The following is a 71,928-nucleotide window of genomic DNA, read 5'->3' on the forward strand; positions in this document are numbered from 1 at the left end:
CGGCAGAAGGTCGGCACGCAGCCAGTTCATCAAAGAGGCAAGGCAGGGTGAGGGGCCTAGTTCCATGCTGGTTATGAGTAACATTTTGACATGGGAGTTCCAAGTTTCTAGTTTCACCAGTGCCTAGAAAAACTGGAGGGGAGGGAGGGAAAGGGAGGAACACCAGATTCCTATGGACAGGAAAAGCCACCTAAGTTGAAAGCCCAAGCTCTTAATTTCATTCATCTTTGACAGTTGCCTCTCCCTTGATTTCCCCACCCCCTATCCCATCAGTTTCCAATTCTTCTTGAAGACTGTCAATTATCCCCACTGCCACCACCCTTTTTTACATTTTCCTTACTTTTCAACTAGAGAGAAGTAATAGACTCCTAACAGTTTTTCCTTTCTCTACTTCCTCTTTCCTTCCAAACTAAACTGCACACCGCCACAAGATTTATCTTCCTAATACACACATCTGAACTTAGCATTCACCTGCTTGGAAAATTTCAATGGCTTCCTTTGTCCATCAAAGAAAGTCCAAACTTCTTAGCCCAATCACTACCAATGAACAAGAATTCACTGAGTACCTACTATGTGCCAGGTACTATTCCAGGCACTGGAGATACAAAGACAAAAAGGAAGCAGTCTCTGCTCTCAAGGAGTCTGCATTCTATCAGAGGACAGACACACACACACACACACACACACAATTGTTGTTCTCCAGGACTGATGACATCATGAGGGTAATGTCTTGATTTGCATGTGAAATGGATTTAAGTGAGGTAGAGTTGCATTAAGTTGTCAGCCTCACTTTGTCTCCAGGGTCATCAAGTCCATTGACAAGATATAAGTCAAGATGGCCCAGGATGCAGCGGATGACCTTGGTCTTTCTAAATTAAGGTCTTTCCCTAGGTCTCGATTTGTCTGAGGCAATGCCCACTCAGTGACTAAGGGCTAGATAAGAATTGAGACAGAAGACGTCCTAATACATACACAAGATATAAAACAAAATAAATATAAGGTAGTTTTAGTGGAGGAAGCAAATGGACACCCAACCTCTGCTTTCCATCTGCATGGAGGAGGGTCTCCAAACCTTCAAAGGTAAGCCATTCCACTTAAAGAAAGCTTCAGTTGTTAGGAAGTTTTTTGAAATTGAGCCTAAATTTGACCCTTTGGACTGCTACTCACTGCTCCTAGTTCTATGCCCTGAGGCCAATCAGAACAAGTACCATCCCTCTTCCACATGATGGGATGAATGAATCCCATACGATCCAAGAATAAGATGCTGCCATGATGGCCTAGAGGAAAGGGCCTTCATAGATCAGCAGTTGGAGTTTATAAACCAGCAAATATGAGTTCCAACTATCGATGCTTCTTGAATCTTTTTGAGGCATCATGGATTTTAAGTCAGAGACCCAGGGCTCAGATCCCATTGCCACTACTCTGAGGACCTAGGGCAAGTCACTCAATCTCTGTGGGCCTCAGTTTCCATATCTGTAAAATAAAGGAGTTGGAATAAATGACCCCTAAGGTGCCATCTACTTCTAAATCCTATGACTATTCCATAGTGAAATATCAGGGCTTCTGAGAAGTTTTTTTCTTTAGCCTGGAGTCTAGAAAAGATGTTTTTGTGTGTGATTCTAAGCCAGGTTCTGGGCCTCATTATTCCTGGCTGTTTAATAATATTTAGCATTTTTACTGCTTTCCTCCACTCTTTGTTCCATTAGAGACGCCTCGGAAGGCCTCCAGGCAGGACACATCCTTAGATGGTCCCTGCCAGCCCATCTGTCACGTAGGAGACAGTTCCAGTGTAGCCTTTCTGTTTTTAGACTCCAGGAAGGTTGAACATTTAAAATACATAGTCTGTCTATTTTTTATAAACAGTTGGCAGGAAGGACTCCTCTGGGGGCTTAGCCAAGAGAGATAGTGCATTAACTTAAACGGATTTGATTTCTTTTGATTAAAATTTCAGGGCCCTCTCTGCCCTGGGAAGGACGTATGAAGGCTTGCATAGAAGCTTCCCTAGGGGATTTAGAATCATAGACTAATAGAATGCTGGAGATGGAAGGGGCCCCCGAGATCACCAAGTCTGATGTCCTTATTCTCAAGGCTCCAGGGAGCTGAGTCCCAGAGAAATCAGATGTCTCAAGTCATACAGAGAGGTTGTGGCAGACCTGGAGTTAGAACCCAGGTCTCCTAACTTCCAGGTCATTTTTCTTATGCCATCCTAGGAGTTTCAGGGCCTAGATCAGGATCAAGCCATAACCTTCTTTTCTAACCCAGTCCCCTTCCCTTCCTCCCAGTTACTTATTTTCAAATAGGGAAAAGCAGTTTAAAATGAGCACAGAACGACTGTTGGAAGGGGAGGAGTTATTACGAAAAGAAGTAGAGCAATGGTCCTGCTTCTTCTGTCACCTTCTTTGCTTGGGGACAATCTGGGCGATGTTAGGGGTAGTTTGTATATATGCCCTCAGGTTTTTTAAAGCCCCAACTCCAGCACCTAGAAATGGAAGGGACCTTAAAAATCCTCTAGTTTAGGGGTTCTTAACATTTTTGTGTGTCATAGGCCCTTCAGACTGCCTGGTGAAGCCTGCAGACCTCTTCTCAAAATCATGTTTTTAAATGCATAAATAAAATCCATAAGATTGCAAAAGAAACCAATTAGGTTGAAATAAACATGCAGTTTTTTCCCCCATCCAAGGTCACAGACCTGGGGTTGAGAACCCCTCATTTCACAAATAAGGAAATCAGTAGGATGAAGTAAAAGCATACTGTAGTGGAGAGAACAGAGGGAACTGTATTTGAAGCCTGGGTTTGAACCCCTTTCCTACTCTGGCACTGACAAATGGACTCTGTGAAAGTCAGCCCCCTCTTCTGTGAATTGGGGATGTTGAGCATGACTTAACTGTAATCATCCAAGTCCATGGTGGCCAAGTCAAATAGAAATGGGGCCACTAAACCATATTCAACAATCCCCGTGGGGGCATATTGATTAGAAAACCACGTATCAATGTTATCTATGTTCTAGTGTATTTTTATTTATTTTGTTAAATATTTTCCCATTACATTTTATTCTGACTCTGGCCTCATCGAGGAGTGTCGTTGGCCAATTGTTTATCAGCTCTGTTCTAAGCCAAGATTCAAACCCAGGGCTCTTTCTAGTGCACCAGTTAATCCCTCTAAAGTGTGGCCGTCACCTAACATCAGCGTAAGGCCAAAGGCATATGGCCAAGGGCAGTAATTTTCAGTACCCTAAGACTGTGTGCTGCCCAGTTTATTTTTTAATTCTGTATGAAATCTTGTTTCTGGAAGAACTAAGTGGTTGGAGATTTCAGTCCTACACTGCCACCTTCTGGCAGTGTTGACCTATGCTCAAACTATCTCAGCCTTGTAGGCTGCGAGGATGAAGGGATTTCTCTTTGAAAAGCTGGAATTGGCTCCTTTCAGGGACTTGATTCCTTTTTGGGAGAGGTTGCTATCATCGACAGAAAAACTTTGCCAATATTTCTACTGTAGGTTACTTGAATGGGTTATTTGTATAATTCCCTAGGGAGGCAGTGTGGTTGTGGACAAATCACTGGCTCTAGAGTCAGATGTTTTGTCACTCAGTTGTTTTTCAGTTGTGTGCAATTCTTTGTGATCCCTTCTGGGGTTTTCTTGGTGAAGGTAATTGCCAGTTCCTTCTCCAGCTCGTTTTATAGATGAGGAAACTGAGGCAAACAGGGTTAAGTGATTTGTCCAGGGTCAGACAGCTAGTAAGTGTCTGAGTCTGGATTTGAACGCAGGTTTTCCTGACCCCAGTCCTGGAGCTCTATCCACTGTGTCACCTGGATACCTTAGAGTCAGATGATATGGGTTCAAATCCTGCCTCTGACACAATTTGTGTTGTAGCTTTAGGCAAGTCATTTGATCTTCCTAGGTTTCAGTTTCTTCATCTATAAAACAAAGAGATTGAGTTCTCTGAGCACTTAAGCCTCTTCTACATTTAGTTCCATTATCTCCACCTATATGGATTTTCTTCTCCAATTCTTTTTACAGATGAGGAAATTGAGGTAAATAGGGTTAAGTGACTTGCCCAGGGCTACACTGCTAGTCAGTGTCTGAGTCTGGATTTGAACTCAGGGAGATGAGTCTTCCAGGCACTCTATCAGCCACTTAGCTGCCCCCCCAAATGTTATTAGATTATTAGAATCCATCTTGTTAGATTTGATTCAACTTTCTAGTTTGTCAAGCTCTTTTTGGATTCAGTCATCCAATGTGTTAGCTATACTTTCCAGTTCTGTGTCATCTGCAAATCTGACAGTCCTGTTGTTGTATCTTTATCCATGTCACGGACCAAATGTTAAATAACATTGGGTTAGGCACAGCTCTGTGGTATGCTCCACTGCAGACCTCTGCCTAAACTGACTTAGAACGATTAATGACAATTCTTTGGGCTTGTCTACTTAACTAGTCCAAATCCAAGTAACTGTCCTATCCTACATTCCTTATGTCCCCACCATTTCCATAAGAATAGCATAAGAGACTTTAAAATGCTTTGCTACAATCTAGTTAAACTACACAGCACTTCTTAGGTCTACCAGTCTAATAACCTTGTGCAGAAAGGAATTGAGATTAGTCTGGCTCTTCTTGATGAAGCCAGAGTGGTTCTCCGTGATCACCAAATACTTCCTTTTCTAAACATTCACCACCACACTTTAATAATTTGGCCTCAATTTTTTTCCAGATACCAGTCTCTAGCCTTTTGTTTTCAGACTCCATTCTCTTCCCTCTTTCAATGAATGGTATATAACACCTGCCATTTTCCATAGTCTTTCAAGTATTATTGGCTTAGCAGTTCTATCCACCAGTTCTTTAAGGACCCAAAGATGTAGCTCAGTTCTAGGTATTTCAACTTGTCAAGGGCAGCCTGGTACTCTCTTACAATCTCCTCATTTGTCTTATAAATATCAGCTTCCTCTTACTCTCTTTTGTTCTATCTTTTCCAGCCCAAAGATCATTTTCCTTGGCATAGAATATAGAAACAAACAAGGGCTGTGCAGCTCAACCTTCTCTCCGTGGTCCATGCAAGAGTCTTTTCCCTTCTTTGATTTTCCTTTCCTCCTTCACAATATGGCTTTTTAAAATTCCCATTTTGTTGTTTTTACTTTTCTGTGCCAATCTCAGTTCATTCTGAGTTTCAGTCCTCCTAATGCTACTCTTAAATGACTGTGCCACCCCAAACATTTGTATTCATTTTGCATTACCTGTCCTTGGTTGGTTAGTTCTTTGTGCAGGCAGATTGGTCTCTAAACAATTACCTCTTTCTTCCTCATCAGAATGGTTTCTATTTGTGCCTTCAGAATGTCATTTCTGAGAGCTTCCCATCCTTCCTGGGCTGAGTTCCTCTACAGAATTTGGGACTCTACCTATCCTTTCTCTGAAACGTTTGAAATCTGCTCCCCAAAAGTCTAACCTGCATGTCAGATGATGGCTGACTTTCCTTTCCTTACTTATCATAAATTTTAAGATGGAATAGTTGTTTTTACTCTAGCAACTAGGTCTTTGTTGCTCTAGGGAGAGTTTGATGCTGGTCAAAATGTTTTTGGTAGATGTGCGTAATAAAGGCAGAAACATAAAGCAAAACCAGAGACCAATAGTCCTGTTAGCTTCACCAAGCTCATGAGAATCACATTCACAATAGACATTCCCTTCATTGATTCCTCCAGCTCTTAAAAAGGAAATTACCATTAATAAATCAGGAAGTTATTAGCTGTTCTGCACTGGTCAGAGAAAGTGCTCCAGCAAATGTTGAGGTAATTGAAGTCACCTATCACCATTAAGAGAGGCAGTGTGGTGTAAGAAGATAGAAACCAATTTTGAAGCCAGGAAGCCCTGGATTCAAGTTTTACCTCTGATGTGCTGAGACACACACTGTCTGTGTTACTCTGGGTGAATCACTTAATTTATCAATGCTCTAGGCAACTCGCTAACACTGTAAGTTGCAGAGAAGGTGCTGACCTTATCTGAGAGTGCCTTCTGCCAGTGAAATCCTAGGTCTGGCTTATCTCCCTATCCTCACTATAGAAGGTTCTCAGGCCAGAATTATGATCTGTTTCCCAAACTCTTCATCTCTTTCCCCTTTCTGTGCCGGTGGTCTACAACACATTTTGATAACAACATTGTTTTTCTTTCTGCCTCTGTTGATCTTTGCCCTAACGTTCTTTACCATGCTTCCCCTTTCTGGTTCCTGGATTTCCTCAGGTGAGTATTTTCCCAATCTACAATGCCATTCATCCCCTCTGATTCCCCTTAAATATCTAGTTCCATTTTAATACATTATACTCTTCCACAGACATAGTCCAGTCATCAAGTCTAAGGAATGCTTGCAAGATATCTTTGTATTAGGATCTACAAGTCTGCTAACCCACCTGTCTTCCTAACTTCCCTTCTTCACGTTTGCAATATCAGAGTCCTCCTCCATTCTTCACTCTCCTTTCCTTCCTCCGGATCTGACCCAGTGCCAAGTCTTCGGTATCCTATTGCCACCATGTCTCTCATAGCCCTCTCCTCTTCGTTCTTGCCATGATCACTCTTTCACACTTTATAAAGGGATAAGTAGAAGTATTTCTTTAAACTTTTAATGTATTAACATCTTGTTGTCTCTGTTACCTTCTCCTTGTCTGAGGTCATCAGCTGGACTCTTTGCATCTTAATTGAATTGATTCCATTTGTGCAAAAGTCTTTCCATTTTATGGAATCACAGCATTCTAGGATTACCTCTATGCCTTGTTTGAGAAATCTCTCCTTAGTGATAGTTGTGGAAGATTCTTCCTTCCATTCTCCTTTAATTGTTTTTGTGACATGTTCTCTTATATTCAAGTTGTATAATCCCTTATTAAGCTGCATCAGAGATTACTGTAATAAGTAGATGGTGTAAGTAAGATGTTGATCTAAACTTAATTCTACCAAACTGGTTTCTAAGTATCCTAGTAGTTCTTGTTGAATAGGGAGTCCTTGTCCTGGTAGGTTGTGTTCTTGGCCTTATCAAACACTAGACTCCTGTGTTTGATGGTAGGGATGTCCTGATTAGCTCCCTTTCCCACCATGTGTATTTCTAAACATTTGTGAATATCTTGCATTCTCTTCCTTCCTTTAATAGAACACAAGTATGCTAAAAATTTTCTTGATATGTAATTGTGGGAAAAAATAAAATACTATTTAAAGCAAAATCAAACAAATAAACAAAAAATAGAACATAAGTGCTTATAAGGCTGGGACTACCTCTCTTATGTCTCTGTATCCCCAGTGCCTAGTACAGTGACTGACACATAGGAGAGATGCTTAATAAATGCTTGTGGGTGATTAATTCATAAAATTAATGCCATGTCAATCAAACTATCATATAATTACTTTGTAGAACTAGAAAAAATAATAAGAAAATTCATTGAGAGGAAAAGAAAGATCAAGATTCTCAATGGATATAAAGAAAAATGTTAGGAATAAAGGGAGCCCTTTATTACTGCATCTTAAATTATAGCATAAAGCAGTGATCATCAAAACCATTTGCTATTGGTTAAAAAATAGAAACTCTGATTAGTGAAGCAGACTAGAAAAGCAAAACTCACAAAGCAATCAGATATAGTAATCTAGTCTTTGATAAGCCCAAGAACACAAACCACCAGGACAAGGATTCTCTATTCAACAGAAATACTGGGAAAAGTAGAAACCAGTTTGGCAGAAATACAATAATCTTTAATATTGCAATAATCTCTAAATGGATATGCAATTTAAATATAAAAGGATGTGTCATCAAGACAATAAAGGAAGAATGAAAGGACATACCTTTCATAACTATGGCTAAGGGAAGAACTCTCAAACAAGTTAGAGGGGTGATCATAAAAGATGAAATTGAATATTTTGATTACATAAAATTAAAAGATTTTTGCTCAAACAAAATCAGTGTAGCTAAAATAAGAAGAGAAGCTCTTGACTGAAAAGGGAAAGTCTTCACAACAAATATTTGTGACAAAAGTCTGATATCTGAAGTACAAATATATGAGAACAAGAGCCAGTCCTTAATAGATAAATTGCCAAAGGATATGAATAGGTAGTTTGCTAAAGAAGAAATATAAGCTATCAGTGATTCTATAAAAACTGCTCCAAATCACTAACAATAAGAGATGCAAATTTAAGCAACTGAGATTTTACCTCATATCCATCAGATGACCAAAACCAAACAAAAAAACACCAATTGTTGGAGGGACTGTGGAAAGGGAAATACACTAATGCATTATTAGTGGAACTATGATTTGGTACAACCTTTCTAGAATATAATTTGGAATTATACTAGAAAAGCACTCAACGGTTCATACTTTTTGACACAATGATATCACTATTGGGTATATGTCTCAAGGAGGTCAAGAACAGAGGGAAAAGTAACATAAATACAAAAATATTTATAGTTATCATTGACTCAATGCTCTGAGAATCATTGAACAAGCTCTGAGAATCATTGAACTATTATATTATACTTGTAATTATATTATACATAATGTAAGTCTGTATGTTATATGGAATTATGTATAATATAATTCTATGTAAAATAGAATACATTAGAATTATGTTATGAGCTTCTACATTAAGGGACCAGAAGGCATGGAGTATGATATTCCGGAGGGCAAAGGAGATAGGATTACAACCAAGAATCACCTACCCAGCAAAACTGAGTATAATCCTTCAGGGTAAAAAATGGTTATTCAATGAAATAGGGGACTTTCAAACACTCCTGAGGAAAAGACCAGAGCTGAATATAAAATATGACTTTCAAATACAAGACTCAAGTGAAACATGGAAGAGGTAAACAGAAAAGAGAAATCATAAGAGACTTTTTAAGGTTGAACTGTTTACATTACTGCAGGGAAAGATGATATTTGTAACTCATGAGTCCTTTGTTAGTGTTGAGTGGGAGGGAAAACATTATATGTATGTATGTATAGATAGATAGATAGATAGATAGATAGATAGATAGATAGATAGATAGATAGAGGGCACAGGGTGATATGAAGATGAAGGGGTGATATCTGGAAAATAAAATTAAGGGGTGAGAGAGGATTATACTGGGAGAAGGAGAAAGGGAGAAGTAGAATGGGGTAAATTATCTTACATGAAACAGTCAAGAAAAGGCTTTTACAGTGGAGGGAAAATGGGGGAAGGTGGGAGGGAATGAGTGAATCCTATTCTCATAGGATTTGGCTTAAGGAGGGAATAACATACACAATGGGGTATGGAAATCTATTTTCCCTTACAGGAAAATAAGGGGGGAAGGGGACAAGAGAGCAGGGGGTTGACAGAGGGGAGGGCAGATTGGGGGGGATAATCAGAAGCAAACACTTCTGAGGAGGGACAGGGTCAAAAGAGAGAATAGAATAAATGGGGGATAGGATAGGATGAAGGGAAATATACTTAGTTTTTCACAACATGACTACTATGGAAGTGTTTTGCATGACTACACATCTATAACCTGTATTGAGATGCTTGCCTTTTCAATGAGGGTGGGTGAGGAGGGAGGAAGGGAGAAAATTTGTAACCCAAAGTTTTAAAAACACATGTTAAAAATAAAAAAAAATTTAAAAATAGAATTATGTTATGCATTCTATACGTAATATAGAATACATATACATTGCATTATTTGATTATGTTATTATATATATTCTATATATAGAATATAATCATGTATAATATAGAATTATAGATATTTAATATAATTACATATATAGAATTCTATATTATATAGATAATTTTATTATAATATAGAATTATATATTATATTATATATTGGAAACTGGGGAAATAAGCATTCATTAAGTTCCTACTACATACCAAGCACTGTGCCAGGCACTTTACAAATATTATCTCATCTGATACTCATAACTTGGCAAGCTATTGGTGCTATTATTATCCCCTATTATTATTATGTGACATATTATTATATTATTATATAAAATATTGTACAATAAGAAATTATGAATATGAAGATGAATTGATGTAGAATGAAGTAAGCAGGACCAAGTGAACAAATAGCAATAATGTAAATGAAAGAAGAGTAATAAGAAGGCAAACTCTGAGTGGTTCTTAGAACAAATCCTGATGCTGAAGAACAAATAATGAAACATGTGGCCTTAACCTCAAGAGGAAGGTGGGATACTACAGGGATAGAATATCATATATGTTGCTAGAGTTACTGTATCTGTTGTTTTTTGCTCAACTGTTTATCTTTATTATAAAAGGAGGTTCAATGCTGTGTGTGTGTGTGTGTGTGTGTGTGTGTGTGTGTGTGTGTGTGTGTGTGTGTGTTGTGGATTAATCTGGAAATGGCTATGACATAAAACCAGTCCCCACTCTTGAGGAGCTCACAGTTTAATGGGGACGTAAACAAGCGAACAATTATGTACAAATAAGAAGTCAAAGCTATCAGCTAAACTTACTCTTCAGGAAGCTCAGACCATGAACACAGGCAGTGAACACTAGACTGCGGACAGTGGACATAACCTTCTTCCTCCTTGCTCAGCAGGTCAATCCCTTCAGAGACAGAATCTGCAGAGTGTTCTCCCATGATGATGTCTTCTCATTTGAAGATGTTTTGGGAATGGCTTCTGTATTTAGTGCCCAGGCCTGCCCCAGCTTGAAGATTGAGTATGCCTTCCGCATCTATGGTAAGATACGTTGAGGGTCACAGTACTCAGAGAATAAAAATAAATAAGACTTTGGGGGTTGACGGGATGATCTCGTGCTTCTCTCCTCTTGCTTCTCTATGCTTCCTTTCCTGAACAATCTTATCCCCACAGTTTCAGTTAGGAATGTGCTGCAGCTAGCTTGAACTGGTTCCTTGATAAAGGTGATTGTTAAATTTTTGTGAGCACTTATACCTCGGAAATCAGCAAACGCTACAAGTCAGAGCTTGATTTGTTTTGTTGATTGTCTAGACTTCAGAAAGTGATGGAGAAAATGATCATAATTCATGTTAAACTTAAAAGTGTATGGTGTATACATTTTTTTTGGAGATCCCAGTATAAAACATTTACCAGTGCATCCCTGGCCATAGGGGAATAGATGGACACCTCCTATCCAGAAAAAAGGACAGAGTTGATTTGATCACGTTTTGTGGTTCCAAAACTGGACAAGAAGTGGTGATGAGGAAGGGTTACTTGGTCTCTAGTGAGGACGGCCAATTGTTTGTGGAGGAGGTGACTGGAGTCAGGGGAGGAACAGGGTGCCTCAGAGTTTCTTTAATAAGATGCTGAAAAGAGACCCAAATCTGTACTTGTGGGAAAAAGGTCAAGTCAGAAAGGAGAAGCTCACCAAGGAAGGGTAGGGCAACCAATGGGGAAAATGGGGTCTGCAGTTCACTGCCTGAATCCAATAAAGGGCAAAACTGACTAAGGTGTTTTTTAACAAAATAAGGCAAGAAACACCCAACAAATTCCAAGAGGAAATATATTTCCTAGTAGGTAATTTTTTTTCTTCTGACAATAATTCCTTACACTTACCTTAGCATAATGACACCATATGAAAATTTCACCTTGAAAATAAAAAGAAAAGTGGATACTGATTAGGAAACGTCCACCTTATGATCTGAGAGGCAGGGGGTAGAATAGGGGAAGGGTTGGAACCTGTGATTTCACGGTGTTTGGTAATACCACAGATGCAGATCTCTGCCTCTCCTGTAAATTATAAACATCTAAGAGAGCAAGAAGTCTGGGGCAGTTAGTCAACAAGCCGTGTTAAACTCCTACTATTTGCCAGGCTCTGTGCTAAGTCCTGGGGATACAAAGAAAGGCAAAAAATAGTACCTGCACTCAAGGAACTCAGTCTAATGGAAGAGACAACATGCAAACAGCTATGTATAAACAAGATAAATTGGTGATAATCTTAGAGGGGGAGGCACTAATGTAAAAAGGCTTCTTACAGAAGGTAGGATTTTAGTTGAGATTTTAAGGAAGTCAAGAGATGAAGATGAGGAGGGAGGGAGTTTCAGTTATGGGGGGACAGCCAATGAAAATGCTTAAAATTGGGGCAGCTAGGTGGAGCAGTGGATAGAGCTCCAGCCTTGGAGTCAGGAGGACCTGAGTTCAAATGTGACTTCAGACACTTAATACTTACTAGCTGTGTGACCCTGAGCAAGTCACTTAACCCCAATTGCCTAAGCAAAAAATTAAAAAAAAATTAAAATAAAGAAAGGAAAATGCTTAAAATTGGGAGACGAAGTGTCTTGTAAAAGGAACAGCAAGGAGGAAGACAATAAGTGACTTGCTCAGAGTCACTCAATTAGTCCCAGGAAGAACAAGGACTTGCTGATTTTGAGGTCAGCTTTTTATCTGCAAGGGCAACCCTCCACTAACTTAGAAGAAAAGGACTATAAAATAACTTTTCCTGGGAGCTGTGAAGCAAGCTTATACATTCTTGCAGGTCTAGAAGGAGAAAACTGATCACTCCCTGGTAGGTGTAGATAAGGAAAAAAAAAACTTCCTAACAGGGGTGGTTGGATGTTCCAGGTGAGGAGGCCCAGGTATTGAGGGGGGTTCCAGGATTAGACAGCATGGTTTGGAAGTCTGGACGTGAGGAACAGGACTGGAAGCTAAGCGGGGCATGATTGCTGGTAGGAGGAGATGCTGCCATGTCATTCTAGTTACCATAGGTAAGGAAGGTTAGTCCTAGAACTGGTTCCTACCACTCTGTGTATGATTGGCAGATTGCTTTGGATCTTTTAGGAAAGGATCAAGAACCAGACTGCACCCTTTTGTAGATGCTGGATTAAGTCAGTCCAAGTGCCATCTTTCAGAAACCATCAAGTTGAATATGATGCTTCTCCTGGAACTCCTGGGTTGTTCATGGTCCTAGATTGCCCCCGAATCAATCTCTCAAACAACTGATACTTTTCTCCTGTTTTTCTTCATAGTCTGGTCTCAATAGAAATAGAAAACATCTGGTTGGTGTACATCATAAGAATGAATCCCTCATGAATGTCCTTTTCTTTCTTCTTTTCCTTCTTCTTTAGCATAGTATAGTGGAAAAAAACACTGGGGACCTGGGTTCAAATCCAAGCCCTGACACTTATTAGCCATGTGACCCTGAGTACATCACTTCATTTGGAGGGGCCACCATTTCCTCATCTTTAAAATGGGAATAATAATAATATTTGTATTATCTACAAAAGAGGCAGCTTGGTGTCATGGGTAGAGAACTAACCTGGGAATCAGGAAGAGGGGATGGGAGGAAGTGGGGGGAGGTGGGATTCAAGTGCCACATTTGACACCAACTGGCAGTATACCCCTGGGCAAGTAACTTAACTTCTCAGTGTTCCTGCCCACTCTCTAAAATTCTATGTTGCAGAGTATGCACTGATCTGCATTTATGATAGAGTTTTTTTATCTGGGTATTCCATATAATCAAAGGTCCAGACTTTATCTTCTTACCTATCTCACAAGGTTGTTGATAAGTCATTGGTCAGTGCCCAGACCATCCCTTTGATAGGAATTGGCTTCTTTCTAAGTCAGTTTTGGTTTTCTTTGTATCTCTTCCTGACTCAGAAAACTACAGTGGTTTCCTGTTGTCTCTAGGATAAAACACGAACTCCTCTGTTTGGTTCCTAAAGCCCTCCATAGCCTGGCTCCAGTCTATCTTTTAAGGCTTATTCAAGGCTAGTTATCCTCTTTAAACATTGGAGGTGCTAGGCAGACTAGCCAATTTGCTTTTCCCCATACATGACCTTCTCCCTCCCATCTTGGTGTGCTTGGGCCTCAAACTCACCTCTACCTCTTGGCCTCCTCAGCTCCCTTGAAGACTCAGCTCAGGTGCCATTTCTTATTCAATTCCCTTTCAGTGGTTAGTATCCTCCCCATCAACTACTTTATATTTATCTTGCCGGTGTTGTTCAGTCGGTTTTTAGTCACGTACAACTCGTCATGACCCCATTTGGGGGTTTCTTGGCAAAGATACTGGAGTGGTTTGCCGTTTCCTCCTCCAGATCATTTTATAGATGAGAAAACTGAGGCCAACAGGGTAAGGTGACTTGCCCAGGGTCACCCATATAGTAAGTGTCTGAGGCCAGATTTGAACTCAGGGAGATGAGTCTTCCTGACTCTAGGCCTGGAGTGCTAACCACTACATCACCTAGCTGCCTAAGCTGGTGTAACTGGCCTTTAATGGTGTGAGGTAAAGAGGATATTCTCCCCCTACCCATCCCTTTCAACTTCTTCATTACATTTAAGAATTGCCTCTTCTCAGCAGATATTAATGAGAATGGCTTCATTGATGAGGATGACCTCAAATGCATCATCCAGCGGTTGCTAAACACTACCAATGTGGGTGACGAGTTGCTAAATAATCTGACTAAACATGTATGTACCTGATTGGGGGGGGTCAAGGGAGGAAGGGTGAAATCTGACCTTCCTGTCACCACTGGCGGGGCCCACAGGACTTAGGAGAGGTGTGGCAAGTGTAACCTTCACCGATTCCCTTCACCAAGTCCCTCAAATAAGGAAAGCAAGAGAGAGAGATTGCTCTGTACCATCCAAACTCCCTCTTATGATGGCCAAGCACATGTATTTGCAAAAGGCTGACTTTACGTGGGGATCAAACATGGGGCCTTGGTCTAAGTAATTGGGTATCATAGCTAGGTAAGCTACATTCTCTAGGGCCATTTTCTTGTTCTCATTCACTGCCTTGCCCTTTTTTGAGGAGTTCAGGGAGGGGGGGAAGTTCCCTGAAGGGTCATGGAAATGTTCCAAGTTTTAACTCAAGGCCACACAGTAAGTCTTTGCTATTTTTAGTTTTAGGGTTCTCAACTGGACTATGCTGAGGGATGGCCAAGAGAAATCATAGGATCACAGGTCTAGAGCTGGAACAGATTTCATAGGCCATCTAGCCCAAACCCCTCGTTTTATAGATGAGGAAACTGAGGCCCAGGGAAGTTAAGTGACTTGCCCAAGGTGATGAGGGTTGTGTGTAGGATTTGAACCTAGGGCCTCTGACTCCAGAACCAGTGCTCTTTCCACTGTAGCTTTAGGGCTAGCTCATCTTGCCTCTAGAATATTTCAGGGCCTTGAGTGAAGACTTGGCCAGGCCTTTGACACATAAATGGTAGCCCAGCATTTAATGATAACAATCCCACTGCTGGATTCAGGGGCATTTCCCCCTTTCCTGAGAGGAAGGAGGTCCCATTCACACTGGACTTGAGTGTTCCATGACTCCATTTCTCTTGGGCTCTAGTTTACTATCTTCCCTGTCAATTTTATGAAAAGAAATCAAAGCTGTAACTAGAGCAGGGTAATTAAGGCTTTCCCCCAAGGTACTGAAATGTAGTGTATGCTGGAAGCATTTATATTCCCTTCAGCAACTGGATAGAAACAACTGAACTAAGCCCCTAGTTAGCAAGAATACTTTTTTTTTTTTAAATAGGAAGCGTCCAGTCAAGCAAGTAGCCTTGATTAAGCACCTACTACCAGGTGGAGTGGAGTGCACTTCCTCCTCCCCTTGTCCCCAGTTGACCATACACCAAATGAAATCTCCTTTCCTATTTCTTTTCTCCCTCCTTGGAAACAGCTTGGAGTCTATGCTGCTGTTCCCTTTCCCCCCATCCCACTCCTTGGAATTAAAAACACAATTGCATTTGTGTTTATTGTCCTATGGATGGAAATTGCTAGTTACGACTCTATAGCTGTCATATCCTTCCCCCACCTACCAAAGGCAAAACCCAGTTCCATGGCAGAGACTGTGTGCCTCTGTGTGTGGGGTCATGAAGAAGAGTTAATGTAGGGAAACGTGCATGGGGAAAGAGTACAGGTATGCCCTGACCCCGAGCCTTCTGCATGAAGCCATCCAGGAGCCCTCCCAGCCAGAGAAGCTGGCACAAGAACCAGACAACACCAAATCTTTGGAGGGCATAAGAATAGAGAGCTCAAGACTTTGTAATGTTGCTTACTTAAAAAAAAAACACAATTAAATCTAACCTACTTCTCCCACCTCCAAATGGCATTGTGCCTTCTAGGGACTATCAGGTAAGGCTCCCTGGGGCCTCTAGCCTAGCTTGGCTGTTGTAAACAGCATGAGGTTGCCAAAACTCACACTCAAGGTGAGGGGGAAAAGGTCAGGGTTACCTAGCAGATGGCTTACTGGATGACCCTGGGGAATTCCTGAGCAAAGGGCCCAAGCCAGGGGATACCTCAATGCCTTTCCCCTTACCCTTTCTCTTTCTTATTGTTTGTTCTATCTCTTGGACTCCTCATTTCTACTTTCTCCATTGCAGATATTGGGAGAATCAGACATGGACAATGACCGCATGCTGTCTTTCTCAGAGTTTGAACATGCCATGTCCAAGTCCCCAGATTTCATGAAGTAAGGAACTTTCCCCAGCAGCAGCTATAAAAGAGGGGAAGGGGACAGAGAAAAGAGAGGGGAAGAGAAGAGGGGAGGTTACAAAGCAGAAAGTCAGGCACCTCTAGTCTCTCTTTGGCCAAGAAAAAGAGCTACCTAAGTCTTTCGAGGACGGTACTTAGTCTTTCGATTGTTGAATAGATTCTATGAGCATCACAAAGACTGATCCTTTTTCCCGGGATTAAAAAAAATATTGAATTAGGCAACTTATAAAGGTATAGAAGGAGAGTGTAAGTAAATAGAAAATCCTTGATTGGAGGAGAATGGAAATTGGACCCCTCAAGATGAACTCCACTTTGTTCTGCTAATGGAACACATGTAGTCAGTCCAAGCAGAGATCATGGAACACAGTTAATGCATCTGTCCAGTTTCTCATCTGGTCCTTGTCCCACTAGGCCCTTCTCCTTCATTTTTATCCCTTACTACCATCCCATGAGATCAGCTCATCCACCTCCATCCAATAGGATGCAGAGAAGGTCACTTGGTCTATCGATAAGCGCTCACTATGTGCTGGCACCTGTGCTAGGGGATACGAAAAAAGGTCTTCATACACACTCTCTGCCCTCAAGGAGCTCACATTTTAATGAAAGAAACAATATGCAAAAAAGTGTCCATACAAGAGATATGGTGTGAATGGAAGGCAATCTCAAGGAGAATGCACTAGTAGTAGGAGGAAGCAGTGGAGTTTGAGTTGAGTCTTGCAGGAAGCCTGAGAAGGTAGGAGTTGGAGGTAAAGAGGGATAACAACCCAAGTAAAAGAGCCATCAGAGAAAGGCCCAGAGTCAGAATATGGAATATTATGTTCAAGGAACAGTTAGAAGCTCAATGTGGCTGCATCATGGAGTATATAGAGGCAGATAAAATGTAAGATAATTGGAAAGGTAGGAAGAAAACTGATTTTGAAGGGCTTTAAGAGCCAAACAGGATTTTATATTTGATCCGGCAGGTACTAGAGAGCTCATGGAGTTTATTGACTGGGGGGAGTGATGATGGTCAGACCCAAGCTTTAGGAAAATCACTTTGGTAGCTGAATAGATAATGGACTGGAAAGGGGTGAGACTTGGGGCAGGGAGACCAATTAGAAGACTATGACAATAGTAAGGCATGAGGTAATGAGGGCCTGTGCCAGGGTGGAGTGGAGATATCAAGGCCTCATATGAGATTATAGAGACAGAAGTTATAATGTAGAGACAGAGCAGGAATTAGAACTCATAGGATGATAGATTTAGGGCTATGTGGTTCAACTCCCTTTACAGAGGGGCGAATTGAGGCCCTGATCACTTAAATGACTTGCCCAGGGTCACACAGGTAAATAAGTGGAAGAGTCATGATTTGGCCCCGGGTCCTTTGATTCCATATCCAGCTTTCTTTCCATTGCACCGTGTTGACTCCTGAGTTTTTAGGTCCCAGCTGAGCCTAGAAAGATAGAAGAAACAATGGGGAAAACGGCCTAACTTTCTAGCTCTGTGACCCTGAGCAAATAATATAACTTCTCTGGGCCTTACTTTCCTCATTTGTAAAATGGGAAAGGTCATACTTTATCAGAAAAGTCCCTCTCTGTTCAAACATCCTGGGATCCAGGGGTGTATTTGTCCTACTGGCAGCCTGGTGTAGCGGAAAGAGCCCTAGAAATAGAGACTAAGGACTTGAGTTTGAATCCTAGCCCTGCCATTAACTATTTCACTCTCCATTGCAGTTGTTCCAAACCTTCTTGTCTTTCCTTAACCCTCCCATAGCACTCGCTTTCCCTACCCTATCAGGTGAGGACCTTGATGCTTCACGGAAAAAACAAAACTGGGGCCCTTTGTTGAAAGCACCTCTTCTCCCCTCTTCCTCATGTCACATCACTCAGACCTCTTTGCCCACTCTCTGTTCCTTCACTCCCATCTTAGAAGAAGAGGTGGGCTTTCTCCTTGACAGGAGCACCTTCCTCCCAACATGTACCCTTGATCTCATCACCCCCATCTTCTCCAGCAGTTCACTCCTACTATCATACCCACTTTATTTCCTATCATCAATATTTCCCCATCTACTAACTCCTTTCCTTCTACCTATAAACACACTAGTGTCTCCTCTATTCTTAAAAAAAAATCCTCACTTTATCCTACTATCCCTGGTAGCTCTTGTCCTATAACTCCTCTCCCCTTCTCAGCTAAACTTCTTGAGAAAGCCATTCACACAAAGTGCCTCCATTTTCTAGACTCTTACTTTATTCTAAACTCTGTGCAATGTGACTTCTGATCTCTTCCCTTTCCAAAGTGACCAGTGATACCCTAATTGCCAAATCTAATGGCCTTTTCTCAGTTTTTATCCTTTTTGGTTTGTCCCTCTACTGCATTTGACATTGTTGATGACCTTCCCCTAGATACTAAGTTTTTGTGGTTTCCTTTTATCCTTTTAAATGCTCCTTTTCAATATCCTTTGACGGTTCTTCATTCATGTCACACCCCTACAAGTTCTATCCTGGGTTATATTGTTTCCTCTATACTTTTTCATTAAGTGATCTCCCTGGTGCTTAGCATAGGACCTGGCATATAGTAAGTGCTTAATAAATGTTTGGTGAGCAACTGACTGACTGATTGACTATTAATGAGCTTGTGACTTTGAGCAAATCACTTCATCTTTCTGGGCCTCAGTTTCCTCATCAGTAAAATGAAGGGAAGGGTTATGTTTATCAGTGATGACTACAATCCTTTGAAAAGAAGTTGGGGTATCCAGAGGGATCCAACATGATCAGAGAGAGTTAGAAACCATAGATACTCTATCAGACCAACCCCATTAGAACAAGCAGAATTTCCTACAGCATCTAGCACCTCCTGAATATTCTGTTCTTCTTCTAGTTCCTTTCGGATTAATTCCTGGGACCTCTGACAGTGAAGCTGCCTGGCTAAGAACAACTTAACCAAATGGTCTTCTGGCTGCCACAGGGGAGACCTCTAGAATCCTGTTCATTTCCCTCTAATCTCTGGATGTTAAGGGAGGGATGTGGTTACATGTGTATCTCTGCTTCATTTAAGAGAATAAAGCCATAGGCATGTATTTTCCTTACCCTTCTGGCTCAGTGTTCCTTGAACCTAGTCAGTGACCATATTGGGATATTAAAAAATGGTTGAACAGAATGAGTAGACTCAGTTAAGTCATATGCAGCATCTCTCTTGGCCACACTGTCCATCATGTTTGCAGACTATGGTAAGGTTGCCAATGCTTGGGAGGACATTTTACAAGATGATAATTTGAGAACTGGCCTTGACCTAGTGGAATGTTCAATAAGAAGAAATGTTAAGCTATATGCAGCATCCCTCTTAGGTATAACCAGCTCTAATAGGCTGTTTCAGAGCCTATTAATTTAAGTCACAGATGAGTTCTTGTTGATGTGGAGACATTCAAATCCAATAGAAAAAATATTTCATTAGGTTCCAGCAAGCCAGCAGCAAGCCCTACCTCAGCAAGCCAGCAGTAGATCCTGCACCCTAGTGCAGTGGAGCAGGCAAACGTCAATACCAGGACCCCCCCACATGCCTCAGCATAGCCAGGGGAACAGGGCAGATTCCAGCTCTGAGAACCACCATGTACTTCAGTGTAACCCTGGGCATACAGGTAACCTCCAGTGGCCAGACCACCACATGCTTCAGTGTAGCCCCCAGGGAAACACAGAAACACCCCACCAGCCTCAGTACACATCAGATACCACCCAGCACCAGGTAAGCTGCCAGATCCCTATAGCCTTCAGCAGCACCAGCCACTCCACCTCACTCCACTCCCTCAGTGCAGCACCAGATACAAGGGTCCCCCATGTATCTCAGGGCAATGCCAGTGTAGCACCAGGTAAAAAGCCAGGGCCTATAGCCCCTGGCATAAGGAACCTAACACAGTGCTCCTCCTACCCCAGGAGCAGAGCTCAAATTTAAAAGAAAGGGAAAAGGCCAAAAAAGATGTGAAAAAAAAAAGAATCTGACCATAGAAAGTTATTTTGGTGACAGGGAAGAACAAGACACAAACTCAGGAGAGGACAACAACGGCAAAACACCTATTGGCAAAACCACAAAGAAAAATGGAAAGTGGTCTCAGGCCCAGAAATAACTCATGAAAGAGCTCAAAAACAAGTTTAAAAATCATATAAGAGATGTGGAAGAAAAATTGGGAAAAGAAATGAGAGTGATGCAAGGAAATTATGAAAAAATAGTCAACAGCTTGGAAAAAGAAAACAACTGCATAAAAAGTACAACTGGCCAAATGGAAAAGGAGATACAAAAATCCACTGCAGAAAACAACTCCTTAAAAAGTGCAATTGGCCAAATGGAAAAGAAAGTACAAAAGCTAACTGAGCAAAACAGCTCCTTAAAAGTTAGAATTGGGCAAGTGGAAGCTAATGACTCTATGAGACATCAAGAACCAATGAAACAAATTCAAAAGAATGAAAAAATAGAAGAAAATATAAAATACCTCATTGGAAAAACAATTGACCTGAAAAATAAATCCAGGAGAGAGAATGTCAGAATCATTGGACTATCTGAAAGCCATAATCAAAAGGGAGACCTGGACAGCATTTTCCAAGAAATTATCAAGGAAAACTGCCCTGATATCCTGGAATCAGAGAGCAAAACTGGCATTGAAAGAATCCACCAATCACCTCAGGAAAGAAATCCCAAAATAAAAACTCCAAGGAACACTATAGCCAAATGACAGAACTATTAGGTCAAGGGAAAAAAGTATGGCAAGTGGCCAGAAAGAAACAATTCAGATATTGGGGAACCAGAATCAGGATTACACAGGACTTAGCAGCTGCAACATTAAAGATTGGAGATCATAGAACATGATATTCTGGAAGGCAAAGGAGCTAGGACTACAATGAAGAATCACCCACCTAGTGAAATTAAGCACACTATTTCAAGGGAAAATGATCATTCAATGAAATAGAAGAATTTCAATCTTTCATAAGGAGAAAATCAGAACTGAACAAAAAATTTGATCTCCAATATTCAAGACCCAAGAGAAGCCTAAAAAGTTAAAAATGGAAAAGAAAACATAAGAGGTTCAGTGGAGCTGAACTGTTTACATTCCTATATGGGAAGATGATACTTGTAATTCTTAAAAATTGTACCACTAATAGTACAGCTAGAAGGAATATACATAGACAGAGAGTACAGGTATAAGATGAATTTGAGGGAATTACATAAAAAAATTAAGGGATGAGAAAGAAGAGTACACTGGGTGCAGAAGGAAGGCAAAGGTAGAATGGTATAAATTATTTCACATGAAGATGCATGAAAGACCTGTAACAGTGGAGAGAAAGATGGGACGGCAGGTGACAGCCATTACTTGAACCTTTCTGTCATCAGTGTTGGCTCAAAGAGGGAATAATATACACAATCAGTTGGATATAGAAATCTATCTTACTCTACAGGGAAGTAGGAGAGGAGGAGATTAAGTAAAGGGGGGAAGGACTAACAGAAGGGAGGGCAGATTGGGGGAGGTGGTAGGCAGAAGCAAAACACTGGTAAGGAGAGAAAGGGTGAAAGGAGAGAGGAACAGAGAGGAGGAAAATAAGATGGAGGGAAATAGACAGTTATTAATCATAACAGATAGCAGATAGCAGGGTGGATCAGAAAACAGAATACTACAATATATTGTTTACAAGAAACACATTTGAAGCAGAGACACACATAGAATAAAGGAGGTAAAGGTCTGGAGCAGAATCTATTATGCTTCAGCTGAAGTTAAAAAAAAAGGAGAGGTAGCAATACTGATCTCAGACAAAGCAAAAACAAGAATAGACCTAATTAAAAGAGATAAGGAAGGAAACTGCATGTTGCTTAAAGGTATCATAGACAATGAAGCAATATCAGTACTAAACACATATACACCAAGTGGTATAGCATCCAAATTCTTAAAGGAGAAGTTGATCGAGTTATAGGTTCACAACTAGAGATAAAGAGCATAATGAAATATAAAATAGATAATTTTGATTATATTAAATTAGAATAGCTTTTGCACAAACAAAGCCAATGCAACCAAGATTAGAAGGAAGGCAGAAATCTGGGAAACAATCTTTACAGCAAGTGTTTCTGATAAAGGCCTCATTTCTCAAATATATAGAGAACTGAGTCAAATGTGTAAGAATACAAGCCATTCCCCAATTGATAAATGGTCAAAGGACATGAAGAGGCAGTTTTCAGATGAAGAAATAAAAGCTATCTATAGGCATATGAAGAAGTACTCTAAATCACTTTTTTTTGCAAGGCAATTGGAGCTAACTGACTTGCTCAGAGTCACACAGCTAATAAGTGTTACATGTCTGAGGCTGGATTTGAACCTAGGTCCTCCTGACTCCAGGGCAGGTGCTCTATCCACTGTACCACCTAGCTGCCCCTCTAAATCATTTTTGATTAGAGAAATGCAAATTAAAACAACTCTGAGGTACCACTTCCCACCTGTCAGATTGGCTAACAAGACAAAAAAGAAAAATGATAAATATTGGAAAGGATGTGGGGAAATTGGAACACTAATGAACTGTTGGTGAAGTTGTGAATTGATCCAAACATTCTGGAGAGCAATTTGGAACTATGTCCGAAGGCAAACAAACTGTGCATACCCTTTGATCTAGCAATACCACTACTAGGTCTATATCCCAAAGAGATCATAAAAAAGGGAAAAGGACCTACATGTGCAAAAATATTTATAGCAGTTCTTTTTGTGATGGCCAAGAATTGGAAATTGAGGGGATGCCCATCAATTGGGAAATGGCTGAACAAACTGTGATATATGAATGTAACAGAATACTATTGTGCAATAAGAAATGATGAGCAAGCAGACTTCAGAAAAACCTGGAAAGACTTATATGAACGGATGCAGAGTGAAATAAGCAGAATCAAGAAAACATTGTATACAGTATCAGCAACATTGTGTGATGATCAACTATGAATGACTCAGCTCTTCTCAGCAATGCAATGACCTGAGACAAGTACAAAGGACTCATGGAGGAAAATACCATCTACATCCAGATAAAGAACTGATGGATTCTGAATGCAGATCAAAGCATACTTTTTTCACTTTATTCTTTTTGTGTTTTTTTTTCCTTTTGATCTATTTCTTCTTTCACAGATGTAACTAATGTGGAAATATGTTTTACATGATAGCACACGTATAACCTGTATCAAATTGCCTACCATTTTTGGAAGAGGGGAAGGCAGGGAGGGTGGGAGAGAAATTTGGAGCTCAAAATCTTATAAAAAATGAATGCTAAAAATTGTCTTGCTGTGCAATTGGGGAAAAAATAAAATGCTATTAAAAAAAAGAAAAAGTATATAATTAAAACAAGAAAAAAACATTGATAAGGGAGTGAATCAAGCAGCAGAACATTCTCTACAGATGTTATCATCTGATTCCCCTTCAATTTCTCTAACTTTTAAGCATGGTAGAAGGACATAGTCACTTTGTACTGATAGGTCAAGGCAAACACTTCCATACATTGGGTTCTGTTTCTTGAAGTCTTTCCCACAGGGCTGGCCAAAGGAAAGCTAGATGCTTGCTTTTATGGTCTAGATGGGACATAAGGGGTTCAAAATACCATGTACAATACTGTGTGAGGTCTCCTCTCACTGCAGTTCAGAACCTTACCATTCCTTCACCTCCTTCCCCATGGATCTTGTAACCCTTTTTAAACCTCTTGACATGTAGAGTCTCTTTGGATCCAATCAGCATTGGGGGTTTATACATAGACCTTGTTTAGGGAATGGGGAGATGGAAACAGAGAAATATAGTGGAAAGAACACTAACTTTGGAGTTAGAGGATCTGAGTCTAATGATAACTACATGACCTTAGGCAAGTCACAATCACCCTGAGCCTCAGTTTCCTCATCTAGAAAATAAAAGGATAGGATTAGATTCTGTTTGATGCTCCTTCCAGCTCCAATGTGTGATCCTATGATCTGGGATACTCTCACAGCCTTAAGCCCTGTGGGAAATGTAATCTTTTGGACAAATCCCTTTCCTGTATAATAATGGTAGGAAATAAGCTGGGGAATCACTGTGTAGGCAAGTCCTCCATTCATTGTTATAGGTCTGTTCCAAATTTGAGCTTCAAGGGTTGTTTGGAACTAGAAATTATTTTCCTATCATTAGTGATGAGGCTTTAAATGAGTCTTTCCCCCAAAGGCCTATGTTCCAAGAGGATATCTGGTACAGCAAACAGCAGAATTGGAGTCAGGTACCTTGATTCATATCTGAGATCTATAACTAACTAGCTTTGTGACCCTGAGTAAATAATTTCCCCCCTCCCCTGGACCTTAGTTTCCTCCTCTGTAAGATGAGGGGATAAAAAACAGCTCAAATAGCTGATTCCAAAGCCATAAAGCCATATTGTCATTGATCAATAGTTCTGATAATTTTAGCTTCAGTTCTGGGCCATGAGAGCAGGGGGAGGAAATCATATTATGAAACCATAAGGCAAGAGAAGAAGCCATGTTGGTTAGAAAGAGCTTGCTTTGGCAGAGAGAAGAAAAGGATGCAGAAGTGAAGGGGAGAGGAGGGAGAAACCATGTGTTAGTATAGCTGCCACATTGTTCTGGGCCATGGGAACAGGTGGTATAGGAGGGAAGTAGAAAGAAACTTCTCCTTGCCTTTCCTAGGGGCAAACTTCCATTTCCTGGGCCTTTGGTATCCTACCATCCAGGAATAGGATGACTAGGGTTTTGCCCTAGGGCACAAATAATTTTAAATGATGATTTTAAAAAATAATATTTTATTTTCCCCCCAATTACATGTAAAAACAATTTTCTCCATTTTTTAAAAATTTTGAGTTTCAAATTCTGTCTCCCTCTCTCCTCTCCCCTCTCCTTAAGACAGTAAGCAATCTGATAGAGATTATACATATATGATCACATAAAACATTTATTAATCATTTTGTGGAAGAAAACTTGAATATACATGTACAATCATGTAAAACATATTTATTAATCATTTTGTGGAAGAAAACTCAAACAAAAAGAAGAAAGTGAAAAATAGTATGCTTTGGTCTGTATTCAGACTTCATCAGATCTCTCTCTGGAAGCAGATAGCATTTTTCATCACGAGGCCTTTGGGATTGTCTTGGATCATTGTCTTGCTGAGAATAGCTAAGTCATTCACAGTCGATCACCGTACAATATTGTTATTATTGTATACAACGTTCTCCTGGTTCTGCTCACTTCACTCTGTATCAGTTCATATAAATCTTTCCAGGTTTTTCTGAAAGAAAATATATAGTACAATAGTATTCCCTCAAAACCATACGCTACAATTTGTTCAGCCATTCCCAATTGATAGGCACCCCTTCAATTTCTAGTTCTTTGCCAAACAAAAGAGCTGCTATAAATATTTTTGTGTAAATAGGTCCTTCCCTCCCCCTTTCTTATATTTTTTGGATACAGAACTAGTAGTGTTATTAAATAATAAATTTTGAAGAAAATGAAAATTTCAAATTTTTCACATCATAGGAGTGTATCCTTTACTTAGCAAGAATAATTTGTTAAAATAGCAAACTACCAGGACAGGTAAGCTCCTCCTTGTCTAGCCTCCAACTATTCCCTCTCCTCTCCACCCCCTCAGCATTCATAGCCTTGGCCTTACAGTTTTACAGGGCCTCTTTGCTCAAGGTGGTCCACCTCTCATAGGGTCACCACTCTTTCAGTCAAACTGAATTTTTCTTAATTATTTTTTGCATTTTCACCTCTAAATCTATGATTCTATGTAATTAGGATCCCTCCTATCCTCTCAATAAAAGACTCCCTTTGGTATACACACAGACACACACACAGACACACACACATATGACAGCTGAGCTCAATGAAGTGTTAGGAAAAAAAGCTTTCTGATTGAATTAATTCACACAAATGTGTGAATGACTGAGAGCCCCTTCATACAGAGGCTGGTTAGCTCAAATGAGTCCATAATTGGAATTTAAGGCAACATAACCAGAGTAAAGAATAAATATTCTGGAAGGTTTTTTTCAGGGTGGTGGTGGTTGGTATTTTGGATATGTAGGGATGCCAGTAGGTAGGCCACCTACCTCTTTCCCACTCCCTACATTACTCCTCTAGACTCTTCCTGCTTTCCACAGCTTCCTCTACTTCTGAACCTACAAGACTCTCTCTCTAAAGGCTCCCAAGGGTCCAAGCTTCCATGGGTAGAGAGGCAGGAGGGGCAGGAGGACTTTGTGTCTATTTTGTGCTTGGTGCTTATAAATAGGGAATGTTTGACCCTGATAAGCCCAGGGTTACAAAGCTCTTCCAATGAAAGGGATGAAATCTTATAAGTGGGCAAAATGTGAGCTTAAAGATCAGAGATCTGGAAAACATAAAGCAAGAAAACATAAGGTATAACCACATTGGTTAGAAAGAGCTTGCATTAGGAGGAATAAAAGGTTGTGGAAGTGGAGGAAAGAGAAGGGAAATGGAGAGAGAAAGGAGGGAAAAATAGGAAGATGTGATATATTAGTACAGTCACTACATTGCTCTAAATTGCAAAAAAAAAAAAAATTGCCATGAGCAAAAAGTACTATAGCAGAGTGAGGGTAGGGAATGATTCTTTCCCTTTACTGGGTCTGTACTCTCTTCTCTGTAAAAGGAGGAAGTCAGGAAGCTGAAGCCTGTGTAATTGTAAAATGACCAAGCTTGTCCTTGATGAGAAATGGGCCTCTTTTCCTTCTTTGCAAAGTTGGGGAACTATGGGTGTGGAACATTGTAAATACTGTCAGATTAAGTTGATATGTTGGCTAGTTTTTCTAAATTGCCTTTTTTTCTCTTAAATTTTTTTTTGTTGTTGTTAGAAGACATAGTTCTCTGAATGGGAGAGGGAAGGGGAAAATTGAGAAATGCATATTAATGCACTGTTGGTAGAGTTGTGAATTGGTCTAGCCATTATGAAAGGCAATTTTGGAATTATGGCCCCAAAGTGACTAGACCATACATGCCATTTGACCCAGTGATGCCACTACTAGGCTTATACCCTAAAGAGATGAAACAGAGGGAAAAGACCCAAATGTACAAAAATATTTATAGCAGCTATTTTTATAAAGACAAAGAAATGGAAACTAGAAGAGGTGTCCATCAATTTAGAAATGGCTGAAAAAATTATGATATATGAATGTGACGGATTATTATTGCCCCAGAATAAATGACAAAAAGGACTATTTCAGTGAAATCTTGGGAAGACCTGTATGAACTGATACAAAGAGAAGTCAGCACAATCAGAAACACAGTTTACATGGTAACAACAACATTATGTAGAATTTGGGGCTACTTTTCTAATTTGTACTTACACTGATAAGGCAAGTACTCAGAGGGAAGATATTATATCCCCTTAGGGCTCTCTAGAGTTAGCTGTTAAATCTTGTGTAATCCTGACTAGATGTTTGTAATATTTTCTCCTTGACCTAGGATCCCTGGAGTTTGGCTATGCCCAGGAGTTTTCATTTTGGTATCTCTTTCAGGAGGGGATTAGTGGATTCTTTCAATTTCTATTTTACTTTCTGGTTCTAGAATATGAGGGCACTTTTCTTTGATAATTTTTTGAAAGATTTTGTCTAGGCTTTTTTTTTTATCATGACTTTAAGGTAGTCCAATAATTCTTAAATTATTTCTCCTCAGTCTATTTTTCAGGTCAGTTGTTTTTCCAATGAGATATTTTTCTATTTTTTCATTCTTTTGATTTTGTTTTATTGTTTCTTGATATCTCATGGAATAATTAGCTTCCACTTGCGCAATTCTAATTTTTTTTTGGGTGAGGCAATTGGGGTTAAGTGACTTGCCCAGGGTCACACAGCAAGTACATTTCAAGTGTCTGAGGCCGAATTTGGACCCAGGTCCTCCTTACTCCAAGGCCAGAGCTCTATCTACTGTACCTCCTTGATGCCCCCCAAGTCTAATTTTTAAGTAACTATTTCCTTCTGTGAACTTTTGCACCTCTTTTTCCATTTGGCCAATTCTGCTTTTTAAGGAGTTCTTTTCTCTCTCTCTCTCGCCCTCTCTTTTTTTTTTTTTGGCTAGGCAATGGGGTTAAGTGACTTGCCCGGGGTCACACAGCTAGTAAGTATTATGTGTCTGAGGCCAGATTTGAACTCAGGTCTTCCTGAATTCAGGGCTGGTGCCCTACCCACTGTGCCACCTACTTGTCCCTAAGGAGTTCTTTTCTTCAGAGGATTTTTTGTGTCTCTTTTATATTTGGTCTATTCTATTTTTTAAGATATTTTCTTTGGTATTTTTTTATGTGTACCTTTTTTTTTTTTTTACCAAACTGTTGACTCATTTTTTTGTGATTTTCTTGTATCACTCTCATTTGCTTTTCCAACTTTTCTTCTACCTCTCTTATTTTATTTTAAAATTTTTTGAGCTTTTTCCAGGATTTATTCTTGTGCCTGAGAACAATTCACATTTTTCTTTGAATCTTTGGATGTAGCACTTTTGACTTTTTCTTCTTCTGAGTTTGCATTTTGATCTTCCCTGTCACCATATTAATTTTCTATGGTCATGGAAAAATAGTTTGTCCCCATCCTTTTGTGGGCTCTGCCACTCCAAAATTCATTTTAAGGTGTTATTTTAAAGTTGTTTGGAGGGGAATTTTGGAGAGTTCAAGTGAGTCCTTGCTTTTTCTCCATCATCTTGGCTCCACAATACAATAGAATACAAAAATGACTACAACAATATAAGCAGATGGAACAACCACACCAAAAAAAAAAATCAAAAATCAAAAGTGAATGTTGCAAAATTATAATAAAGAATGAGCATGGGTCAAAAGAAGATACAAGATATCCCCACCCCTTCACAGAGGTGGGAGGTCCACAAATCTTGTACACCGCACATATTTTCAGACTTTTTCAATTCATTGGTCAGTTTTGCTGATTCCCCCCCCCTTTTTTTCTTAACAAAATGTCATTTATTATTTGAGATGGCAGGGGGTACTATGGAAAATTATAGTTATATAAAAAGATATATCAATAAAATTATATTTTAAAAGAAATTAATGTGATACAAAAGAAAGATAATTTTTTTAAAAAGAAAATATTACTATGGATTAGGGGAAATGCATGTGTGAATGGGAGAGGGAAGATAGCAAAATGAGATTTCCCTATAAAATGACAGGGTTGGGCTAGACAACCTTCAAGATGGATGACCTTTCAATTTTTATCTTTAAGTATATTTAAGATTGCACTTGAACAAAACACTGGGGCCATGACAGGAGCAATTTAGAGGCAATCTTTCTTATCTCTTCAGCAAAAGCTGCCTTTGGCTGGCTCACATTTGTTAGGTATTAGGAGAAAAGCTTTCTAGTTACATTAATTCATGCAGATTGTGTGAATGACTGGCAGTCCCTTAACCCTTCCAAAGGCAGGTTTCAAGAGGCAGGACGAAGGCTACGGAGGACAACCAGGACGTCACCACCGGGTGACGGTTCTCCAGGGCAGTCCTCCATTTGGTGGTCCCACACAAGGGCCCTGTTATCAATGCTGCTCTCCACTCTGCTTCTCAGGCAGGGAATTGTGACAATCAGTTACTAGCACCGTTGTTTTGTAACAGCTTGTTGCATGGGGTTGCATATCCTTAACATTGACGGATGTTCTGTTTTATATAAGGCAGCAAGGTGGCTAGAGCATTGCATTTGGAGTCAAGAAGACTTGCCTTTTTATAGAGGTGGGGAACCTGCTGCCTCCGGGCCACATGTGGCCTTCTAGGTCCTTGGGTGCGGCCTTTTGACTGAGTCCAAGTTTTACAGAACAAATCCTTTTATTAAAGGGATTTGTTCTGTGAAGTTTAGATTCAGTCAAAGCGCCTCATTTGAGGACATAGAGGGCCACATGTGGCCTCCAGGCCACAGCTTCCCCACCTCTACACCTAGTACGATTGATTCATAATAAAAAATTCTCACAAGAGACTGACTGGTAAAGCAGGGCACCAGTTTATTCATGTATTAGAGAAAATGCACTTAGTGTGATAAGTAGCAACAGCTTTTTCTTCCCCAGTTTTTCTTTTTCCATTCAAATTCCCCCACCTCACAGTTGTGTCGAGCATGGAGCTGACACAGATAGGAAAATCAGCATTTCACAGGAAGGTTCTGTTCACCAGGTTTACCAGGTTGCTGGCCTGCTCTGAGCTGCCAAGGACATCCTGGGGATGTAGGTTGGTCCCTAACTTAGCCCCAGACCTCTCTTAGGAGCCCAGGAGGAGTTCCGAGGAAAAGAGCATTCTTCAGTATGCATATGGGTTCTTGGATATTCAGAACTGTAACTAACAATTTTGCCCCAGTCTCCCACTCTCTCAGCCTACCCCCAGAAGTAAGTAGCAAGAAAGGCACCTGGGTGCATAGTACAAGATGGCCCTCATAGTCAGCTATGTAATTCATGATTTGCAAATTACACAAGAAGCAATCAAAACCAATTCAGTTGAGAGGTGGGGTTGAGTTACTATAATGTCTTTTAACTGCCGGAGGACTGCTCATGGTGATTTTGAGGTCTAAAAATGTTGGCACCCAGAGTTAAAACACCAGTTACCCCATAGTGGTTCTGGTTCTGGGGATATATACACCTTTCGCCTGCTCATCGCAATTGATTTAGACAAGGTTCTACATACTAAATGCCTGTATGGTCAAATGCTGATGGACTATAACAACAGGCTGGTAAAATACAGATTCTTCTCCCACTACTACTCACTTTCCATCTCCCTTCCCTTCCCACTCCCCACACACTTATCTCTAGGCAATGGCCTAATCCTTTCATTTGCACTGGGAAACCATGAACATTTCCCTAATTGTATGATCTACTTCTTCTACACTTAAGGTATAACTAGTGGCTAAGAAAGCTTCCCTACTAGTCCCTCTCCACTCTTAAATTCTATTATCTAATTCTAGAGTATCTGTTTGATCTGGTGCTGAAGCAAATGGAAGGGCTCTTTTGGGTGTGAGTAATCTGCCAATGGAAGTTTAGAACCCTAGCCCTCCCAGGGATTCTTCTCTGCCCCACACAGGCTCAGTGGAAGGATCCCAGAGCATCAGGAGGAAATCAATGCATTTTTTTATTTGTTCTGTACCTTCCTAGAATGTTACAGGCAGAAGGGACCTTAGGTACTATCTAGTCTTCGCCCCCTCCACCTTTTTTCTACAGATAAGGAAAGTGAAGTCCAAAGTAGTTAAGTGACTTGCCTAAGGTCAAACAAGTAATAAATGTCAGAGGCAGGATTTGACCCAGCTTATCCAACACCAGGGCCAGTGTTCTTTCCATTGTACCCAGTGCTCCGATTCTCAGTCTCATGTGTTTTCTACCATACCATGTCTTGAAACAGTAAGATAGGAAAAAGACCTTAAAAGTCAATATAGAAATTCCATTCTATAAAATTCCTACCCAAACAGAAATTCTATTCTATGAAATCCCTATCAATTAATCATATAGCCTTTGCTTAAACACTTTCAGTTATGTGGAATTCACTATCCAATAAGGCAGCTCATTCCATTCCTACCCTGCTGCCAGCATTAGGACGGTCTTCCTTGCATTGAGCTGAAATTTAAACCATCTCTCTTTGACCAGTTGGTCCCATTTCTGCCTTTTGGAACCACATAGAATAAGTCGAATGCCTCTTCTGCAAGATAACCCTTTAAATAGATGAAGATAGGTAGTATATGTGTCCTTCCACTTAGCTTCTCCAAGCTAACCCCACCTCCTACCAATTTCTTCAACTGATCATCATATGGCACAGCTTCCAGACCCTTCAGCATCCTAGTTGCTGTTCTCTAGATCTGCTTTAGGTCATCAGTGTCCCTCTGTCCACAACCAAATATAACATTCCAGATAGGACTTGATGAGGGCATCCTGGAACCCTGTTGCAAGCAGCTCAGGTCATACCTAACCTGTGAATGGCTAAGAGACCCACGATGCTCCTGCCAAGAAATCCCATTGGCATGGAAGAGAGGAAGGAGAAACTGTTATAAACATTTTATTATGAACCAGACTATCCGGGTCCCTGGCACCAAGATCTCACTGGTTTCAGTTAGCTGGCCTCAGGCTCTGAACTCAAAGTAACAATCTCTCATATTTCTATCTTTTGTGGAGACCCTTTCCCCAGAAGAGAATGTTTGGTATGTCTTCAGGTTCTCAGGGGCCATTCTAAACAGGTGCCACTTTTTTTTCAGGGACAACGGTGGTCTGTGGAAAAAAGGAGAAGGGAAATGAGGGCAGGTCTGGGCAGTTTGCTAAGCAAAGAGCTATTCAGAGGGAGGGAGAGAGAGAGAGAGAGAGAGAGAGAGAGAGAGAGAGAGAGAGAGAGAGAGAGAGAGAGAGAGAGAGAGAGAGAGAATTTTTGCTATGAAACTACCAAGTGAGAAGGACCCTTCTAATCCATTCTTCAGACAGTCTGGATGTCTTTTTAGATGAATCTGAGTTTGACCCATCAGACCCAGGATTTGCTGCACTAACACCCTAAACTGACATGACATTTTACACTTAGAATCTCAGTATTTTGGGGGCAGCTAGGTAGTCCAGTGGATAGAGCACCAGCCGTGAAGTCAGGAGGACCTTAGTTCAAATCCGGCCTCAGATCAAACACTTGACACTAGCTGTGTGACCCTGGGCAAGTCATTTAACCCCAATTGCCCTTAAAAAAAAAAAGAATCGCAGTATTTTGGAGCTGGAAGGGACCTCAGAAATCTAAACCAAGCCGTCACTTTACAGGTGAGGTGAGGTGATTTGCCCAAGAGCACACAACTAGTTATTAATAGAACAAGGACTAGAGAAGTCACAGTTCCTGAATGTTGGGTGAGGAAGCCTCTCTTCCGACCCTCCATGACTCCATTCTATCTTCCTTGTTGTTGTGTGAGGCAGGGGGCATAGCCAAGAGCTGTGAAAAAAAAAACAGATTGAGTGGAAGTCCCATGTAACTCACTCCAAGGAGAGCTCGTCTGGTGATCTGGAGTTCGGTTGGGAGATTATTTTCGAGTGATTTCCTGCACACTCCAGAGAAGACCCCACAGTTTTCCAAATGTACACTCATTCACACTCACAGAGTCTCTTCCAAAAACACACGGTCAAAAACAAACAAGAAGAGGATGGCAGCACACTGAGTACAATGAGGTAGGGATAGGGGTGTGCTGGTAGATGTTTAATAACCAACTCTCCAAGGGAAAAAATGTATACATGACCCTTTTAAGTTTTATCCAAATCATTTATATTTTTCTATCACTTTCTTAAGTAAGTCTTGACAATCAACAAAACAAAAAAAAATAAGCTCTGATTTATAGCATTTGCCAATTTCTGAAGTGTAAATGCTTACACTGAAAATTTAACTATCAGGAAAATTTAGCTATCAGGAGCTAGTAAAAGCTCACTCCAGCACCTCACTGACTAGGGGTCAGAAGACCTGGAATCTTCATCTAGGTTACCGGATCACTTCTCTGCTGTGTGATCCAGGGCAAATCCCTTAGTTTTCCCAATCCGATTTTATTTACTCATCAGTAAAATAGTAATAAAAATAACATGTATAACATCAACCTCACAGAGTTGTAAGAATCAAATGAGACAGCACATGGAATTGTGCTTTGAAAATTAAAGACCCAGACAAAGGGAAGGTGGTATTATGTAGGTAACTGGTGGTTCAGTGGATAGCACACTGCACTTGGAGTCTGGAAGACCTAAGCTGAGATCTGGCCTCAGCCACTTATTAGCTATGTGTCCCTGGGCAAGTTATTTAGCTGCCATTTGCCTCAGTTTCCTCAGTTTCCTCAGTTGTAAAATGGGGATAATAATAGCATCTACTTCGCAGAGTTATTGTGAGAATCACATAATAGGTGCTACATAAATGCTCATTATCCCCCCCCCCCCTTTATAGTCATATACATTTTTTTTTTTTTGGTGAGGCAATTGGGGTTAAGTGACTTGCCCAGAGTCACACAGCTAGTAAGTGTTATGTGTCTGAGACAGGATTTAAACTCAGGTCTTCCTGACTCCAGGACCAGTGCTCTATCCACTGCGCCACCTAGCTGCCCCTGTCATATGCTTTTTTATCATTATCCTCAAAACCACAGGTCCTTCCTATGAGGCAAGATGTTTTCAGTATGGCTTCGACAGGCAGCTTTGTGGATTGCTTCTCAGCTTCCCAACCCTGCCTATCAGTCAGAGGGTCCATTGGGCACAAACTCCCTACAATGGACGGTGTTTTAAATAAGTATACATATGTGTATGTGTATATGTGTGTGTATATTTGCTTAATGGAGCAAAAACTCTCTATGAGTAATAATAGTTACAATAGGTCCCACTTCCTGGCCCTCACACTTCCTTCCTATGTCTTCTTTCTTTAGCCTCAGTAACTAATTGTTTCTTGGTCCTCTTTCTTATAAAAATTTTTTTGGCTAAACCAATGTCTAGCTGGCTCTCACCACGAGGGGGCACTCAATACCTGAAAATTCAGCTGTCTTCTGAGATTTAGTGAAATAAAATGGGATAAAGTCTCATGGCCATCTCCCACCCTGCCACCCACAACAATTGCCCATTCTCTCGTGGTGACATTAAACTCACACTTCCTGGAGGGAAGGGGCAGGGAGTAAACACAGTCTCTATTGAGATGTTCTAAGGAACACAGATATCTCAGAAATGTTACCTATCCCCCATTTATCTGTCCCTACCTTCCCTCCATCCTATACCCCACCCATACCCTCCCTCACCTGGAAAAGTGTGGAATATGAGACACACAACAGAAAATGGAATTGGAGTATGCTGGCCATGGCCCGTGAACGTTACATGGGAGCAGATGACATTGCTCAACCTTCAGGAATGATCCCTCTAGGCCTCTAGCTCAGTGGACCCTTTTGGGGATGACTGAGGGGTATTGTCCAGGGTAGTTGGTTTATTTAGGTAAGGACCAACAAACCTCTTTAAGGCCTTGGAGTTTAGTTTAAATTCTGGACCATTTCCGGGTTCTGAGTGCTGCTCCTAAAATCCAGAAAAGTAGATACAAGTGTCAGCAGAACAAGGACAAAAGCTGGGGGAGAACCCAGTGAAAATGGTGCCTACATAGAGCCATACTGAGCCTAGGGTACTTTGAACAATGATTCAGGAAAGCAGCAATGGGGGGAGGGGCTGGGGGGAGGGGAGCAGGGAAGTGAGGAGCAAGGAGGAGGAAGGAGCATGCCAGAAACTTATAGAAATATGCGTTCTGCCCATAAATCCCTGCACCATTACCCAACTAAGGTCAGGACTACTTCCAAACATAAATTTTGGCCATCCTGTCAGTTTTCCTTTACTTCTCATTTCTGTCTCTTAAAATCCCCTGCTTTATTCAAGACCCAGCTCAAAAATGAGCCTTTTCTCATTTCCACAATTGTCAGTACTTCCTGCCCCCTGAAATTAGTTTGTATTTGCTTTATGTATGTTTTTATGGCAACTTATGTGTGTATATGTTGTTTTACCCTAGTAGAGTGTAAGCTCCTTGAGGACATTTTTCTCTTTTCCTCCCCTTTTGCAACCCCTTTTGCAGAGTAGGTATTTACATAAATGTTGAATGGAATAGGAATGAGGATTAAATGGAATTCCTCAAGGCCCTTAATGATCATTCTATCCAGATTTCATCCCATTACAAATGTTGGGGGAGATTTGTTAGGCCCGAAGAGGTTCATGAAGAGTTGTACATGACTGAAACAACTCCACAACAGCAGGACAGCCTAATGGAAAGGTCCCTGGATTTTGAGTCAGAGGATCTGGGTTCAAATCGTGGATAATCTTAACCAATCATTCTCCCTCTCTAGGCCTCATCCCCTCACCAGCAAAATTGGAGGTGGTGGAGGAGGGAGGTTGAACTAGATAAGCTTTAAGGTTCTTTTTAGTTGTAAATACTGTTTGTTTCTTTTTAACCTAGGTCAGCCTCACCCTCTCCACATCTCCCCTCTTTGGCCTTAGGAGAAGCAAAGAAGAGAAACATAAGAAAATCTGTTCCCAGGAGGGGACTTAGATCATTGAATGAGATGTTTTCATCTCCTTGGCTTGCCCAGTGAGTCATTTGCTATCAAGGTCTATGCATCTGACTACCACCATTGCCTGATTCCTTGAAGCTGGGAGTGGGAGAATACTGAGGGAGAAGTTGAGAGCCATGGACTCAGTGTTTTCCAGCTGAGAAGGATCTTAAAGGTCATCTAAGCCAATCCCTTCACATTATGACTGAGGAAGTTGAGACCCAATGAGGAAAAATATCTTGTCTGATGTCACATAGCTGATGGAACAGCTTATTCAGACCCAACTCTCCTGACTCCAAGAACAGGGCTCTTTCCCCTACATCTGCCAGGCAAGTCCAGAAGAGTCCAGTGGTGTGGAAGAAGACTGAGCCCCAGATTAAGAACCCCTGATCCTGACCTGAACCCATCTTGAACAGAGGTTGACTCAACCATTCCCAGAAGGACTCAATTAGCCTAGGGAGACATGTCATCATCCAGCCTTACCCCCTATCAGTCCCCTTTCCTCTTAAATCTCAACCTATCCTTTCAAGCCCAACTCTACCACACCTTCCCTGACTCACTCATTTCCATCACCACCTTCTGGCCTCACTCACCATGAATTTGCCCCAACTAAAAGCTACTTTAGCAGCAATCTGGGTGTCTTTTATGCCTTCATCATGTATCATTTTGCATTGTAATTACTCGTTTGTGCATCATGATCTTACCTCTGACGTAACTTTTCCTAATTGAGTCAAGTTTGGCAGAGGGAAGCAGACCCCTCCCAGCAAAAAGAGCAGAGCTTAGAAAAGGAGTTCCTGGAAGGCTATGGATTGGGAAAGAAGTTCCATAAAGACAGAAGTGTTCTGAAGATAGGAGGCCAACTGAGAGCAATAGAGAAGCCAGACCTGACCCAGGCCAGAGGACATAGACAAAGGCTTCCCTCCCCATAGTCCAAGGCTGAGGATCAGTTGTCTCAACTGCTTCCAAACTTCAGGAAAAGCAGAACCAGAAATAGTAGGAGGTATGAGAGTGAGGGTTAGCCCAGGGCAGAGAGTAGGCAAGGACCCCCCCCACCCCGACACAGTGTCAGAGGCTAGGACACTATAGTCGCTGGATGTCCCTGGGCATGTTACTCAAACCCACAGTGCACTCAGACAACTTGCTAAGACTATAAACTATCTGGAAGGTGCTCGTCTGCATCGGTACAGGGAATTTCTTGTAAAGCTCACCATAACTTTGAAATCATAGCTCTGGGTCATAGGGTCTATGAGAAAAGCTTTGCTTTGCAGCAAAGCTCCCAACACATTCTGTAGGGGCCTAGGAGATGTAGGGCAATAGGGGTACTGTATTCATTAGACTATAAAGTTGGTGAGGGCAGGGATCTGTTTAATATAAATGTTACATCTCCCCCAGCACTTCAGTGCTATATAAACTGTAGGTCTTTAATAAATGTTTTTGGCTATGAAGCTTGCCTCTGTCCCCTCAACAGAAAGGTGGCTGCTTGTGAGTAAAGAATAAGGCAGACATTAGATACAGCCAGTTTGTTCATTATGAGAGGGTTCTATAGGGGTGTGTGAATGTGTGTGTGTGTGTGTGTGTGTGTGTATGCATGTTAGTGCATACATACGTATGGGTGGCTGTGGGTGGGTGGATGAGTGGGAAGACATTCAGAAGTGGTAAGGATGTTTTAAAAAGCATCAATAATATATATATATATATATTATATATATATATATTTAAGAGAAGAAAAATCTTGGACATTGCCCTCTATAAGGCTTCCTGTAGATGCTGCCCTCCACCAGCACTAGTTAGTAAGATCTGTGACTTAGAGTACTTTGGAGGGACAGAAACATAGACCTTCTTGTCCCATGGCATCAGAGAAACTCAGGAAGCCTGAACTCCTCTCTTGAATATCCATCAGACTCTCTTCCCCTGAAGGTCTAAAACCTCCTGCCTTTATCCTGAACCTTCTCTATCTCTCAGCTTCATTTCCTGTCCCTAAGAGCTGTGGGACAGAGTGCCCTCAAGAAGCATCTTAGATGGAATGAGTGGGGTGGGGTAGGCTGGAGAGGAGTGGTACTCACAGATCAGTAGGCAGAGGATAACGATCCTTCTCCTTCACAGGCAGCACAAAGTAAGGGACCCAGTTCACGGTGCCAGTCTTGTCTCGGTAATGTTCTCGGTGCATCTGTACCAGCTATAGCTCAAACCAAGGAAGGTGGTGGCAGAGGGGTCAATCAATGGGCAGGCATGGCCTACAGGCACTCATGTCTCTGTGCCCCTGTGCCTGGAGGATCCTCACCCAGAGGTCCCACCATACATACTCTTTGGTGTCCTTAGATGGCATATGTCAACATCTTTCTGAACTGAGAATCATCTGGACCTAAGTCTGGAGAAAGGCAAGGTATTTCCCAAGGGAGCTTCCTTCCTGGTCACCGTCATCCTACTTCAGGTGCATTTATTTTATTTATTTATTTATTTTTTGCTAGGCAATGGGTTTAAGTGACTTGCCCAGGGTCACACAGCTAATAAGTGTTACGTGTCTGGGGCCAGATTTGAACTCAGGTCCTTCTGAATCCAGGGCCAGTGCTCTATCCACTGCACCAGCATTCTGTTTTGGGGAATTTCTGATAGTAATGGCCCCAAACTGACCCTTATACAGAGTTAATTTAGGTGGCCATCCCCTCCCCTTCAACTCAAAGAATATTATTCTCCAGGGAATAGGAGAGACATAAGTATATACATTATTGTTGCCTTGGTTGAGAGGACTGTTCATGGGCAGAGAAGAAAGTACAGGAGTTTCTGAAGTATCCTTCCCTTAGGATAGCAGGTGGAGACCCTAGTGTGTACACTAGCTGTATTCTCCAACCCAGGGCCTTCTTGTTCCACAGTGATGGATTGATTGGTCCTTTCTATAGAATTCACATTAACTATGATATGTGGGGGCAGGGGGACATATTGGAGGCCCTTAGCTAATGGGAACTTAGGGTAAGGACTTAAGAACAAGGAAAGTAACAGGAAACAAATGTGTGGGTTGTCATAGCCAAATTCTAGAATTCAGCCATCCCTAATTAAGAGGGTCTCTGATAGACCAGGACAGTTTCTGAAGGGAATTCAGGGGTCTTGGTTCATATCTGAGTCCCAAATCCCATCTACATGAGGCCTGAACTTCCAATGTTACTCTGGAACTGGGAGAGCTTATTGGATGATGAACACCCTCAATGTCTTTCCCATGGAGAAGAGTTCAATTCTAGCCTAGTCCTCAAATTTGAGGCCTTGGCCAGGCCAGAACCAAGAAACCTTATCCAGATAGTCCTCAGGAAGGCCAGATTGTCCTTAGGTCTTCCAAGTCTGCAAGAAGATCAGGTCAGTTCCATCGTCAAGCTGGGAGTTCAGGCCTATTTTCAGGTGGACCTAGGGTTCCGGTTTGCACCAGGATTCCTGAGGTCACCTCAATGTGTAGCTTATTATCAAGGATTCTCTAGCGATAATCAAGGGTAGAGATCTACCTCCCAGGGTAGACCTGGGATTGGATCAGAATTGAACTAGAATTTGCATAAGGCAGCATTCACCTGGATCTCTTGAAGTTGAATTTCTATTTGTAAGAATCCTGGCAGTTTGGGTCTTCTTGGCCTGAGGAATGCAGAGGGGTTTCGGAAGCAGGTCCAAGCCACTTTATTGGGGCCTGCATGAACCACCCCAGCCCTGGGAATATGCCTGGTATATGACTCCAGTAGAGAAAATAAGACTATAGGGTGAATACCACCAGGGCTGGGCAGAGCTCAAGTCACGTGTCTTCATATGTGATCCTTTACCCTAGAGACCTTTAAACCACTTCCCACCTGCCTAAAGGGGTGGGCTTTTCTACTATACCAGAAGCCCTGATTTGATTATAGCAAATGCCATGTTCTTTAAGGGTGAGACATACCTGAGGCCAGGGGGCTTAGTTCTGATTGCTTAGGTCCCTCTATTGACTTACATACTTTTCTCTGTTTCCATGAGTCCTTCAATAAAGCCTATGCCAGCAAACTCACCAAGAGTAGGCCCTATTTTGTCCAGTTTGGAGACAAGAGGTTAATGGACAATAGATAGAAAGTATGACCACTCAGGGGATGTTTCTGAACTCCAGAATGACCCCATCCATACCTTATCATGTCAGCAGAGGAAATATACCATTCAACAGGCCATTACAGGGGCCTTAGACCCCCCCCAGGAAGAAGTTTCTCGCCGCCTCTGGGGAGCTATTAAGGTTCTTTAGGGAGGCAATGAAGGAAGATGGAAAACACAACTCCTCAGCCCTCTTCCCACTGATCCCTCGCACCCTGCCAGGCTACTAGACCCAGTCTAGGCTCACAGATTCAGAAGCATCTGGAACCTCAAAGGATAACTCTGAGGAAATGAGTTCCTTCTCCCAGTCACCACAATGTAGAGCAGAATTCACCCCAGTCAGGCTGGGAGTTCATAGGACCATAAACTGAGAGATGGAAGGGGGCCTGCCTTAGAAGCTATCTGGTCTACTCTCCTCATTTTGCTCATGAGGAAACTGAGGCCCAGAGTTGGTGAAGTTACTTGAATAAAGTCACTCAGAGCCAGAATTCAAGCCCAGGTCTTCTATCTCCAAACCCAGTGCCCTTTTGGGGTACTAGTAGCCACACCTTCCTCCCTGAATGGATTCCCAACTCACCTGGTAGAATTGCTTGAGCTCTGCGGATCTGTTGCAGTCAAGGTTATAGCGAGTGTAGGTGGGTGTATGCAGCCAGCGGTCCCAGGCACGGGAGCGGTAACCCAGAGCCAGGTTGGGATTTCGAGAGAAAAGTGTTGGGAACTGGCCACTTTTCCCATAGGGACTATAGCTGGTATACGTGGCTGAATTTCGGCAATCTTGGAAATACTTATAGGTGGCATTGCCATAGGTGTCCCCAAAGGAGAAGGCCACATTTGGAACATGACCCTGATACCTGAAGAAGACATGAAAACAATGAGGTGATTCCTGGGGCAACAGAAACAGTGTGGTGTCATGGAAAGAATTCTTGATTTAAAGTAAAAGCATCTGGGTTTCAATCCTAGCTCTATTGCTTTAAGAACTGTGAGACCTTGAGCAAGTCACTTAACTTCTAGTTTGCTCATCTGTAGGAGGAGGGGGTTGGACTAGGTGACCTCTAAAGTATCCTCCACCTCTCGATCTATGATTCAATGAGAATGCAGGATCCTGACCCTTCTAAGATAGAGGTAGACAAGAGGTGTTAAATACACAGGAAGCTGTATGTGGTCCACAGCACTCCCAAGTACAGACTGAACAAGATTAAAATGTAATTGAGAAATATTTAACAAAAAGAAATAAAAATACAATAAAACATAAATAATGTTAATGTGTTTTTTTAAGTCAATCTGTGGCCTGTAGGGATCCTTCTATACAGTCTAGCGGCCCAGACAACTGGCTAAGTTAACTTGAGGAGTCCCTTTCAAGCCTTTCTAGGGTGGCCTAAACAGCTGTTCTTCTTCTTCTTCTTTTTTAATATGAGGCAATTGGGGTTAAGTGACTTGCCCTGAGTCACACAGCTAGTAAATGTTATGTGTCTGAGGCCAGATTTGAACTCAGGTCCTCCTGACTCCAGGGCTGGTTCTCTATCCACTGTACCACCTAGCTGCCCCTGAACAACTGTTCTTCTAGGTAGGAGAGAAAGTAGAGGGAGCCTTGGAATTTTCTTAGCAGTAGGTCTTACCCCCACCCCTCCAGGGAAAGGCTCCAGAAACCCTACATTGATCCATTAATTGATCAAAAAAGCATTTATTAAGCACCTACTGTGGCATATGCCAAGCACTATAAAGACACTGAAAAATCTAGAGGCAAAAATGAAACAGTTCCTGGTCTTGAGGAGTTTTGTTTCTATTGACGGAGACAACAGGTACAAATATCTAAAATATGTGCAGAGCAAACACAAGACAGGTGGAGAGGGGAAGCAGCAGGAGTGAGGGGGATCATAAACAGTCTCATGTAGAAGATGGGGTTTGAGCTGAGCTTCAAAAGAAAGTAGGGATTCTAAGAGGTGGAGGTGGGGAGTGGGTGCATTTGAGGCATGGTAAATGGCTAGGACAAAGGCATGGAGATAGGAGATAAAGTGTCACATGTGGAAAACAGCAAGAAAGCCAATATGGCTGGACAGAATGAAGAGGGTGTTGAGTGGAGTAATGTATAAGGTAGGTTACAGCTGGATCAACCAGGCCTTTAGAACTAAAAAATTGATAGTACTGCTACTCGGGAGCCACTGGAGTTTATTGAGCGGGAGAGTGACAGTCAGACTCATGCTTTAGGAAATACCATTTGGGGAGTTGTGTGAAGGATGGATTGGAAAGAGGACCAAAGAAGAAGTCATTGCATTAGTCCAGATGACAGGCAATGAATGACTGAACCAGAGTGGTGTCTGACTGAGATGCAAGGGGTATAGAGGTAGAATTAACAAGACTTGGCAAATGATTGGACGTGTAGGGTGAGGCATAGTAAGCAATGGAGGATGGCTCTACAGCTGTGTACTGGCGCAACTGGAAGGATGGTGGTGCCTTCAACTGAAATGGTTAAGTTTGGAAGAATGGTAGCTTTGGAGGAAAAGGGAAGGCAAGGAAGGGAGCATTTATATAGCACCTACTATATGCCAAGCACTTTATATATATTATCTCATTTGATCCTCACAACAACCCTGTAAGGTAGTCTTATGCTCATTTTACAGTTGAGAAAACCAAATAAACAGAAGTTAAGAAGTTGCCCAGGGTCACACAGCTAGTGTTTGAGGCTATATTTGAACCAGTTCTTCCTGACTCCAGACCCATCACTACCCACTACGCCACCTAGCTGCTTCCCTAAAAAATAATGAGTTTTGTTTCAGGTTTGAGATGTCTACAGGACATATGGTTCAGAATGTTCAATAGGTAATTTTGAGTGTGGGATTAGAGCATAGGATAGAGAATAACATGCATAAAAATAATCATAGAACCCGAGCCAAAGACACAACAAGTAATAGAGTATAGGAACACTGACAAATCGCATAATTTTTCTGAATCTCACTTTCTGCATCTGTAAAACAGGGATGATAGTAGCAGGTCAAATGAGAAAATGTGTGGAAAGTGCTTTACAAATCCTAAAGTACTATGTAAATGTGAGCTATTATTATTTACTATCTTGGAAGCCAATCCAAAATTAAATCATAGGTGCAACTGTATGTTACCTACCAAGCTTTATCTAATGCCATTCAGTCTTCACATTCCAATCTAGTGCCTTCTGTAGCAAATCCTTGATCAAGTCTAATACATGACATGGTTTATACACCTAAGTATTCTCAATTGCATCTTGTCCTAGTTCCTTAATTTGTAGTCAACCCAGATCATCATCATCCACTTTCCCTTCTGTCATTTAGTGTCACATCACTCTTAGATCTGTGAATGCCTCATAAGGTGAAAGCCAGGTTTTTTCAGTGCTGCTTACTGGAGTCATTTTTGTACAAATTAGTTAGCCTGGGAGATCTTTTGAGGTCAGGATATGTGGTATTTCCTAAGAGTTTTGTTTCATTTCCTTGACTCCTTTTAGAGGTCAGAATTCTGATGTGGAAAACCATTTACCTCAAGTGACAGAAAGTTACAGGGGCAGAAACTCCTCTCTGCCTTCTACATTCCATGGACTCCTAAAACCCCACCTTCTACAGGAAGTCCTTCCTGATCCCCCTTCGTTCTTGTGCCTTTCCTCTTCTAGTTCTTTCTAATTTATCCTGTCAATAAGCTTGTTTGTACATGCTTGTTTGCATTTTGTCTCTCCCATTAGACTGTGAGCTCCTTGAGAGCAGGGATTGTCTTTTGCCTTTCCCCAGAGCTTAGCACAGTGCCTGACACATAGTAGATGCTTAATAAATGTTCATTAATTGACTGACTAACAGAGCCTGAGCTACTTCTCAATCCCTAACCCTTCTTTCGGCTACTTTGCCAACTGCACTTCAATGACTTCTCTTTCTTTTATAAACATTTATTATGTAATTGCATTAAACAATTTATAAATATTAAATAATGAATTGTTAAAACATGTATTTCATTTCTTAAAGGGTAATCCTATTTTAGGGAAAAATAGAGAGAATATAGAGAAAGGGTACAGAAGAGGAGTCAGGACAGAGCCTCAGGATGTACCTCCAGTTAAGATCTTCCTACTCCTCCCTTTTGTTAATGCAAAGAATAAGTAATAATGATGATAGTGAACATTTATATAGTGCTTTTAGGCTTGCTTGCAAGGTGCTTCACAAATATTATCTCATTTTATCTTCAAAAAACCTTGGGAAGAAGATACTATAATTATCCCCATTTTATAGATGAGGAAATTAAAGCAGACAGAGGTTAAGTGACTTGCCCACAGGCACATAGTTAGTATCTGAGGCTGCATTTGAATACAGGTCTTCCTGACCCTAGGTCCAATGCTTTATCTACTCCACCACCCAGTGGTAGAAACGTAGGAGTATGCATTTAATAAATGCTTCTTAATTGATTGATTAATGGTTCATGTCAACTTAAAAGGTCTCTAGTGAAGTGCCCCAGGATTCCATCCTTGGCTCTATTCTGTTTAAAAAATTTGTAGTGACTTGGACAAAAGTACAGACCAGTGGTTCCCTTAATGGCTTGAGAATATTTGGGGGGTTTGGGAAGAAAGTCCAAGGGATTTTCAAGGTAAAAATTCTTTAATAACACCCTCAGCAGTAAATAATTGCCCAATTATGTTAAATATGTGTGTGTGTGAGTGTGTGTGTGTGTGTAGTTCCTCTCTGACAACAAGCATGTGTACATTTGAAGCATTATAACTTTGTTTCTGCTGCAAAATCATCATAATCATGTACACAATGAATTTGAGATTCTGGTATTTGTGTAGTGACTCACTTCTGTGTTCTTGTAGTTTCTCAGCCTGTCATCAAATTGTTTCCAAATTGTCACAGGGGTTCAACATTCTGCTGCAAACCAGTTTCCAATAGATGCTTATGCATGTGTCTAACCTCTTTGCATTACTTACACTGCACCAGAGCAGTTCCTTTGTTCCCCAACTGGTAGCCTGTAATCATACTTTATCAGCTTTATAAGCACACGATCAAGACATTATTAATGTTTGCATTCTTGCAGCACAAAGAAAGACTCTTTGAAAACCACAATTCTGGACATGTGCATTATAAGCCTTCCTAAAATCATCATAGACCATTACACACATTCTGCAGAAACAAATGTTATATTGCTTCTCATTAAAATATCATTTGTTTTCTGATTTAAACTTATTCTCTCCTTATGCTACTGGTCTTCTATCTGGCAGATTTTCTTTTTTTTTTTTTTTTTGGTGAGGCAATTGGGGTTAAGTGACTTGACCAAGGTCACACAGCTAGTACGTGTCAAGTGTTTGGTCTGAGGCCAGATTTGAACTCAGCTCCTCCTGACTTCAGGGCTGGTGCTCTATCCACTGCACCACCTAACTGCCCCTACCTGGCAGATTTTCAAAGTAACTGGTTGGCAACATTGGTCAGTCGTTAGCAGAGTTTCTGTGAGATTGTAGCTGGTGCAGGTGATAGAAGAGAAGAAAGGCATAACTGAAGAGAGTCTTACAAGATTATCTTGTATGTAAACATTGTTTAAAACGAAACAATATATGCAACTGAACCTTAAGCATCCAGTTTGAAGTTCCACATTTTAGTAAGTGTAACTCTGCTTTTAAGGCAACTTGCTGGCACAGTAGATAAGAGTTTGGGGCCTGAAGTCAAGAACATCTTCTAGAGTTCAAAACTGTCCTCAGACACTCACTAGCAGTGTGACCCTGGGCAGGTCACTTAACCCTGTTTGCCTCAGTTTCTCATCTGTAAAATGAGATGGAAGAAAATAGCAAACCACTCCAGCATCTTTGCCAAGAAAACCCAAATGGGGTCACGAAGAGTCGAACAAACTGAAAAACAATTAAACAACATCTTTGCTTATGAGCAGGCATAGTTTGCCTAACACTTGTTATCCTGCCAACCACGTGGGTGGGGTAGCCTCATTTGGTTGGTTATCTGTGTCTTTAAAACTTGTTCTAGAAGAGTTATCTGGAGTTATTAAGAGGTTAAGTGACTTGCCCAGTGCCACATAGATATGCATAAGAAGTGGGTTTTGCCAATGCAGCTAAAATGAGAAGAGAAGCAGGTAAATGGGGGGACGGGGGAAATATTTACAGCAAGTTTTTTTTTTCTGATAAAAATTCTAAGATATATAGGGAATTGACTAAAATTTACAATAATAAGAGCCATTCCCCAACTGATAGTTCCTGAAGTAGCCCACATTCCACTATTGGACAGCTCTGATTGCTAGGAAATTTTTTTCTTCTACTGAGCCAAAATCTTCCTCTCTGCAGTTTCCATTCTTTGCAACTAACTTTATCCCTCAGGGACCAAACAAACCAAGTCTAATCCTTCTTCCCAGTGACAGCCCTTTCAAATACTGGAAGGCAGTTATCCTGTCTTTTCCACGTGTCTTCACCAGGCTAAATAATTCTCTCTTTAAACTAATTGATCCTCAAATATCACAAGATCCCAATCCAAAGGCCTTTTTCTCATTTTCTCTTGTCTTCCTGGTGCTTTTGACACTGTTGACCTGGCTGTTTTAAGTCCCCATTTTTTCTCAAGTATCCCCTCCCTTGTTCCTGGCAAATTATTTCATTTCCTATTTTGATGAAAAAGATTGAAACTGTCCCAGCAAGAATTATTGATTCACTCTTGTTCACCTCAGTAAATCCTTATGTCTATACACTAACTTTCAGCCTTTTCTCTGGTGTTAGAAGAAGAATTATCCTGGAACTTGTACTGTCTTTAAAAAAAGGAAAAAATAAATTTCATTATTAATTCCACAATCATGAGCAAACACAAGCTTTTCAGTTTATAAAAATAAGAATGTGGATTGTATAAGAAACTATGAACTGTTAGGCATAGGCTTTTATTTTATTTTTTTTTTGACACAGCCTAAATCTTTATTGTAATTTCTTTATTACAATTTCTTTTGTTGGGTTTAATAGAAACTCAGTAACATGGTATCATCTCTAATTTGCCCTTAATAAGAGACTTCTCCAAATCAACCCTGATTTTCTTTCTTTCTTTTTTTTTTTTTTTGTTGGCAGTTGGGGTTAAGTGATTTGCCCAGGGTCACACAGCTAGTAAGTGTCAAGTGTTTGGTCTGAGGTTGGATTTGAACTCACGTCTTCCTGACTTCAGGGCTGGTGCTTTATCTACTGTGCCACCTAGTTGCCCCCCCACTTTAAAATATTTATTTATTTATTTATTTGTTTTTAATTTTAAACATCCACCTTTATAAGATTTTGAGTTTAAAATATTCTTCCCCTCCTCCTCATCCCTCCCCAAGTTGATGTGCAATCTGATATAGACCACACATGTATAATCATATTAAACACATTTCCACATTAGTCATGTTGTAAAGAAGCATTAGAACCAAAGGGAAAACCACAAGAAAAAAAATTTAAAAAAAGGAAAAATAGTATGCTTCGATCTACATTCAGACTCCATAGTTCTTTCTCTGGATGTGGATAGCATTTTCCATCATGAGTCTTTTGGAATTGTTAGATCATTGCATTGCTGAGAAGAGCTAATTCTATCAAAGTTGGCATTGCACAGTGTTGCTGTTAATTGTGTACAATGTTTTTCTGGTTCTGCTCATTTCATTCAGCATCAATTCATGCAAATCTTTCCAGGTTTTTCTAAAGTCTGCTTGTTCATCATTTCTTCTGGAATAGTATTCCATTAAATTCATATACCACAACTTGTTCAGCCATTCCCCAAATGATGGATATCCCCTCAATTTCCAATTCTTGGCCACCACAAAAAGAGCTGCTATAAATATTTTCGTATGTGTGGGTCCTTTTCCCATTTTAATGATCTCTTTGGGATACAGACCTAGAAGTGATATTGCTGGATCAAAGGGTATGCACAATTTTATAACCCTTTGGGCATAGTTCCAAATTGTTCTCCAGAATGCTTGGATCAATTCACAACTCCACCAACATTGCATTAGTGTTCCAGTTTTCCTACATCTTTTCTAACATTTATTATTTTCCTGTTTTGTCATGTTAGTTAGTCTGATAGGTATGATGTGGTACCTCAGAGTTGTTTTAATTTGCATTTCTCTTATCAATAGTGATTTAAAGCATTTTTCATATGACTACAGATAGCTTTAATTTCTTCCTCTGAAAACTGCCTGTTCATATCCTTTGACTATTTATCAATTGGGGAATGACTTGTATTCTTATAAATTTGACTCAGTTTTCTCTATATTTTGGAAATGATACGTTTATCAGAGACACTGGCTATAAAAATTGTTTCCCAGCTTTCTGCTTCTCTTCTAATCTTGTTTGCATTGGCTTTGTTTGTGCAAAACCTTTTTAATTTAATGTAACCAAAGTTATCCATTTTGAATTTCATAATGTTCTCTCTCTCTTGTTCGGTCCTAAATTTTTCTATTCTCCATAGATCTGACAGGTAAATTATTCCTTTAGGCATAGACCTTTTAAAAACACATTAAATTTAACCAGTTAGTAACAAAATCAATTTATTTGTGTCTCCTCTGCATTCTGTTTGGCACTTATTCCTTCTAATCTTTGAACATGCTCCTCCCCTCTCCCCCCTCCCCCCTTGGAAAATGTTCAATTCCTTTATTTTATTTTATTTTTTTGCTTTTTGGTGAGGCTATCAGGGTTAAGTGACTTGCCCAAGGTCACACAGCTAGTGTCATGTATCTGAGAGTAGATTTGAACTCGGGTCCTCCTGACTCCAAAGCCAGAGCAATTCCTCTATTTCTCATTTCTCAGTTTCCACTGGCTCCAGTGTATCTATCTAGAAACACACAGAAATTCCCTCTCTTGAAAAAAAAACAAACCAACAATCCTCGAGGGTCCCTTCTAGCTACCAACCTATTTCCTCCTTACTTAGCCAAAGATCTTTAATGAACAGTCAAAACCCACTGCCTCTGTTTCCTCTGACTTTCTCCATAATTTCCTAGAAACTTATTATTGCCTCTATAATTACAAAAACACCCTTTCGTGAAAGTCACCAAGTACTTCCTCATTGCCAGATTCCAATGTCTCTTCAATCTTTTTGACCCTACAAGGACACATCTTCCTTTTTTGAAACTAATTAAAGGCTGGATTTAAACACAGGTCTTCATTTCTCACACTGTACTTACTATGATACAAAATGCAGACCAATGAACTTGACCAGGATAAGAAATCTGGAGACCAGGGTATTGGCAGGGCTGAGGGATTTGGCTGGTGATGACTAGGAGCCATTATTGAATTTATTGAGGGAGGTAGGAGAGTGGCCTGGATATCCTTAGATGACATCAACAAAGATGTGGATAGGATAGAGTGAATGTGAAAGGAGGAGAGGTGGCTGCTGAATGATGGTGGCAGGGGGAGGGTTGGAAAGTGAAAGTAGGGAGCTAGGAGTACCTCAATGTCTCCTGCTGGCCATGTGTGTTGGGGAGTGGTGGGAAGAAAGAGAAGCAGTCCTTGGGGAGAATTCTTAGTTGTTTTCAGGATCTTAGTGAGTACCAGAAGATAGAAGTGAAAAAGGGAGAGATCCAGGGTGAAGGAAACAATTAAGGTTAACAATTAAGAAAGTGGGTAGTGAGGTGGCAAAGTGGATAGAGTGTCAGCCCTGGAGTCAGGCTGACCTGAGTTCAAATCTAGCCTCAGACACTTACTAGCTGTGTGACCCTGGGCAAGCCACTTAACTCTGACTGCCTCAAAAAAAATTTAGGAGGGCTCTGGAAGATACAGTAAGAAAGGGCAAGCAGAAGAGGACAGGACCTGGGAAGGACTATAGCTGAGAGAAATTCAGATAACAGTATGGGGAGAGATATAAGGGGCAAGGGATTTTAAAGACAGAAAGAATACAGGTATGTGGGCCCTAGATGAGACAAACTCACCACAGGTTCAGTCATTAGGGGAAACTGGGGTAGCCCATCTTATCTCCCTTCTCCTCTAACCTCTTCTGACCACAACCTCTATCTCTCTCCAAGGGCCTGCTTTCCCACCTACCCCACACCCAATTAGTTAGGAGTGGGGCTGGCAGAAGACTAGAAGATAAGAGGCCTAAGAACAATGGTCTCTGAGCATAGCAGGAAGTGGAACACCCTACTTAGTCCTCAATGTCAGTCCCGGGTTAAGTCCTGACTGCCCCACCCTAGGTACTCTTCTGCCAGAACTCTCCCTATGTCTATCCCAGATCTGTAGTCAAGGCCTGAAATCTCTCCCTTGCTTCTGACTGGGTTAATCCTACCACAAAAGGCTAGAGAACCAGAAATAGAAATTTAATCTAAGGCACCAATTCTTTCTCTGTCATTATCTCATTCTTGTCCTAGGTCTTCTCTGACCCATGAGCTTTTCCTTACTTATTCCAGAGCTCCTCTAATAATTCAGCATTGTCCCCAGTGGGATTTAGGCTTCCTCCAGAGAAAGGTACAATAGAAATTTGAGGTGCTATTGTTATTCTTCTTGTAGCCACCCCCAAACTCTCTGTTCTGTTACTCCTCTGCACATTGCTTTCCCACTCAGTGAATGGCAGAATATTTGCATCCAAATTGAAGCCTTCTCTCCTCCACCCTCTTCCCAGGACTCTGCCTGGCTTCCCTTATGGGGTTGCTGTGAGAGCATCTCTCCAGCTCTCACACATGTGAGTGTATTCCTGGTAAAAATGAATGTCTGGGCCCCTGCTGCATGCCTAACTCTGACCAGGGGGTGCAACCCTAGAGGGGATGTATAACCTTCTTGGAAGGTATTCCCCAGAGGGCACTTGGGGATAGTTTAGTCCTTCGTAAGACAAATGCTAGCTTGGTTTGTTGATTTATTGTTGATTATACCGAGGAGAGATGCAGTTCATGAGATCATAGATTTAGGTTTGGAAGATGTTTCAGAGGTCATTGGTCTCAACGCATTCATTTTTAAACTGTGGCCTAGAGAAGGGAAGCGACTGACCCAAAGTAATATAGCTAGTGACAGAGAGAAGATTTGAACCCAGGTCCTCTCACTCCCCCCCAATATAACGTCCTTTCCATTCCACTACAATGGAGTATGATGGGTTATATAGCAGGACCTCAAACATTCTATAAGCATTTGTATCCAGCTCTTAGCTCCCCCTCCTCTGCCCCCCCCCCATGTATACACACAGAGAAAATGGCACCAGAGAGGAACATCTTTGTTGTTGTTGGTTCAGCAGACTAAGAGAGGGGCTTTGAGGTGCAATGGAAGAAATCTCCCTCCTTTCCCTCTTAATAGCACCAGCTCCTCCCTGAGCTAATATCTAACATTAATTACTGTTACCATGAGCCATCAGGGACACTGATTGTAGCTTTATTAGCTAATTAACTTGTTCATCTTCAGCAGTTCCCTCACCTCCTCCCCTCCCCAACAGCCCACCCTTCTCATTCCTATACTTACTGCTGAGAACAAATAGAAAAGCAATTTTTAGGTAGTCATTTAGATAAAATGGTGAGGGTAGAATGGGCCCAGAAGGAGCAGAATGGGGGAACTGAGCCTTAGAATCTTAGAGTTGGAAGGCATCTGAGTTCTCCCATCAAGTGTGATCTTCTACCCATTCCATTTCATTCCATCCCATTCCATTCCATTCCATCCCATTCCATTCCATTAAGCTGGCAAGCAAGAGAGAGCTGGCACCTGGGTCAAGAATATCAAGAGTCAAGTCATACTTCTAGCTCATACTGCCTGGAACCTTCAGCAGGAGTCTCCATCTGTAAGTGCTGTACTAGACAATTCCCTAAGACTATCTACATGCCAGAGAGAGTCCCAACCTGCACAGGTAGAGGGGGTTTGGAGTTCTTTATCAGTGAAATGGTGTCAAGTCCCTATTCTGTCCCTTTTATAAAGCGCTATTCTAGGTGCTGGGATACAAGGACAAAAAACAAAAGAATCCCTATCTTCAAAAAACTTACCTTCTGCTGGGGGAAAACAATATATATGCAGGTAGATTTGAGCAAAAATTACATGTTTTTTGGACTAGACCTGTGATTTCAGCAGGAGGTGGTGTTGTACAATGGAAAGAGCCCTGCCTCTAGAATCAGAGGATCTGGTTCTAATACAAAATCCATGGAAAATAAACCCAAAGGAACTTCGGGGGAGGGAGAAGCTCTACTGTGGGACTCCTTGTATGACAGAGCACTTGAGTAAAGGGAGCTTCCTACAGATTCAAAGAGGCGGGAGGGAAGGGGGAGCATCATGGGCATGAGTCACAGCCTGAGTAAAGATGTGAAGATGGGAATGAATAAATGAAAAGCATTTGTTTAAGCATTTACTGGGTGCCAGACACTCTGCTGGCCCATAGTTGTGGGAGGTGGGTTGTATATGTGGAAAAGCAAATAGGTCATCATGACAGGAGCAGTAATTCATAAGCAGCCTGGAAAGATGGCCTAGAACCAGGCAACAAAGGGCTTTAACTACCACACAGAAAAATTTATATTTGGTCCTAAAGGTAATGGGGAGTTATTGACATTTCTTTAGTAGAGGAATAGGATGGACAGAACTGAGCTTTGGAAATATCAATATGAGAACTGTTTGGAGGATGTATGGCAAAGGGGAGGAAACAAGAGGCAAGGAAACCAATCAGAAACCTATTGCAATAATCTAGGTAAGAGGTAATGAGGACTTCGACCACAGAAGGGACTATATTTGCACCTAGTAGAGCAGTATCCTGATGCACAATCCATATAATTCCTCTAGAAGGTACTGGAGGACATGGATTGTTGTCTTGGCATCTCCAGTGCCTAGGCAGCATGGTACCTGGCACACTGATCAACTGAATTCAGTTGGAGTTGCTCCCCAAGTCCAGAATGCAGTAAAGAGGTATTGTCAATTTACACAAATTATCTAAAAGGAGAGAATGAGCAGAGGTGAAAGTGACTTGAGAAATGCACCTCTTAAGGTGAATTTGAGAACTGCACTATCCCCTACCCTTTTAGAGGAAATAGGACAAAGAGAGAAAAAACAGTCTTTGTGCTGTCCCCAATAATTCTAGCCTGCTTTGTAGCTCTAAGTCTGGAAGTCAGCACTCCTGAAAAGCCAGAAGCTAGTGTGTGTGCCTGTAAGAGTCAAAAGATGGTTGCTTGGCACCCAACAATGGCTGCAATTGTAAAGAGCAATGACTTTGGGCAAGTCATTTGACCTGCCTTGAACTGGATCAAACCATTAGGTTAAGCTTCATGCCTATACCACTTCAAAAGCTTTCTACTAATGCCTCTAGTAGAAAATTTTCCATTTCCAATCTATCCTTCATATTTCTAGCAGATTAATCTTCCTAAAACACCATCTTCATCATATCACCCCTTCTTCAAAAACCTACAATGGCTCCCCATCACCCGCAAGTTCAAGTCCAAACTCCAGGAGAGTATAGTAGATTAGGAACCAGATGGCCTGGTTCAACTTCTTGACTCTGCCACCTACTGCCTGTGTGACCTTGGGCAAGTCATTCACCTCCCTTTGAACTTCAGGATCTTTATCTGTAAAATGTCTGCGTTGGACTAGGTGGCCTCTGAGGACCCTTCCATTTTAAGTTTATGGCATGAGACTCTAACTGGACATTCACTGGGTCATGGATTTAGAGTTGGAAGGGATGTCAGAGGCTATTTCAAATACTTCTTTTCACAGAAGGGAAAACTTAGGCTCAGAGATTTGCCCCAAAGTACAGCTAATAAGTGTCAGAGTAAGGATTTGAACCCAGTCCTCTGACGCCAAACTCTGCATTCTTTCTATACTACTCTTTCCCCTTTTCAATAAAATCAGATTTTGTCATGTCATGCCTACAATGGGCTGGAGGTCATGATGGTATCCTTGGACCAGTTCTGGCCCAGAGGTCCTTGGATCTTTGTCCCTGGATGCATATACAGGCTGGTGATGTGAAATGCTAAGCTAAGGCAGTAGGTGAGAACAGCAGGGCTGACCTTAGAACAGGAGGTTTTCATGACAGCAAGTAGGAGGAAGGTAGGATGAGAACTGGGCAAGTGTTTGAAATAAAACCCTGCCTGGGTGAAAATGGAAAAGAGAGAAAAGTAGGCAGATCCTTTAAAAAAAAAATCTAACACATAAACGGAAGACCACTTGTCTAAAAAGGCTTGTAAAGTCTTGCAAGACTCTTAAGGATGACTGAGTCCAATTCTGTAAAAAAGTTCACACTAGGTACGAGTACACAAGGACCCCATACTCCTCACCCTCTGTATAGGTCTCTCTACTGCACCAAACCTCACCTCTCTGTGTTTACTCCCTGGATCTCAGTTTCCTCATATGTAAATTAAATGATTTTGGATGAGGCAACTTCTAAGATTCTCCCCCTCCGCCCCCCCCAGCCTCAGTTTTAACATTTTGGTGTTTCCTATAATTCTCTGTGTCTAGGATGTGAATGTGACCAAGTTTGTTATGGTAGGGGCCCCTCCTACTCTTAGAAGATCTCAAGGATCAATGTACAACTACAACAAACCAAGGTTAAAAAGTATGGGAAAGCTGGGATTGGGAAAGAGAATGATCTGTCCTCTGAAGAATGGTCCTCATTAGCTCCTTTTCCATCTATGGACAAGCAAGGTTTTTTGTCTCTTTCCATCCATCTCACCTCTTTCCAGTTGAAAGTGATTTCTTTCAATTACTCTTCCCTCCCAACCCAACAAGAGTTGGCTGGTGTTGCCCTAGGATGCCAGCCCCAGAAACCCTATTTGTTTTCTACCTCCTGGCTCCAGTTCTTGGGGCAGGCTGAGAGAATCAGCTCCCTGTCCTGTCACTAGTGGGTTCTGAATAATAATAACGATGATGATGATAATGATAACTACTACTATTACTACTACTACTACCACCACCCCCATTACCCCCCCACCCCCCATCATTAATAGGGCGCTTTAACAAAGAGCATTCCATACAATATCTCATTCGAATCTCACAACAATCCTGGATGGTACTGGGACAGGTGTAACTATCTCCGTTTTACAGACGAGGAAACTGAGATTTGGAGATGTTAACAGACCTGCCTGCCCTTGCTTGCACAGCAAGCATCAGAGGCAGGATTTGAACTTCGGTCTTCCTGGCGCGCAGCCCTCTGCCGGCTGCTACCCGGAGGCCTCTGATTTTCTGTCCCTATCACTCTGCCCTAGGCCCGCCCCCAGGACCCACCCCAGGACTTCTATACTAGCAGCTGTGGGTCTGGAGAAGCGCAGAGCCCCTTGGCTTACCCAGGCATGAGGCTGGGCGGCACGTAGGTGGCATTGTTGCCAGTAAGCAGGGTGCCCGCGCTGCGGGAGGCCATGGTCTCGAGGAGAAAACGAAGGTCTTTCGCAGGGACAGCAGGCAGGCAGAGGACTGCGGGGAGGAGAGGCCTCGAGGCCACTTGGAGGCTCTTGCGCGAGGCTGAGACTGAGGAAGCGCGTAGCTCCCTCCCTCCCTCTCTCCTGCCCCGGTGATCTAAGCGACCAAGTAAACAGCGCACCCGTCACCCGGCAACGACGGCGCTTGGGGCCCTGGCAACCCAAGCCGGCGTCCACTCCTAAACCGCACCAGCAAAATGCATGCCTACCAGCGGGAGGAGGGCGTTTTGTTCCACTGCTCCTGCTGTCTTCCGTGCTCGTCCCAGCCGTAATGTGCTTTGCACCCGACGATCCAGGATCATCTTTCCTGGAAAGAGTACTGCATTTGGAATCAGAGGACCTGGGTTCGAAATCTGGGTTCCTGTATAGATGGCACACTCATCAGATTTGCAGATGACCCAAAGCTGGCCAGAACAGCTAACACACTCTATGACCAAAGGATCTAAAAGGATCTCGACCTACTAGCGAACTGTGTTGGATATAATAAGATGAAATTCAATAAAGGGAAATGCAAAAGTGTTTTCAGCATCACACGAATAAGATGAGGGAGCCATGGGTGGATAAGGGTTCTGAAAATGATCTTTGAGTTTTAGCAGATTAAAAGTTCAATATGAGTCATTAGTGTAACGTGACAGCTGAAAAAAGGTAAGAAGAACTTAGATGACATTAAACAGCGTGTGTTTTTCAGGAATAGAGAGGTGATTGCTTCCATTGTACCCTGTCCTAATCAAAACGCGTTTAGCATATTATGCTCTGCTCTGGGCATCAGAGTTTAAGAAGGGCGTTGATAAGCTGAAGAGAGCTTACAAGATGGTCCAGTGATAAGTGAGGATTGCTTGAAGGAATTTTTAGCTTTTAGAAAAAAAGAAGATTCAGGAGGGACAGGTATCTACAAGTACTTGAAGCTCTGTCATGTGGGGGCAGAATCACTTGTTCTATTTGGCCCCAGAGGGCAGAACCCAAAGTGATGAGTAAAAGTTACAAAGACGGAAATTTAGATTTGATGTTGGTAAAAATTCTTTACTAATTGGAGTTGCTCCAAAGTGGCATGGGCTGACAGGTGACAGGTGGTGAGGTCCCCCTCCTTAGAGGTCTTCAGGAAGAGACTAGACAGTGGATAGTCTCCCTGAAGTCAGGAGGACCTGAGTTCAAATCCAGCCTCAGACCAAACACTTGACACTTACGAGCTGTGTGACCCTAGCCAAGTCACTTAACCCCAGTTGCCTAAAAATTAAAAAAAAAATTAAAAAACTAAAAAAAAAGAGACTAGACAGCTGCATGTAGAGCATATTATATACCCCTTTGCTGTATGGGTTTGGATTAGATAGCCACTGAAGTAAATCCCTTTCAACTCTTCAACTCCGTGATTCTGTGATACTTCAGCATTGTTTTGAGGAAAGCACGATGTACAACTTAAAGCAATGGGAAGATGTGAGTGGTTATTGTAATTACAATATTCATGAAAAATGCTTATGAGGGACAGGCTTCATCTGTCCCTTTCTCAGAATGTACTCAGCAAGAGAAGTTGGGCTAGTATTTACCTAATCCAGTGTCCTAATACAATATAACTAGGTTGGAAATCATGGAGTTGGCCTGGAGAGAGCATCTAGTCACAATATTTACAGTCAAAATATAGGATCACAGCTAGATCTAAAAGGGATCCTAGAAGCCATCTAGACCAGCAGTGCTAGAAGTGTGTTTGAGGCCCCCCGGGGGTCTTTGAGACCCTTTCAGGGGTCTGAGATCAAAACTGTTTTCATAATACTAAAATGTTTTCATTTCTAATAGGGTAAATATCCATAAACAAAAATTATTTGGCAGGGTCCTCAATAATATTTAAGAGATTAAAGGGGTCCTGAGACTACTGATCTAGGCCAACCCCTCATTTTATAGCTGAGGGAGCTGAAGCCCAGTATGGTTGAAAGATTAGTCCAAAGTCACATAAACAGTCAAAGGCTGGGATTTGAACTCAGATCCTCTAGCTCCAAATCTAGGTGTCCTTCTTTATGTTAGTGGGGGGAGGGTTATATTGTGTCCTTAATAGATCAGTTAAGGATCACGCATTTAACCTTTTTTCTTCCTCTCCAATGAGGCATCCTTCTCTGTTCTGTAACTCACCATATCTTTTCCTCTTCCTCTTCTTCTTTGCTATAATCACTCAGGGATATCTGGGAGCATTGCATCATGTGGGGATTCCTGATAGCTGTGTTGAAGTATTTGGAGCACTGGCATGTGGAAGAGACTTTAGATTTGCTCTCTTACCTTGGCCCCAGGGCATAGAAACAGGAGCAATGGGTAGCAGCAGCCAAGAAGCAATTTAGGCTTGATGTCAAGAAAAGTTTGTGAATGATTTGAGCAGTACTACAGCAGAATGCAGCTAGGTGGCGCCACAGTGCACAGAGCACTGGACTTGGAATCGGGAAGACTCATCTTCCTGAGTTCAAATCTGGCCTCAGACACTTACCACCTATGTGAGCCTGAGCAAGTCACTTAACCCCGTTTGCCTCAGTTTCCTCATCTGTAAAATGAGCCTGGAGAAGGAAATGTTCTAATTATTCTTTCTACCTATGTATTAAATTCAGTTGTTTCTATTCTCAGAAATAGCACAAGTACTATTAAACCACTCCAGTATCTTTGCCAACAAAACCCCAAATGGGGTCATGAAGAGTTGGACCTGACTGGAAGGACTAAACAACAGTAACAAAAAGCAGAATGCAGCATGGCACATCAAAAGAATCAAGGGCTCCAGAGTCAGAGGACCTGGGTTAAGATCCCACTTTTGAGACTTACTACATGTGTACAAGTTACTTAATCCACCTAGGCCCCAGTTTCCTCATCTGTAAATGAAGGGATTGGACTAGTTGACCTCTGGAGTCCCTTTAACTCTCTATCTATGAATCTGTGAATGTGCTCCCTTGAAAGCTTGTGGGTTTCCCATCCTTGGAGGTCTTTAAGCAGAGGATAGATGCCATTTTGGGGTATGCTTTAGTGGGGACAACTATTTGGGTAGAAGTTAGATTAGAAGGTCACAGCATTCTATTTCAATTCTGAGATTCTACGCCTCTCAGCCTGACTTGTTTCATCTACAGCCAATTATCAACATTTTTACTTGCTCCTGTGCTGAAGCTAGCAATTCTGGTGACTTTGGTAGAAAAGACAATATGTGCTTTAGGATAAGCTTCACCAATGCCACCTAGAAATCAACTTTTTAAGATGAATTTAGTTTAATTTGGAGGGAGACCTCAGGAAGAGTCCTCAGAACACATGGTCCTGAGGGAAGAGAGACAGAGACCTCATGGATAATACAAGGCAGATGCTGGTGAGGCTGCCCAGGGAAAGGAAGCAAGGTAGGGTGAGATTGGAGCGCTATCCATTCATCTTTGGGTGGGTGAGGGGTGAGGAGGGGGTAACCTCTCTTTGAAACTAATTATTCTTTCTACCTATGTATTAAATTCAGTTGTTTCTATTCTCAGAAATAGCACAAGTACTATTAAAATCCTTTCAGCAACATGGAGCAAAACCCCAGCTATTCCATCCTAGTTTCAGCCTTTACGTGCCCTGTGGTTATTTCTTGGGTTCCATTAATACAAAACTCCTGCACAAGGTTCCAATTTTCATTCTCTCAGCTGCAATATTTTCACTACTCTCTCCCCTATTGTTCTCTATATTTCCCTTCTTCTGTTTCCCAGTCCTTCAAACTTCTACACAAAAGAGGGTGGAGAGTGAAGCGTGGGGCTTTGGGCAAGAGCCAGAAAACTTTTTTTTAAAATGAGCAAAATGTGTCAAAGTATACATATACACCTTATTATTTGCATTTGAACACAACTGCTTCTTGTGTGTTTGTTGTTCAATCTTGCTCCTTGCATATGAATGTACAGAATTATCATTTGTCTTGGAATTCTAGCTTCATGAAAGCCTTTTACTGATTTCTGTATTAGTTCCTTCATATTATGTTCTGCTCACAGTGGGTTCCACTAAATATGATTTGCTAACAGTGGTGATGATAAGGAAGAGAAGTTCTAGTTTTTGCATAGAAAACTATCCAGCAAATATTTCTCAGGCATGACAACCAAGAAATTGGAAGACTGTGAACAAATCAGAAAATGATTTCTGAGTGAAACAGAAAAGCAAAAGAGGAATACAGATGTATAATGTGGTAAACTAGATAGAACTCTGGACCCAGAGTCAGGAAGGTATGGGTTCAAATTCTACCCCAACCACTTTCTAGCTGCATATGTAACCCTAAGCAATCATTTACCTTCTCTGTATCTAAATTTCCTCATCTATAAAGTGAAGTAATTGAACCCAATGTCCTCTAAGGTCCCTTCCATCTATGATCCTATAATCCTTGCTCTTAGGAAGTTTCTCCAGACATCAAGCCTAAATTTGCAGTCCCCCCCCAGTCCCTCTTGATTCTAATGCTTCCCCTCTCTTGATTATTTCCTATTTATCCTGCATATAGCTTGTTTGTACATAGTTACTTACATTCTTTCTCCTCCATTACATTGTGGGCTCCCAAAGAACAGAGTCTGTCTTTTGCCTTTCTTTGTATCCCCAGCACTTAACACAATGCCTGGAACATAGTAAGTGCTTAATAAATATTTATTGACTGACTGACTTCACAACTTCCCAACCCTTAGTGGTTTCTGGTTTAGTCCTACCTGGCCAAAGAGAGCAGGTCTTAAGCATCTTGCATGAGATAACCCTTCAGATATTTGAACGGAGCAACCTGGAACTGCCGAATGAGGCAATGCCCTTACCTGTTATTGGGTGGTTGCGGTTCTAGCAAAAGTGGGAGGGAAAAGGGGAGAAGGAACAAGGTAGGGTGAGCCAGAGAACTGAGAGAGGAAAAGTTAAATGCATGATCCATGAAGTGGTACAGTAGAAGCCTTTGACATTGGAGTCAGTGGACCTGATCACTGGTTAACTGGTCACTGACATTAGGTCAGTGGACCTACCTCAGCTGTTTACTGCCTGTGTGACTTTGGGGACATCATTTACCCTCCCTGGGCCCCAGCTTCCTCATCTATAAGTTAATGGGGATACTTTAAAGGGATGTAATAACTCTCTTCAAATATCTGAAGAGCTACCATTTGGGGGAGGGATTATATATGGTCCTAGAGCCCAAGAAGCAATTGGTGGGAGTTAGGAAGAAGCAGAATGAGGCTCAATATAAGGAAAATCTTCCTAACAATTATTTATCCAGAAGTTAAAAGGGGAGGTAGAGGGTTCCCCTTCAAAGGATGCCTTCAAGCAAAAGCTAGATGACCACATATCAGTTATGTTATAGTGAGAATTCTTATTCAGGGATAGGTCAGACTAGATGACTCATAAAGTTCCTTCCAGTTCTCAGATTCTATGAGTTACTTTATCTCATCATTCAATGCAGAGTATCCAAATCTACAAATGAGTAAAGTAAAGTTAGTGAGCTGTGTCTTGGGTCAGATTTCAGAAGTCTGAACAAACTAGAAAGGCTTACTTAGAAGATTAGCCCCCAGGAAATCCAATAGGGATCAGTTGGAATATCTCTTGATCTTAGACAATGAAGACTGCAAACCGAGAACCATCTGGTCCCACAGGTCCATGGGCATCTGCTAGAATGACAGAATTTATTTATATTTGTATACAGTCCAACTCAAACCTGGCTAGGCATTTCTCACTGCCAAATCCCAAGCATGTGGCTATCCAGCGTCTGCTTGAAGATCTAAAGTCAGGAGGAACTCACCACCTCCCAAGACAACTCATTCCACTTTTGGATAGTTCTAAATTTTAAGGAGTATTACCTTATGTAAGGGTGGTAGTTTCCATCTCCATACCCTAATTTGTGTAATCACAGAAGGCCCAGATATCTCCATTGAAGCAAGCAATCATTGCTTATATACATAGTGGTGTGAGTTAGTTGTACACAATATGGTAAGATGATCAACTGTGAATGACTTAGCTCTTTGCAGCAATACAATGACCCAGGACAATTCCAAAGGACCCATGAGGAAAAATGCTATTCACATCCAGAGAAAAAACTGATAGTCTGAATGAAGATTGAAGTAAACTATTTTCACTTTCTTTTGTGTGTGTGTGTTTTTTTCTTTTGGTCTGTTTCTTCTTTCACAACATGACTAATATGGAAATATGTTTTATATGATTGCACATATAGAACCTATACCAAATTGCTTGCTATCTTAGGAAGGGGGAGGTGAGGGAGGAAGGGAGAAACTCAAAATTTTAAAAAATGAATGTTAAAATTTGTTTTTACATGTAATTGGAAAAATAAAGTATTATTTAAAAATTTCTAAATCACATGCAGTATACTCAAGAGGTGTATAATAGATTTTTAGAATGATTTCCATTCAAAATGGTACAAATCAATTTCATTTCAGTCATAATGTATTATTTGCTATGTGGTGACTAAATGTAAACAATTTGGTGCAAAAAAACCCCCAAAGCACTTTGAGAAGTGCTAGGGATACGTATAGAAAAGCTAAACAGTCTTCATCTCAAGGAGCTTACATTCTAAAGGTGGAGATAATAGTTAAGTAAGGCTTCAGCTTCAAGTCAGATGGAAAAGTCCCATAGTCCTTGGGGGTCAGTGGCAAAGCAGATATTAATGTTTCTTTAGCGTTACTTCTCCTGATAAAGTGATAGCAGTTTCTATCTATTCCACTGATCCATTACTCTATTTCCTGGCTAGTATCAGACTGTTTTCATGTTTATCACATTGTAATATAGTTTATCACATTTGTAATACAGTAATAGGTATTGTTAGGCTGCCTTCCTTTCCTTTTTTATAGATTCCCTTGATATCCTTGACTTTTTGTTCTTCCAGATCAATTTTGCTATTATTTTTTCTAGCACTATAAAATAATTCTTTGATAGTTTGATTGGTATGACCACTAAATTAACTTAGATAAGATTATCACTTTTGTTATATTGGCTTGGTCTATCCATAAGCAATTAATATTTCTCCAGTTTGTTTAGATCTGTCTTTATTTTTCTGAAAAGTGGTTTGTGTTTGTGTTCATATAGTCCCTGGGTTTTTCTCAGCAGGAAGACTCCTAAGACTCTTAATTTTGCTAGCAGTTATTTTCAATAGAATCTCTCTTTCTGTCTCTTCCTACTAGACTTTATTGGTAATATATAGAAGTGCTGATGATTTATGTGGGTTTCTTTTATATCCTGCAACATTGCTAAAATTAACTGTTTTAGCTAGTTTTTTAGTTGATTCTCTGCGGTTCTCTAAGTCTACCATCATATTATCTGCAAAGAGTGATAGTTTGCCTATTTTTATTCCTTCAGTCTCTTTTTCTTATCTTATCACTATAGCTAGCATTTCTAGTACAATATTGAATAATAGTGGTGATAATGGACACCCTTGTTTCATCTCTGACCTTATTGGGAAGGCTTCAAGTTTAATTTTATTACAGATAATACTTACTCTAGATTTTAGATAGATGCTGCTTGTTATTTTAAGAAAGTCTGCATTTATTCCTAAGCTTTCTGATATTTTTAATTGGAATGGGCATTGTATTTTATCAAAAGCTTTTTCTGCATCTATTGATAAAATTATGTGGTTATTGTTTTTGTTATTGATATGGTCAATTGTGTTCACAGTTTTCCTAATATTGAACCAGCCCTGCATTTCTGGTATAAATCCTACCTGGTTACAGTGTATGATCTTTGTGATATATTGCTGTAATGTCTGCAATAGTGTTTTGTTTACAATTTTGAATCAATATTCACTGCTCTATAGTTTTCTTTCTCTGTTTTTGCTCTCCCTGGTTTTGGTATCATAACCATATTTGTGTTATAAAAGGAATTTGGCAGGAATCTTTTGTCTCCTTCTCAAATAGTTTATATAGTATTGGGATTAATTGTTCCTAATTCATCTGGTCATGGGGATTTTTTCTTAGGGAGCTATTTATGACTTGTTCCATTTCTAAGATGGGGTTATTTAAATATTCTATTCCCTCTTCTGTTAATCTGGGCAATTTATATTTTTCACTCTTTTTTTTTAAGGCAATTGTGGTTAAGTGACTTGCCCAGGGTCACACAGCTAGTAAGTGTCAAGTGTTTGGTCTGAGACTGAATTTGAACTCAGGTCCTCCTGAATCCTGGGCCAGTGCTCTATCCACTTTGCCACTTAGCTGCTCCTGTAATTTATATTTTTATAAATACCCATCCATTTCACCTAGATTGTCGGTTTTACTGGCTTACGATTCTTTTATGTCATCTTTATTATGTATCTCCAGCCTTTCTCATTCTGAGCTTCAGCACTACTGACAGGATAGTGTCCCTCTATTGTATTCATCTTCAGTTAATTGCCCTTGCAGGCACGTGAGTACCCTGTACATTCACCCAATCTGTTTAGACAGTTCCCCTTTTCTTCCTCTACAGAATTTTTGTATTCTATGATCAGAATTGCACTGTTGAAGGCATTCCACTGAACTCCCCCATAGTATTTTAGACCATGGGATCCTACCTGTCCTTTCTTTGAATTCTGAAATCTACTCTACTAAAAGTACATAAAACCCCCATCTCCTTTCTAAACATCCCCTGTGCCTGTCAAACTGTGTCCAGTTTTTCATCTCTATTCATCATGAACCCTAAGGTAGAGTGGTCCCTTTCTCCCAAGGTTCATTTCTTTGGGAATGAATTTCTATTTTTTGGTTAGAATCAGGTCCATAAAAGCAGTCCCTTTAATTATATTAATCACCTTTTAGTTAGGGATATTTCCTAAGGAGATACAGTAAGAATAGTTGGTATAAAATATCCCCCTAGAAATCTGTGGCATACTCTCCCACAAAATATATAGAGAGAGGCCAGGGTAAAGTGGGTTCAACTGTTAAGCATACATGGCACCTGGAAGTGACTTTTCTTGATAACTCAAAATGTTTCCTTTAGGTCTACTATAACTTTCTGCTGGGCTCCTTATAGAGTCCTGAAGCTGCCTTTCCTCAGTGTGAGTAATTTTTCCTCACTTTCTGATGTAGTCATTGCCATCAACTGAGAAGAGAGACTAATCAGCATAAGACAGATGAAAAGGGAATCCAAGGAGGCTGGGGACAAAGTCACAGTAAATCTAGCCCAGATCTGTGGGAATGGATCCCTGCCAAAACGGATTGTCCAGTAATAAGATATGCAGGCTTTTTTTTTTAAACAAGGAGTGCTGATGGTCAATTAATCAATCAATAAGTATTTATTATGCACCTACCATGTGCCACACATTGTGTTAAGTGCTTGAGATACAAGTCTAAAAAGTAAAACAACCACTCCTGAAAGGAGATTTCATTCTAATGAATGACAACTACATATATATGTATGTACATAAATATACATATCACATACATATAAAGTAATTAAGTACAAATATTTACAAAATAGCTAAATATAATATGCTCACACCTCATCAGTACCCTCTGCCCCTCTGCCCATTTAAGGAAGGGGTCCAGGCTAGCCATCTTTTTCTTTTCCAATGAGCTACACTCCTTCGACTTCTCCATCATGCCCCAAACCAGGTACCTTCTCTTCTCTTCTCTGTTCACCTTCTTTTTGCATTGTCTTCCCTCAATAGATCGTAAGCTCCTTGAGGGTAGGGACTACCTTTTTTTAAAATTTGTGTTACAGTGTTTGGCACAGTGACTGGTACATAGTAGGCACTTAATAAATGTTTGTTGACTGATATCCCCTGAAGGTAGTGAGAGGCACTAGATGGTAATGGGTAAGAGCCCTAGACTTGGATTCAGAAAGATCTGAGTTCAAATCCTGCCTAAGACACTTACTAGCAGTCTGTCACTTAACTTCTCTCAGCCTCAGTTTACTCACTTATAAAACAGCACCCACATCACAGGTTGTTGTGAGGCTCTACTAAGATAATATATTTACACTGTTAAAGAACTCTATAAATGCCAGCTATATCATGAAGGTAGTTAGGGAGTGAGCTTGTCCAGTAGTAGTGGAACAGGGATCAGAAAAGGCCTCATGCAGAAGTTGGTGTCTCTAACAGGATCCATGAGATGTTTCCTGTTAGACTTTGAAAAATACAGAGCATTGGCTAAAAAAAAATCATTATTATGATATTCCCCCTACATAATTGGCTCTAAAAGGGAAGATGCTTGTGGAAGCCACAAGAGGCTTCCTGCAACAAGTCTGTTCAATTCAGTAAATGGTTATTAAGCATCAAGTACACAAATCACTATAGAAAAATGAGACCAAGGAAGTCTGAGCACCACTTCAGGGAAGGTCAGAGAACAAGATCATGTCCACTTGAAGGGAGCTGGGCCGGGGGGAGACAGGGAAGGAATATTGGAGGGCAAGTGGGCGTGAGTCAAATAATCAACAAGCATTTACTAATTAACTACTATGTGCCAAGGTCTGTGCTAGGTATTAGGGACAGAAAGACCAAAAAACTCAGTCTTCAAGGGGCTTACACTCTATCAGGAGGAATAATGTATGCAAATATAAGTAAATACAATATATATATACGATAGAAACATGAAGTAACTCCCCTTCCCAAGAATGAACAAAGGTGGAGGGGGTGAGAGGAAAAAGATCCATATGGGGGTGGTGGTTAATACTTCAACCCATGGGTTGTTCAGTAACTTCCTATTTTAACTAATTATTCTTGTTAACTAGGTATTTAGCTCTTTGTTTCTGTATGTAGAAAGATTAGGGTGGGGAAAGAGGGTACCTTCTGAATTTGGCACCTTGGGACAAAGCCCCAGTCATTCTGCTCTACCCCAGTTACTAACACCTAGTTATAGTGTATCTTTCACTTGGGTTCTTCACATTGTACTGGAAAGAAGCTCCTAACCTTTCTGTGAGAAGGTCTTCCTCATTTTAACCCTGCCCTACTTTGCAAGCCTTGTCCCCTTCTCTTCCTTTTCAATGCACCCTTCCCTCCAGACAAACTGGACTTTCCCTGTTCTCTGAATATGGCCCAGTATTTCTGACCCCTGTGCCTGGGCTCCTGCTGCTATTCTTTCCTAAGTGTCAAATTCAAGATTATCCTTTAATGTTTGTCTTTTTTGTTGTTTAGTCATTTCAGTCATGTCCAACTCTTCATTACTCCATTTGGGGTTTTCTTAGCAAGGATATTGGAGTAGTTTGCTATTTCCTTCTCCAGCTCATTTTACAGATGAGGAAATTGGGGCAAACTGGGTTAAGTGACTTGACAGGGGTCACACAGTTAGTAAGTATCTGAGGCTGGATTTGAACTCAGGTCTTCCTGACTCCAGGCCCTACACTCTATGCACTGTACCACCTACCTGCCCCTAGGCTCATCTTAAATACTACTTTATCCATGAAGTTTTCCCTGGACTTCCTTAGCTCTCACCTTTACATTCCTATCCTTTGTACCTTTATTTTTGCTCTTCTACATTCCTTCTACTAGATTATAAAAAGCAGGACAAGACTGTCTTGTTTTTCTTGGCATACCCCACAGCATCTGGTATAGTGCATTCTATGAGGAAGGAAGGAAGGAAGGAAGGTAGGAAGGAAGGGTATTTATTGGGAACACAGCTGGGATGAGGTAATTAAGGGAGACTAATCCCTAGAGGAGAGAGAGAGAGAGAGAGAGAGAGATCTAACACTGAGGTATTTTGCTAGATATCTATTTATGTCTAGTTGAGGGCTCAGATAAAAAAAAAAGATATTTAGAAATACAGATCTCACAAAACAAAACTTTCCAGAGAAGAGAAGTATTATACTGGGAAACGATTAGGTAATGAGTCAGTAATAGAGAGATTGGGGGGCAAATAGGAGTGGCAAACACTTCTCACCACATTGCTACTTGTTAAGTGTTGAATATATACATATTGATGAATTGATTGTTTACTTCCATATAATGTAGGAGTATTTCCAGGGTTGGAATGTACGTCCCTAAGTTCATGAGCCACTTGAGTCTGTGCAGAGCGGAATTTGCTGGTTCCTGGATGGCCTTGGGTTACAACATATCCCAAAAATCAGGACAAGCTGGTTCCCATAGGTAACCAACAATCAATTCAGCAAATGTTTATTTATCACCTATTGTGTGTAAAAAAACTATTGAATAAGCATTTGTTGAGTTGCATTTTCCATCATTAGGCATGTACACCCTCACTATATGCTCTGCTTTGATTCAATTGCACAAACATTTCTTTAAAAGCTACTATATGCCAGGCATTATGCTAGTCAGTGGGGCTACAAAGACCAAAAATATCAAAGTCCCTCCTCTTAGGGAATTTACATTCTGTGGGGAAAACAACACAAACACATCAGTAAATATCAATAGATATCAATAAATGGTATCTAGGTAAGTTCACTGTTGCTCATCCTTTATTCTCGAAGAAGACCAATGACATCATGAGGGTGATGTCTTGACTTGCCTATGAACTGGATTCAAGTGAGACATTAATTTCTTCTCTCAAGTCCCTCACCTAAGAGTAAGAAGCAAAGCTTTGAGATCATCTTGCTTGATCCCTAGTTATTTACTGGAAACCCCTAGAGTAGAATCTCCACATTGCTCACTATGGAGGGAGGTACTATAGAGTAGGTGAAAAATCTTCCCGAGTAAAGCCTGACACATCCTGGTACCATCTGTTAAGGCCCATTGGGCCTCATATTAGCCCCAGGAATGGGTGTGAGATACCATTATGTGTCCTGAGCATCACTGAGCACAGCTGCAATGAGAATTACTCTGAAAACATGGTTCTGAGAGCTTAGCCCTATGTAAACCCACTGTCATCCACATGCCTGTTTTTCACAGATTAAGAGAACTGGAGTCAGCTCAGTTATCCTTTTCACGCATATTAGTAACTTGCTCTTTGGGCACAGAAATAATGTGTGCTGTCTTCTTCCTGCTCCCCTTTTAATTTCACCTCTTGCTCCTAACTGATATCTCTCCTGGCAGACCAAAAGAATAAGGCTTCCTTAAAAGGAGTGGAAGGGGTGGCTGGAAGGACCAGCAGCTGCTGGAGCCATAAGATTCTGAGAGAAGACTCTTGAAGCTAAGCAACGCTTTATCTGGGAGAAGGCAGCTCGTGAAAAATTCATTCACAGATTCTGTGCTAGCTGCACGGCCCTCCCATGCATGCATGCGTGCACACATAACACTTGCATACATACACACACACAGCACACTCTTGGAATGGCAGCTCTGGATTGACAACTCAGAGCTGGAGAGGGGGAGGAGGCTTCTCTGCTGATGAGTAGCACTGAAGAACAGCAGCTCCTGCTTCCCGGGTCTCTGTGGGCAGCATCGAGGGTGAAGGAGGAGGAGGCAGAGGGAAGAGGCAGAGTGTGAGAGGCAGCTGGGCTGCATCGAATCAACAGCCCCTCAGTGGCACTGGCCCACTACCTGCCTACCCTAGACGTGACACCAGCTGTCCAGTATGGCTCTCATAGTTCATCTGAAGACCATCACAGAGCTGAAAGGCAAGGGCGACCGCATCGCCAAAGTGACTTTCCGAGGTATGGACCAGTCCTACTGGCTTTCCTAGAGATGGGTTTGTAGGGGTCCCTCCCTCACTTTGAAATATTAGCCAAGCTAAAGGATGTCTGGATGGGCACTTGCAGGACTCAAAAGGGTGACTAGGAATGGGGGTGGAGGGCAGAGGAAAAGTTCTTTGCAGAGCCCTATGAAATGGGGGTTTGAATCGTATAATGACACCTGCCCCTACCTAGGCTGGCCCTTTGAATTTCTTGGGCAATGAGAGTTCTCCTTGTTTCTATGCCTCTTTGTCTGTGTTGTTCCCCCCCCCTTATCTTTTTGCCTTTTTTTTTTATCTACCTCTCCTTACATTTGTGATTCTGCCTTTACTTATTCCTGAATTGGGTGAGAATTCATCTGATTTCAGGGGGCTTTGGAGAGGAAAGAAGAATCCTGTTCTCTGGAGAAGGTGGCAGTTGGGAGAAGGGTAGCATAGTCTTCCAGTAGACCAATACTGAATAGAACTGGCCATAGGAAGCAGCTCCTTGTAAGATTCCCTCCCCTTAGGTCCAGAGTCTAGTTTTATAGTTCTGCCCTCATCTTCCTCCCTCATCCTCTTTACTCATACAGGATTGATGATCTGATCCCAAATGGTCACAGACCTTCAAGTCATACCCCAGATCACCCCCAGACTGAAGAACCACAAGAAGGCCAGGGGTGAGCCTGTACCTGGGCTCAGAATTCAGACATAGAGCATCTTGACCAGCCTTCAGATCGGTGGGGTCTATAGTATGGTGCATATGTCTATGTGTTTCTTTTAGCCCTATTTATGATTCTTACCCTTGTTCCCTCTCTGTGTCTCCCTTGGGACACTGCTGTCCTCATTCTGACCCCCTCTTCTATCTTCATTCCATGACAGCCTTTTCTCTCATCTCAGCTTCTCTTGTCTCTGCCCGCTGCCTATCCTTTTGCCTAAGGACAGGTCCATGGTGTCCTTTGTCCAAAGCCCGAATGCCATATCCCACCCTCTCCAGACAGTGATCATGGTAGCAGAGGGATAGAGTTGGACTTGGTGTCAGGAAACCCCTGCATTCAAATCCTATCTCAGATACTTAACTGTGTGACAATCTTTGTTTGCCTCCATTTCCTCATCTGTAAAATGGTGATAATAATAGCACCTACCTCACTGGGTTGTTGTGAGGATCAAAAGAGAAAACATATGTAAAATGTCTTGAAAACCCTAAATTGCTATAGAAATGCTAGCTATTATTGTTGTTATTATGATTATTAGGATGTCAGTGGGAAACCACCTCTACTAAGTGGGTATTCAAGCAGGGGAGAAATGTAGGGAGAAAGCACATACCTCACTCTGCTTTCAGACAGAAGAATCATATATGACACAAGTATTTTGAGATCCAAAAATGTTTCCAAAACCTGCTTTCTGAACCTGTCCTGCATCAAGGATGACCAAACGCTGAGGACGGAGGAGCTGAGTTTCCTTTCTCCTCCTTTGTAATACATCAATAGGAACACCATGAGGATGATGAGCTACTTATAGGAAGAGATTGCAAAAGAGATGCTTTGCCTCTGGATTTTAAATATTAGAGGCACATACACACTCCCTGCCCTGCCCAGCCCTCACTCTTCCCAAAGATCTGTAACTCTTATGGCCCACCAGCTCCTGATGACAGACCTGCTCACTTCATTCGGGGCTCAGGGGAGATGACTGCTGCTGCTGCTGGTGTGTGTGTGTGTGTGTGTGTGTGTGTGTGTGTGTGTGTGTGTGTGTGTGTGTGGTCCCTGCATGCCTATAGTTTGCCTCCCCTACCTCTTCCCAGGAGTTGGGGGGCAGAGGTCATCAGTTGTACCAAAGGTGCAAGCACTCTCTCTGGAGGACAGGCTTCCCCTTCCTTGGCACAATTGCACCTGACTCCCCAGTGGTTCAAACTAAAGTTAGCCACGGCACCATGAAAACGAAGTCAGGCCAAGTGCTCAGGGAACCTTCTGAGCCCTTCACTCACTCCAGGTAAGCTCCACTCCAGGCTAGCCCCTCTCTGTTCCATCCCCTGGTGGGCTCCCCAGGAATGACTTCCTTGTCTTCCTCAGGAGGTCTTCTCCCCTTATCCTTCCCCACACTAGGATTCCTAGGTATGTCTCTGAACAGCAACTGAGTCATCAGCAAAATGATGATTAGTAAAGAGAAGAGTCAGGGCTGGTAGGATATGAGCAACTAGATATTGTTGGCCTTCTTGGAACTGTCCATGGTGTACTTTTCCCTGCAGCACTCTCTGCATGGTGCTTGCAGAAAGTGACAAAAAAATTCCATATTTTTATCTATCCTTATCTAACTGAATTCTGTACTAACAGATAACAGTGTTTGGATGTTGCACTACTCCTAGCCCAAATAATAAAAACCACTCACGTTTCTTCTTACATTTTATATATAAGGTTTATAAAACTCTTTACTGAAAACAACCATAAAAAGATAATGATGCAAGTATTTTCACCCTCATTTTACAGATGATGAAATTGAGACTGAAAGGCAGGGTAGTGTTGTATACCAGAGGTGTCAAATACATAGCCTACAGGCCTCATGCCACCCACAGTAGTCCCAAGTGAGGTCTGAACCACACTAAAATGTAAATGGAAAATAGATAACAAAATAAATAAAAATACAACAAAACATAGATAGTATTAATATGTGGTTTTCTAAGTCAATTTGTGGCCCTCAGGCATCCTTTATATACAGTTTAGTGCCCCCATTTCTATTTGAGTTGGACACCACTGGTGTGTTTAACCTG

At 41.3% G+C, this 71,928-nt stretch overlaps 3 protein-coding genes across 9 annotated transcripts in view; 2 read left to right on the plus strand and 1 right to left on the minus strand.

The window, feature by feature from the left end:
* CIB4 (calcium and integrin binding family member 4) overlaps positions 1-19,364 on the plus strand; it is an 83,512-nt gene extending 64,148 nt beyond the window's left edge. Inside the window, exons 4-7 of the mRNA XM_027850328.1 lie at positions 10,532-10,673; positions 14,248-14,357; positions 16,265-16,353; positions 19,233-19,364. Coding sequence (XP_027706129.1) covers positions 10,532-10,673; positions 14,248-14,357; positions 16,265-16,353; positions 19,233-19,263 — 372 coding nt within the window. The 3' untranslated portion in view covers positions 19,264-19,364. The remainder of the gene's footprint in view (positions 1-10,531; positions 10,674-14,247; positions 14,358-16,264; positions 16,354-19,232) is intronic.
* Positions 19,365-32,332: 12,968 nt separating this feature from the next.
* On the minus strand, positions 32,333-55,753 carry CUNH2orf70 (chromosome unknown C2orf70 homolog). 3 transcript variants are annotated; one of them, XM_027850287.1, is made up of 5 exons: positions 55,594-55,753; positions 41,015-41,288; positions 38,415-38,527; positions 35,274-35,335; positions 32,474-32,557 (listed from the first exon to the last, which is right to left on the minus strand). In XM_027850287.1, exons 1-4 carry the CDS (start codon positions 55,665-55,667, stop codon positions 35,293-35,295), a joined length of 504 nt encoding a protein of 167 aa, XP_027706088.1. In that variant the 5' UTR covers positions 55,668-55,753; the 3' UTR covers positions 32,474-32,557; positions 35,274-35,292. The 3 variants fall into 3 exon arrangements, with proteins under 3 accessions (XP_027706087.1, XP_027706088.1, XP_027706089.1); XM_027850288.1 differs by lacking the exon at positions 32,474-32,557 and adding an exon at positions 33,077-33,248; XM_027850286.1 differs by lacking the exon at positions 35,274-35,335 and having other exon boundaries at positions 32,333-32,557.
* Positions 55,754-69,089: 13,336 nt separating this feature from the next.
* OTOF (otoferlin) overlaps positions 69,090-71,928 on the plus strand; it is a 179,841-nt gene continuing 177,002 nt past the window's right edge. For all 5 annotated transcript variants that reach the window (XM_027850472.1, XM_027850471.1, XM_027850474.1 and 2 more), the window contains exon 1: positions 69,090-69,168. In XM_027850472.1, the coding sequence (XP_027706273.1) occupies positions 69,090-69,168 (79 nt within the window). The remainder of the gene's footprint in view (positions 69,169-71,928) is intronic.

This window comes from Vombatus ursinus, unplaced genomic scaffold (genome assembly GCF_900497805.2).
Source record: "Vombatus ursinus unplaced genomic scaffold, bare-nosed wombat genome assembly UNPS02009062.1, whole genome shotgun sequence".
Classification (NCBI taxonomy): Eukaryota; Metazoa; Chordata; class Mammalia; order Diprotodontia; family Vombatidae; genus Vombatus; species Vombatus ursinus.

Excerpts from the sequence above, each read along its gene's own strand:
- CUNH2orf70 (XM_027850286.1), bottom strand. The coding sequence starts at position 55,667 with ATGGCCTCCCGCAGCGCGGGCACCCTGCTTACTGGCAACAATGCCACC. Across the intron at positions 38,528-41,014 it reads AGCTCAAGCAATTCTACCAG|CTGGTACAGATGCACCGAGA; the intron begins GTGAGTTGGGAA and ends TTTGAGCTATAG. Across the intron at positions 32,558-38,414 it reads TATCCTCTGCCTACTGATCT|ACCACCGTTGTCCCTGAAAA; the intron begins GTGAGTACCACT and ends TTTTTTCCACAG.